The sequence below is a fragment of the Jaculus jaculus genome, chromosome 2, assembly GCF_020740685.1.
Source record: "Jaculus jaculus isolate mJacJac1 chromosome 2, mJacJac1.mat.Y.cur, whole genome shotgun sequence".
Taxonomy (NCBI): Eukaryota; Metazoa; Chordata; class Mammalia; order Rodentia; family Dipodidae; genus Jaculus; species Jaculus jaculus.
This window is the reverse complement of record NC_059103.1, coordinates 135,024,803-135,096,891: the sequence shown is the minus strand read 5'-3', so window position 1 is coordinate 135,096,891 and position 72,089 is coordinate 135,024,803. Positions and strand designations below refer to the sequence as shown.

The 72,089-nt window shown below is 37.7% G+C and overlaps 1 long non-coding RNA gene across 1 annotated transcript; it reads left to right on the top strand.

The window, feature by feature from the left end:
* The first annotated feature begins 23,414 nt into the window (after positions 1-23,414).
* Positions 23,415-41,450, top strand: LOC123458574. The gene is made up of 3 exons (XR_006635724.1): positions 23,415-23,502; positions 39,707-39,914; positions 41,327-41,450. It is a non-coding gene; the product is annotated as an uncharacterized LOC123458574 (long non-coding RNA).
* Positions 41,451-72,089: the final 30,639 nt, after the last annotated feature.

Genomic DNA, 72,089 nt, shown 5'->3' with positions numbered 1-72,089 from the left:
TTAACACTGGGAGACTTATTAACACTATGGACCCTGGTACTGGAAGGTTGGTCCTTCAGGATGTATACCTAGCTGTGGTTGTCATAGATGGGTTGGCAGGATTGGGGAGTCCTACTGTGTGTTCACTCTTTGGAGCAGATTAGCTCTTGGACCAGCCAGCTCCTCAAACCAGATATAAAGAGGGAAATTTTTCTGTAGGTAAATACAGGTATGCTGCTATGATGAGGATTGCTGGTATTTTTTTTTATTAAACTCCCTACTTAAAGTCCCCAACAGGCCTTCTTAGGGAGTATTTCACTGGGAGTGGATCTTTCCTCCAGCCCTACTGAGTGTTAAGAGCACTTTGAGTTGTGGAAGTTTTATGGTGCTGGCTGTTGACAGTATTCCTCTGCTTGTCACTTCTTGTTATGTGTTTTTGCAATGAAAATGTTTAACCTATGCCATTATGTGTTGGAGGTATTCAACTTGTTTCAGTTTCACAGGGTTCACAGTTAAGAGACAGCCTTAGATCTGAGATGAGAGTTGGGAATTTTAATGGGTTAACAGTGGGAAAGAGTATGGAGACCTTAATGTTGAATTGAATGAAATTTGCTTTGTGGGATGATCATGAATTTATGGGGTACAGGGGCAGAATGTGGTGGTTTGTAGGTAAGGCCCTTCTTGAAGTCCACAGTAGCAGATTCCTGCAAAGGGGGCATGTCACAGCGGGGTGGACCTTCAGTCCAATCTTACTAGGAGTGTTAAGAGGTATTAAGAGAAGTCTGAGCTCTGATGATTTTGTATTTTGTGGTGTTGGTTGTTGGTGTCGTCTCTTTGCTTGGATCTATGGAAGGGAGCCAGCTTCTTCTGCTATTGATGGTGTTCCTCTGAAATCTGTGAGCCTGTGATAAACCATTTCCTCCCACAAACTGCTTCTGGTTTGAATGTTTGTCCCAGGATGAGAAGCTGACTGCAACAATAAGGATCTGGGGTTATAATTGCGATTTGCTTTGTTCTTTCTTCTAGATAGTCTTCTTATGATTCTCCATGTTGTTCAAGGTTGCTAATTTCTAGAGTTCTTCCTCCACAATGCTTCTGAAATAGTGTTTTTGTTGCTGTAGTAGAAAAACCAATGCCTGGTTTTTCTCCGTGGCAAAGACACATGCAGAAGGATATGTCTTCTGTGATTTTTGTTTCTATGAGAAAATACCCAAAGCTTTATGGAACCTAAATTTAGGCACCTTCATTTCCTTGATGTCTGTTGACACAGCCAACCTGGTCACTAAGATGGGTTGATGATCTGAGAGGAGGGGCCATGATTCTGTTGCAAATGTAAGCCGGGAGTCAGCCTGAGTAAGCAAGTGCTAAGATCTGTATCTGGCTTGTCTAACTTTGCAGTTAGATCCATGCAACCTCAAATAACAAGATTTAATTTTTATGGTTGAATAATATTCCATTAGGCATATATGCACCACATTGTCTATATCAATTTATCCATCAAACAAATTCTATAAATCAGCTACTGTGAATAGTGCTGTAATAAATGTGGAAATGCAGACACCCCTTCTATATACTAACTTGATTTCCCATGGATACATACATAGTTGTGAATGGGTAAATTTTATGCTAGTTATAGTTTCAGGATTTTTGAGGAACATTCATATTACTTTATCATAATGGCTACATAAATTTGCATTGCCACCAGTAGTGTGCCAGAATTCCCCATTCTCTGCATCCTTGCCAGCAATTGAGACTATTTGTCTTTTGTGTGATCACCATTCTCACTGGAGAGAATGATACCTCATCATGGTTTGATTTTCATTCCTGTGATGATCAGTAGTACTAAGAAATTTTTTATGAACCTGTTAGCAATTTTGTATGTCTTCTTTAAAGAAATGCCCACTCAGATAATTTGTAAACTGAGTTCCTTATATATTCTGGTTATTGATATCTGTTGGAATAATAGCCTCTACATATTACCTCCTATTCTGAAAGTTGTCTCTTTATTGTTTCTTGTGTTGTGCAAAAGCTTCTTAATTCAATGAAATCTCATTTGTCTATTGTTTTCTTTTGTTGCTTCTGCTCTAGGGGTCTCATTCAAAGCTGAAATTATCTATACCAATATCCAGAAGCACTGTTGCTATACTTTCTTCTAGTAGCTTCATAGTCTCTTACAATGTGTAGATTTTCAAAGCATTCTGCTTTAGTTGAGAATTTATTTAGGAGGACTGAAAATTCATTTTAGGGCATGGGAGGTGGTTTCAGTCGGTAGATGTATGCCAACATGTATACAGGCCTGAACTTTGATCATCAGCACCCATCATGCAAAAACTGAGCATGCTGGCATGGGGCAGAGACAGAAGGATCTCTAGGGCTTCCTGGTTAGGTGGACCAGCAGAATCAGTGAGCTTTGAGTTCATTGAGAAGGTGTTTCAAAGAAAGCAAAGCAGAAAATGATTCAGGAAGACCCAGCACAGACCTTTGGTCTCAATACATACAGAAAAACACACACATATGTAAATGTACCTACACACATATATGCCTTCATACATATGAATACCCACATACACATACCACACACAGACATGCACATATAAATTCACTTTAGGTAATAGTGGGAAATAAAAACTCATTTTAAACAAAAACCAGCCATTTCAGAGACACAGTAAGGACTTGGCCAGGAGTCCTGGGAAGGATGCAACAGAAATGAGGAGTCTCTCTAAACTATCTCAGTTATGTGGCTGAGAGAGTCTCTGCTCTCTCCTGTCCAGTCCTCTTTATAACAACTTCCTTTTGCTTCTAATAAAACAATTTGGCCTCCCATCTATCCTATTTGCTCTCACAGACCTAGTAGCCAAGGGCTCTGAGCCTTTATATCAACATTTTCTAGAGGGTTTCTCTCATGGTACTGGCTATTTTTTAAAATGAACTAGATAAATATTTACTAATAGCTAATCAAGCAGTATAATCAGAAAAGGCTGAGATTACATAACCATAGCTGTCATAAACACTATGTCACTTCTAGGAGAAGGGAATGTGGATGGACAAACATATCTTTTGCAAGAAAAAAAAAATAGAGGATCCCTTTTTAAGCACAATTTCTTTATGTGAATTTCATAAGATTTTTATTTAATAATAAAGGATTCAGCCATTTTTTCTTTCTCTCTATCTGCCTCTTTCTCTCTCTCTCAAATAAATAAATAAATTTTTATTTTTATTTTTATTTATTTATTTAAGAGCGACAGAAAGAGAGAGAGAGAGAGAGAGAGAGACAGAGGGAGAGAGGGAGAGAGAATGGGTGTGCCAGGGCCTCCAGCCACTGCAAATGAACTCCAGACGCATGTGCCCCCTTGTGCATCTGGCTAATGTGGGTCCTGGGGAATCGAGCCTTGAACTGGGATCCTTAGGCTTCACAGGCAAGCCCTTAACCACTAAGCCATCTCTCCAGCCCTAAATAATTTTTTTAAAAGAGGGAGGCTGGGGAAATGGCTTAGTGGCTAAGGCATTTACTCACAAAGCCTAAGGACCCTAGTTTGATTACCCAGAACCCATGTAAGCCAGATGCACAAGGGGGCACATGAATCTGGAGTTCATTTGCAGTGGCTAGAGGCCCTAGCATGCCTAATCTCTCTATCTACCTCTTTCTTTCTCTCTCTCAAATACATAAATAAATAAAATATTTTTTTTAAAAAGAAATGATTCAGAAAGCCAGTCAGTTCTACTCTTGGCTACCTGTCTTTCCCAAGGTCATTTAAAGATCAGTGTTTTCTTGTTAGCTTTTTAAAAGTTAAATATATATATATATATATATATATATATATATATATATATGCATTGTTTACTAAATTTGTAGCTGACAAACCAGTAAAATTAAAGTTGAGTTTTAGTGAAAAGCTAAAGGAGTAACAAGGAGCCCATGTACAAAGAGAAAAAGGTGCCCGAGTGAACAGTTTAATTAACTCACATGCATTTTTAATTAAAAACATAATGTGTCAGGAAAATGAGTAATGCCTTAGGGCAATAAAATATCTGTGTTTCGTGCTTAATCTTCTGCTCCATCTCGTTCATGGCACGTGTGTGTTATTGTTAAGATTTTTTTCTCCTCTATTTCCCAGAGAAGCTCTGCTGACAAAACAAGCTGAACATAACAAGAAGATTGTAGAAAAACACCCTGCAGGAGGACTTATTTTCTTTCATCACCAAGTGTCCCGGATTTCTTTTGACTTTTAGTTACTTCCTTTCTCCAAATATTTCATTTCCAGGAAATCAGATAGCTAAATCAATTTAAAGCCTTTAAACTCACTATGATTCGAATTTATCATCTCCTTTGTAATTTTAATTCTAATAAAAAGCAAGTAATGGCTTCCCTTCCCTTGGCTGTTAAGTACAGAAGAGTACTTGAGTCTCTGTGTTGTAAAATGGTAACTGCCTTCGAGTCATGTGATTTGGGATTGCATCTCACCTTCTTACACAAACTAAAGTGAGAATGTTGTGGCTGTCAGTTCTCTCAACTGTGAATTATAAAGAAATACAACTGGCCCACACTGGAGTAAATGGTATTGGCTATCCTTCCTAAGATTACTTTTTATTCTAGTGAAATGGAAATTATTATTTATAGCTTACTGTTTCCATCTAATGGGAGTTAGCCTTGGGAGCTGCATAACAGAGAAAAAAATAGGAATCCAGCAGAAGCCTGGGTACCATGTAATGAAGAGGAAATCTCTGATAGCAGCCAGTAAGAAATAGTAAATTTTGACCAATAAAATGATCAAAGAACATTTTCTAGTGATTTTCTATTGGTTATCTGATGGAAATCCCCCTTCCTATCTCCTTGATAAAACCTCCAGACAACTCTACTCTTGGTTGTTGGTCTGGTGAATTCTCTTAGAGATTGCATACAGTCAGGTTGAAGATAAAGCTGACTTCTGTTTGTGACACCAGCCTGCCTCTTAACAGGAACGACTCACAGGTACTTTTGCTGACCTTATGGAAGACCCCTTTGGCTTCCTCCACTAAAGAAGAGGCTATCTTTTAAAAATCTCACTCTTTTCTATTATTCTTGGTTCCAGGAGAGCTCAGAGACCACCTTCCATCACCTCTAGAAGCCAAATTATGGACAGATATATTTAGGATTCATGTAGCCATTGTATTATTCAACCTGTCCCTAGTACTTGCCCAAAGCCTTATGATTAGATCAGCAGGACAAAACTATGTCCTATCTGTCACCCTCCTTCAGAGATGGCTAGGCTAGAGAAGGATGAGCAAAGCTCAAGACTATCAGTACCAGAAGTGAACAAATTAGAAAACTGAAGAGGAGTGCCAGGGTATAAGAAACCAGACATGGTGTGTACATATCATGAAGGCCAAAGAAAAGGTCAGCAGTGTGTCAGGTCACTGAATTAGCAATGCGGGCTCTTGGAGGAGGCAGCACGTGGTTTAGGCAGTGGGGCCGGGCTGGAGGTGAGGAGAGGTCATGAGCCTTTGAGCAAGCTCTTGGCATCCCATGATTCACAGTTAGCATGCCCATACAAGCCAACACGGCTTAGCCTGTGGGTAGGTACGCCTTGCATGATAGGCATCAGCAGAGGGAAATCTCTGTCCTTTGGTTGCTGTAACCGTAGAGGCATGGTCAGGAGCGGGAGGAAGAGTGCAGACCCGCTCCTGCTTCTCGGTTTGAAGACTCCTGACTGCCGAGGCATGTTTCCCTGCTCTCCCTCATCTTCGGGCCTCTCACAGATCCCTGATGTCACCACTACAGCATATCCAGTGGACCAATGGAAGCTTTTCCCCATTCTTTCCCATGTGTTATCAATAAAATGCTTGTCTATATTGACATAGCTGTCTTATATCCCCTAAAATCAGTGTTCCCATACTAAATCTTAAAGTTTGATTTCAAAATTGCCTGCTAAAGAAAGCAAACTGTATCTTAATTATATTTTGGGATTACTTTCTTGCTGGCAATTTCATTGTAATTTTCTTTTTACCCAGATGTACTGGATAGACAGTAAGTAAGAATAGACCTTCTTGGAGACTTATTTGCATGGGTGTGTACAAGAGTCACAAAAAAAAGATTAAAAAGTTAGAATTGAACTAGCTGTGTGCTGCAATGCCCATCCTATTTTTCCCCTGCTCCTGTTCAGCTACTGCCCTTAGATCAATAGAATTTCTAGCTAATTTTAAGAACAATTATATTTGTGCCAGCTCACTCTTCTTTGAGCTAAACATAAAGAAAATATGAATACAAAACATCATAACCAGGCTTCTTTATATGGCATGTGTGTGTGCATGCACATACATACATATGTGTGTATGTGTGTGTGTGTAAAGAAATAACAGCAATAGCTTGTCTTTCAACCTGGATATTGGGCTTTAACATAAATCCACAAATGGTATGTGTGATAGCCAATATGGGAGGATCGTTCTGAAGAGAACATGTTGGGGTCTTTGAAGTCCTTGCATGGTCACCTAGGACAGTGGGTGACCATCTGACTTCTTCCTTTGTATGTATTTCCAGTAGCACTCAGAAAAGCAGAAGATGGCCCACTGGAGTATGATATTGATGAACTTCTGGCATTCTTACTGAGCTTTAGGAATTGTAGTGGGCTTGAGTACGTTGCAAGACATAAATGGGGTGAACAGTAACTCTAGCACTGCCTAAAGCAAATGCCCATGGGCTGCGGGGCTCTCCCTCAGGGAGGCAGGATTTCATGGTTAGAGTAAGGTTTTTTTTTATTATTCTTTTAAATAATTTTAGTTATTTATTTCAGAGAGAGAGAGAGAGAGAGAGAGAGAGAGAGACTCACAAAGGGAGAGTATGGGTGTGTCAGGGCCTGCTACCAGTGCAAATGAACTCCAGACACATGTGCCACTTGGTGCATCTGGTTTTATGTGGGTACTGAGGAAATCAAACCCAGGCCATTAGGCTTTGCAGGCAAGCACCTTTAACTGTGCAGCCATCTCTCCAGCTTTACTGTGTGACTTCTTTGTGTGTAGTTTCTGCTTGTAATTTGTGCCATGCAATAGAGACCAGTTTTGATTGGCCAGTGTACAGTTGAGCCTGGAATTTCCAGCTGTATAATCTCTGACTCACACATCAATGTCATGCAAATAAGGGCTTTCCAGTCAAGGGTTGGATTACTTGGCTCTGGGCTGCAACTCTGTGGTGTCTGGTTACCGCATTGCTCAGCTAACAGTCTGAGATTCCTAGACCAAGCTTGCAATGTGGTCCAACTCCATTTTCTTGCTTCTAATAAGTGGCCTTCCTTTTGCAGGAATCTTATGGGTTTTCTCCCTATATCTGTCTCAAATGCCCATAGTGACTCTGTTATTAGTAAAATTAATAAAAACATGCATTCTACTTCAAAAATTTATTCTTTTTTCCTTTATTTCTATTGATACTTCAGAAAGAAGTCAACGAAAACAATGACATACACTCCACTGGCTAACAGTGAAAGGGCCCAGGATAGTACGGGTCATTGGCAGAGTGAATGCCCTAGACTTCATGTCATCACACACTTAGCTTAGAGGAACAGGATTCTAATTGTAATGCAAATTGCCCTAGTTGTCCATTTCCACCCTGCTTAAAAACTAAGCTTGTAAAATTTCCCAAGCTCAGATTCTGGTGCAAAAACAGAAGTCAGTTTTGCTTAGCTTTGCTAACTAAGGAAGGCCAAGCAGGGCACATCATGAGCAGTGTCGTCCTCATCTCGTCCCTGTGTAGAATCTGCACGGAATTCGATATCCTAGGAATTGTTCATTGCTGGGAAGGCTCAGTGTCCTTAGGAACCTGTCAAGTTTCCCTGGGACCCCTGAAGGTGAGTCCTGCCGTAGCTACAGCTCTGTCTAGTCTTCCAGGGCTAACGGAGAGTATGGCTTACTAAGATCCAATACCTTTCCCTCTTTCCAAAGGACGTTCTGGTGAGTGGGACCCTCTTTGTCCTTCTCTTGACCCATGTGAAGAAGCAAATTGTCCTGATTTCTTGGGACAGCCTTTTTGGGAAAAGGTAGATTGAGGAGAAAAGTCTGTGTTGTAGATTTCAGAATTTTCAGGGTGCATTGGGTAACAACTCTTGTTACTTCAATCCTATTTCTGCCTTGAAAATGGAGATAAAAATCATTTCCTGGGGGGTGGATGTTCCACTGCCACTTAATATAAAGTAATTTTATTAGATTATTATCATTTTTAATAGGCACTAATCAGCTGGTAAACATACGGGCAAAGCTGATATGCACACCTGTTCTCAGCTCGATCGAAGATCTCTTTGCAACATTCCACATACATAGGCTTAGTTCATTAAATACTAAATACTGTATTAATAATTGACTTCCTTGGAAACAAATTGGCCCCAGTGCTGTGTGTTCTGTTTTAATTTCCCTTGCAGAGACACCAAAAGCATAGAAAGCTTCTCATACAGAGTATTTTAACCAAATAATCATGCTGATTATGGAAAACAACAGCTTCGACGCATTTTTGCTAGTTCCCAGGGACTCATGAAAAATACCCTTTTTAATCTTTTACAAGACTATTCATTTCATTTAGCTTTTAAAGCCCATCTATAAGCTGTCTCCACTGCAGCATTTCATTTTCTGAAGCCAAAACATAACCTCCTTTTTCTACGCAAATAAGGAGAAATCAGAACCTCATTCTGCTTCACCCAGTTATGAATAGATGTCTGCAATTTGGACTTAACATTGTTTTTAAATATATTTTTATGATCCAGATCCTCACTTGAGATTTAAACTATAAGAATAGGGAGAAAGTGAAGACATTACATTCCAGGAAAACAAAACAAAACAAAACAAAACAAAAATAAAGCCGAATAAGAACAATAAAATACAAGCTTAGTTTTTAAGCAAGTCATAGCAAGCATGTCCCACACAGATTCCCATTGAGAAACTTAATGATACCAATGATAATAACCACTTATTTCATGAGCTAAGTGCTATACATTATGCTAGAGCTACAGTAGAATATATAAGCATAAGAAACAAAAAAATAAGAGATGGACTAGATGATGACCAGGGGCTGATGCAGTCACAGAGTTGGATTAGGACCCCATGTTACTGCTCACACAGTAAAGTAATAGGGGGTCCCAAAGCCAGCTGTGGATGAACATAGCACACCAAGATGGCTGCTAGGTTTTCTTTATTTAGTTATAATGGCAGCTTTATACCTTTAGCCTTGGAGGATTATCTAATTCCACCATATAACTGATACTTTGTTGCATCCAAAAACAATGATAACAAATCAGGGAGGATAAACCTTATGGTGGCAAAATGCAAATCCATCCTCGGAATTCCTCACCATTTCCTTGCCTAATCCATGAACAACCCTCCCACCATTGAAGTTTGCCCACAAGCCCCTATTCAAATTTCCATATGTTGGGAATCTCTTGAGATGCCTCCACTCACCCCTTGACTTTGTATTTTTGCCTTGTAATCAAACTTTATTCCATTTCTTTATTTTGTTGCATCTCTGAATCCTTTCTCTGATTGTGATAGTAACCTGAGAAAACTGGGAAAAGGTCTCAATTCCCCTAATGCTGCTGGGAAAGGAAAGGGAAAGCAATCTTTTTGCCAAAGCATGAGCAAAGTGATGCCATTATGAATTAAAGCAGTCATTTTGTAACACCACTGATCTACCTCCACAAATTAGCCAATCTTAGTAGAATGTGAGACCAACGTTACCAATGCACCTGAGTCATAGGACTCCTCCCAGGTTAGGAATGAAAACAGAACAGACTTCCCATCGAGTGACATGCCCATATTATTCTTTCTCTTTCCACTCTCTCACTCTCTCTCAAAATAAATAAATAAAAACGAAATATTTAGATTTTTTTTAAAAAAACTTTGAAATATGTGAACAGGTCTAAAATGTACCCCCAAAATTTAAAGCTACATGAAATGCTTAAATCGTATCCTATAATTTTGTGCTCCCCAGTGATTTGATTGCTGTCTATGGATATCTATGCAACATCATAGAATGAACTGAAAGGTTAGATTTTAAGCATGTCATCCTGAGTCTCACATCTAGTTGGTTCCAAAGTATATCTAATCTTCTCTATCAACTTTATATATGTTCAGAATTCACATAATTCAACTTCTGTAAGTACAGAAATCCATCTGTACTTTTTATGCAAGTATTTTAAGGGAGATATGAATCATGATATTGTATTTTCACACTTTAGAGATATTAACAATGGTGTAATTCTGTTTTCTCACTTTGTTGACTTATGAAGAATGGAGGGAGGCAATCTACTTTCGTGGGACTCCTCTCTCTTAAGAGTTTTCCCACACTATTTCCTTAATAAATCTACCTTTGCTCACTCAAAATAAAATTGTAGAGCTATGGACAGGAGAAAATATGAAAGGGGAATTTAAAGCATATGAGGTCTTATTAAGTATAAGGGTACTATTCTAGCTACAGGGTGTCAACTCCTTTCTCATTTCCTGAGCTTCTATCTTTGCTTGAGAATGTGAGATTCTACATAGCTTCCAGAGTCCATCAGAATGTGCTCAGAGCCATTTTCAAGTGGCCCAAGTTCTCTGTGGTGAAGTAGTGCACAGCTACTGAATCAAATCATTCAATGCTGACAGTAACTTTCTCACAGGAGTCCCCAGAGGTGAGGCTCACCTGAAGCTTTTGTTTCTACCACATCTAAACCATTGCTCAATATAACCTGTGAGTGGCCTCAGAGTAACTACAGTCTGTCTTCTTCAGTTGACTCTGGATGGTGACTGCCTGTCACTGATTTTCATTTATGGGCCACACGTGTTGTGATCTTGCTGATGCTTGCTGTGCCACTTGATGCCTAAATAGTGAGTGACCATGTTATATCCCTTAGACTCACTCTTTAGCTACTAGTAGAACCTTCATAGTCATCTATCAAACCTTCTCAGGTCTAGCGAGCCTCATTCGCTATCTCTATCTGCACAAATGTGCTCAATGGTATCATATCTCAGTGTTTAGATGGAAAAATAGCTTTGCTAGTCTCACTCAGCCCTGAGCAAATACATCACCAGGATGAGTCCCACTGTAAATATGCTTTTAAAATATAATTCCTGTTAGCCTGTTTTCTCTGATGTAAAAAGTGAGAATGAACCAGTTAGAAATCTCTGAATAGAAACTGTACGTTTGGAGCTTGATATAGCAGTTGGGCTTGACTTCTACTAAAGGAACTTGCATCTCAGTTCTGGGTGTGTAACACACATACTCGAGAGAATTAAGATGAGAGGCAGCTGCCAAGTAATTACTGTTGCTAAGAAGGTAGAAGTGTGTTACTGCTCGACACTAGAGCTCACTGAACAATATCATCTCTGTCTTCACAGAGCTTGTGTGGTTGGCAATATTCTATTTGTGTAATTAACTTTCAGTTAGCATCCCTCAGGGATACATAGAGATACAAACTCCAAAGTTGTCTTGCAAGATGTAAACAATTCCTGGAAAATACTCTTAAAGAGAAAGAAGGAAAATAACTTATGTACTTCATACCTTTAGCTGTCAGTTTGTTAGAAATCTCCCTCCCATCAACCAAACCTACAGCTAGTCAGGGGCCATCCACTATGCAGAAGGCATGTGACTTGTTCACAAAAAGTAAAAGTTGTGTTGATGTGTGTGATACAGGCCACCAGAAAAAAAGGGCAACTTCAAATTACAACCATGATTCAACTCAGTATATCATGTATGTACTTTTCCAGTTGGACTGAAAACTTCTTTTATTTATTTATTTATTTTTAAAATTTTTTTAAAAATTTATTTGAGAGTGACAGACACAGAGAAAGACAGATAGAGGGAGAGAGAGAGAATGGGCGCTCCAGGGCTTCCAGCCTCTGCTAACGAACTCTGGACGCGTGCACCCCCTTGTGCATCTGGCTAACATGGGACCTGGGGAACCGAGCATCGAACTGGGGTCCTTAGGCTTCACAGGCAAGCGCTTAACCGCTAAGCCATCTCTCCAGCCCTGGAATGAAAACTTCTTGAGGGACCAATGTCTACTTAAAAAAAGTTTTATTGACAACTTCTATGCATATAGACAATATAATATGATCATAGTCTCTTCCAACCACCTTTCTTCCTTTTCCTCCTCTCAAATTCCCTTCAGCGAATGCCTTTTCCCACCCAGAAGCCTCTTTTCTATTCTTATGTCATCATTTTCCCCTCCTATTTTGCAGTTTTGTGTTGGCAGTGTCAGCCACTGTGCGATCATGAATACCAAGACCACTTTGAGTCTGGGTGACAACGTTGTAAGCATGCTTCTCCTTCCTTTGGCTTTTACATTCATTCTACCACCTCTACTGCAATGGTCCCTGTGTGATAGAGTTGTCTCACTCAAGACGGAACTTACTACTGTCATTTCTTTTCATCTCCTTGGTGTGTGTTGTCACTCCAGTGGTCATGACCATCGGTAAAAAGAAGCTTCTCTCACCAAAAGTGAGAGTATCATTAATCTATGGGCACAGACATAAGCATTTAGAGGGCAATTTGGTGGTCAGAAGATATCCACTTAGCCAAAAAACATAGTAGTTTCCTCCCTAGGCCCTCTTCAGCCATAGACTTTTGACTAGGTTTTCAGTACTAGACACAAATTTCCTCCCTTGAAGTAGGCCTTAATTCCAATCAGAGAGCAATTGGTTTCCCCCATAACAGAATGCCCACTTGGTACATTTGGCCTGGCTGGCCAGCCATAAAGCTTGCAGGGTCCACCACTGGTTAAAAGCTGTTGGTGACTTTTCTCCCCAACACACTGCCTTGCTCTTTCCAGCATCCTGAAAGTACCTATCTTCTGGGTTTGAAAACTTACTATCTTACACAGTTTCACCTTCCTTGGGTGAGCATCTAACCAAACACAGTTTAGGGGAAGAAGGGTTTACTTCGACCTTTCAGATCCAGGGAAGTTTCACCAGTGGAGGAAGAAGCTCGCTCCATTTCACAGATTCAAGCAGAGAGAAACCACCAAACATCCAGCCAACACCCAAATGCAGCAACCATACACCTGCTAGTGCTCAGACCTCTCCGCATACCTTTGAGCTGGAATTCAGATCCATCCCCAGTGACATGCCCCTTCTAGCAGGAGTCTGTCTTCTAGGGGCTGAAGCTGCAAACTCAATTTTAATAAAACACCTGAGTAGATGGAGCCATACATTCAAACTACCATATTCCACACCTGGTCCCCAATAGACTCATATCTATCTTACACTGCATATTGTATTTAGTCCAACTTTAAAAGTCCCCATAGTCTCGACCAACTTGAAGATTGTCCCTTAACTGTGAATCTTGTAAAATCAAGTTAAGTTATATACTTTGAACAGAGTAAACATTTCCATGGCTCTAAGGCATAATAATGAGAGACTGGACCATAATAAGGATATGCTTGGGATGGAAAACTTCCACCCCAAGCCAAGAGCATTCCATGGCAGTCTTTTGTACAGTCCTGGTATATATCCAAAACATCTTCATGTCTCTACTGCAAACCATGGTTCATTATACACTGGTCTCTGCACCATACCAAGTCCAACATCATTTTATATATATTGACAGCGTTTCACATGTGTGTGCAGCTTAATTTATTTATACTTCTTTACAGATACTATAAAGAAATAATTTCAGAATTACCATTAATTTCAGAGCTGGATTTAGAGTTTTGTGAGTTGAAGCTTTCAACTGACCCCATCACAGCCAGATACTATGTTTCAATGGTAACATCTTTGCTTATACATGTTTATATTATTTCTCAGCCATATCACATTATATCTTATCTTTATTAAATTCATAAATATAAGGCAGCCTTTGTAAAAGTATCAAGTATTCTTTTTTGTGAACTTGTTTGTTGTAAGAGCAGAAAAAGGAGAGTAAACGGTCAATGGTAAGATGCAGAGGGACACATAAACTAGAAAGGAAGAAACAATCCACAGGGTGAAATTTCTGCCTGAGACTTCTGAAGGTCAACTGTAAAAGAGGCACAATTTCACAGTTTTCATAATCCAGGAAGAAAAACCTGGTGATATTTTCAAGAAAAGAAAGGACTCTTATAGGAAGAACATGGCCAACTTTGTTGAGAAAGCAAAAGTGGGCCCATTATGCTATGATCTGAATGTCTATGTCCTTCCAGAATTCATATTTTGAAATTCTAACCCCAGGATGGTGGCAGTCACTAGAGGATGTAACTCAGACGTAACCAGGCCCCTCAAATCTGTTTTATGCATGTATATTTGAAGATACTGTGTTTCTATCCTATCAGCACATACCCTTCCTGTTACCTTATTGGTAATTAGATCACAATAATTTGAGTTCTGGTATTTACTAAAGGCTTTTAACACTGAGTTTATTTACTTATATATTTATTTTAGAATAAAAGTCCCTTGATAAAGTTATTTTCCCATTTTCTTAAACTTGCTTCTTTGGTTTGTTTTTTCAATATAGGTGTTGTCAAGCAGGAATAATCTATAATAGCAGAAATAATCTGTATGTTTAAAAATCATCCTTGAACCAGCATCATGGCCAAAGGATCTCAGATGTCAAGATCAATCATACTTAGCAAACTTTACCTTGAATTAGCAGCTTCAAAACCTTTTGGGATCTTTCTACTAAGTACATTAGGTTTCTACTCTGCAGCCTTGCTATGACTTCATTACTTCCACCAATTTTGTTGTTACCATGTTGTTGATTCTTTGAGATTTTATAAATGATAATTTTACACTACTTTTTATGAGAAATTTTCCTACTTCTTTGAGGCTGACAACCCTAAGTTTGTTTTATATTTCTTTAGTTTTCTCCTAGGAAACATCAAAGACTAAATGACTAAAAAACATGTAAGTGTTCACTCAAAAATAATAAGTGCAAATAGATAAAACTATCCATAAGAAAGTAAAATTGAGTTAACAAGCTATGTTTACTTTGTGGATACTGAAAGGATATTTATATGGTAGCCTTTGCCACTATAGTTACAAGATAAGGTAAAAGTCTTTAGTTCTAAAAAAAAGCTTTAGAATTCAAAAATTTTAAAACTTAAAAGAAAAATATTATTAAGCTGGTTAATAGCATTAAGTTGGTTATGATTTAATGTCCTCAAATACCCTATATTAGCCCATTATTTTACTTAAGGCACTGTTTCCACAATGTGTTTAAATTAGAAATCATATACAAAGTCATATTCAACCTAATGGAATGATAATGAGTAGAGCCTTTAAAGTTTTGTTGTATGCCACTCTTCATATAGTTAACCAAAATTGATAATTTCCAGATAGCTAACTAAATTTAAAACCTTGGACAGGGCTGGAGAGATGGCTTAGAGGTTAAGCGCTTGCCTGTGAAGCCTAAGGACCCCGGTTCGAGGCTCAGTTCCCCAGGTCCCACGTTAGCCAGATGCACAAGGGGGTGCATGCGTCTGGAGTTCGTTTGCAGAGGCTGGAAGCCCTGGCGTGCCCACTCTCTCTCTCCCTCTATCTGTCTTTCTCTCTGTGTCTGTCACTCTCAAATAAATAAATAAATAAAAGAAAAGAAAAGAAAAGAAGAGAGAAAGAAAAAAAAAACCTTGGACAAGTGATTAAGCTCACAAATAAATAATCTTCAAAAGTCTGTATGACTTCCAGACAAAAAATAGACACTAACACTGGTTCACTGAGTCTGGGTTTAATTTACTCATCTTTCCTAAATTGCCAAAGGATTAACCAAATGTACAAGAATTCTGGGTAATAGTAATATGATTTTCTGCTCTCTAATTTTCTTTGTTATAGAAATATACAACTATGTATAAAAATGATAGATATTTTTATTTTAAAAATTGTTGCATGATAAATTTTTATTATCTTATAGTATAGTGAATATTATGTTGAATAATATACTAACTTCTCATACCTAAAGTCCTACTGTCAAGCTTCATAGTATTAAGATCAATTCTTTATGATCTATAAGCTACCATCTGAGTTAATAACAGGTGTTTAAGAATTACTTTACATCTTACATTCCACCATATTTCAAATTGATATTACTAATACTTGGGACATATACATATATTCTCTTTGCTTGGGTTATAGATAAAAAAGAAAAACCCATGATGGGCTGGAGAGATGGCTTAGAGGTTAAGCGCTTGCCTGTGAAGCCTAAGGACCCCGGTTCGAGGCTCGGTTCCCCAGGTCCCTCGTTAGCCAGATGCACAAGGGGGTGCATGCGTCTGGAATTCATTTGCAGAGGCTGGAAGCCTTGGTGCGCCCATTCTCTCTCTCTCCCTCTATCTGTCTTTCTCTCTGTGTCTGTCGCTCTCAAATTAAAAAAAAAAAAATACATGATAGGAAAAACAACAAATACAGATTCCTGGAGATGTTTTCATTGAATAAGTATAGACTCCAGGCTTCAAGACTTAATACAAAAATTTAGAATCCATTAAAGCTTCTTTAGGACATAGATACTTTGAAGTTTTTCCCATGAGAGACCTGCCTGTGTTTATGTGTATCTCTTTTATTTCAAGGGAACTTACATTATAACCTCTAATTATCATGAAAAAAAATTAGAATCATTTGACTCTGGTATTTATTCTTTGGATACACCTTATTTAGAGTTTTAAACACTAGTATATAGCTATTGTTACTAAGACAAACTCAACAAAACACCCTACAAGAAAAGTAGAAGGAGGAATTAACTTTCTCCAATAATGAACAATGTTGTCTGACATGTGCTCAATATTGACAATAAAAAATTGAATATCATGGAATAATTTTCCAGGGCCAATATTTGCTTTCCCTGGTTCAAATGAAAATGAGACATGAGGGCTGGAGAGATGGCTTAGCGGTTAAGCGCTTGCCTGTGAAGCCTAAGGACCCCAGTTCGAGGCTCGGTTCCCCAGGTCCCACGTTAGCCAGATGCACAAGGGGGTGCATGCGTCTGGAGTTCGTTTGCAGTGACTGGAGGCCCTGGTGTGCCCATTCTCTCTCTCCCTCTTTCTCTCCCTCTCTCTAGCTTTCACTTTCAAATAAATAAGTAAAGATAAAACAAAAATAAAAAATAAAATGGCTGTGGCAGGGCTAGAGAGATGTTAAAGCTCTTGCTTGCAAAGCCTAATGACCCGGGTTTGATTTCCCAGTATCCACATAAAGCTGGATGCACAAAGTGGCACATTCATCTGGAGTTTCTTTGCAGTGGCTGGAGGCCCTGGTGAGCCCATTATCTCTGTCTCTCTTCTCTTTCTCTCTCTCTCTCTCTCTCTCTCTCTCTCTCTCTCTCTGCTTGCAAATAAATAAATAAACATATTTTTTAAAAAAAAGAAAATGAGACATGAGAATGAAAATCAGGCTCATAACTGAAAGCTTCCTGGAACTATTAGCTTTCAGTGTGGGTAGTTAGGCAATGACCTGCCGTTCACAGGAGGGCCCGGAAACTACCAATTAAACAATTATAAACATTATTGATTTTATAAAAGATCACAATTCCACTATGAGAGAGCAAGACAAAACCAAAAGCACATCACAGTCATGCCTGCACACACACAAATCGTGGGAAAGGTTCAAATCCTCACAATGAACGAGCATTCTCCTATCTTCCAATAGATGTGAGCATGGATTCTAGCAATTGCAGTTTTAACTTTATATCTTTCCTCAGACTAGTGGAGGATTTTAAAGATTGTCCATCAGAATTTCACTTCTAATCAATATCAAATCCCAAGATAAAGACTTGTTTTCTTGAATAGTTCCTGAGGGGACTACTATCCTAGGTATAATGAGTTTTTTCTAGCATCCCAGCATGACCCATGTTTCCTCATGGTACATATATTCATCCTTACAATAACCAAATTCAAATATAATGTAGTTTTGTGGTCTTATTGATAGTTGGAAGACATTGACAGTAAATAAATAAAACACAGTATCCTGTTGTATAATCAGAAAACAGAAGCAACTAACCAATGATCAACACAGGACATACCTGGAATCAAATGTCATAGTTTATCTCATATCAAGTAATTCTCCAATGTGAGCTAGGCATGCTGCAACATAATACAATTCAAACACCAGCTGTCAATAAATAAGAGTGCCTCTACTTTAGATGCTGCTCTGGTACCTCTGTGTCCCCACAGTTCAAGTACAAGTTAAAAACTCGTTTCCTATGTGGCAGTGTTGGAAGATGGGGCTTAGTACTAGGTGAGTAGCCTATGACGGCTCTGTGCTCATGAGTCGATTAATGCATTTATCAAAGGAGTAGATTCCTTATAAATGGAGTTTTTACCACCTTTTGGCATTCATTCTTACTCATTCTGTCCATATCCTCTGCCATGGGAGGGTGCATTAAGTGTGCCCTTGGCAAGGATAGGCTCCATTGGGACTTCCTAGATCTATAGCTGTGAGTTATAAATTTCAGCTAATTGCCCAGTTCATGTTGTTCCATTATAACAGCACAAAATGGTTAAAACAGAGGCTAGTCACAAGTCCCAGATTTTGACCTGTATCTCTGACTACTCTCAAAAATATCTGTCTCTGGATTCTACATAGTATGAGGATAGCTCACAATACCCAGGGAAACACTTCATCACATCTTATTATAAGTTAAACAAATAATACAGATGAATAGCCAAATGAAAAAGATCGATAAAGCAAGGCCTACAGACAAGGATAGGGATTTCATCCTTCTCTGGGCATGCAGAAGCTCCCCAAATTCCATACTTCCAAAGAGATATTGGTCTTTCTGGTGACCAATGCCTACCCTGGAGCCTATCCAAAGTTGTTTCCTTAGAACAAGGTAAGCCCCTGTCATCCAGAACATTCCAAGGGAATGGAAGTTTAGTGTCATGAACTGGGGTCCAAGACCTAATACTATAACAAAAGGTGCTCTGGACATTTTCATCACTTGGGAAATAACAAGTGTTTTAGGAAATCTGTGTCAGGAACCAGACCACCAGAATATAAACATATATTTGTGCATTTGTGTGTATATGTATTGAATTTTATAACCACAATACCATATTAGTGTAGAACCATTTGTCATCATTAATTATATAAATTATATATAATTAATAATTAATAATAAATTATATATAATTATAGAAAAGGTAGGAAATTTGTATCTTAAAAAATAATCATAGACTGAAGAGATTGTTCAGTGGCGAAGGATGCTTACTTACAATGCCTAACGATCCATGTTCTATTCCCCAGTACCAATGTAAAGTGAGATGCTTGAAGTTGCACATGTGTCTGGAGTTTGTTTGCAGTGGCAGGAGGCCCTAGAATACTTGTTTTTTTCTCTCTCTCCCCACTTCCTTCTGTCTTTATCTCCCATATAAATAAATAAAACTATTTTTTTTAAGTAGTATCATTATAGGGAAGAATTTACAGTTGGTTCTGTTGCTGGAAAAGGCCCTATGACAGTTTCATAAGTGGCAGGCCATCTGAGATGGACTTTCAAGAATAGAGTAAAACAATAGAATGAAGTCTCAACAAGTGAATAATGTGTCAATGAAACAATAGTATGACCAGTATCATTACATTACGAAAGTTGATCCCACTACCACCTCCCACCTCCACCATATCACTTAGGAAGCCAGGGATAGAAAACAGATGAATTTGGACTATAGCTTATAAATGGCAGGAAACAACACTAAACACACTGTAGGATACAATCATATTTGCAAGATTCCCTGATGAGAGAGTAAGAAAACAGTCAGCTTGAGTAAAGATTACTGACAACTACAGAACTATTCCAAGTGTCCAGGAAAGAGACCATGGTATCTAGGGTGTGAGAAGAGAACTGAGCATGCATCTTCACAATGAAACCATTTCGAAATGGAGTATTATGGAATTTAGTGGCCAGGAGGATATGAGGATTGAAGGCACAGAGGAGATCCCAAGAGTCTAGTGTGAGGGATGGGGAAATGTTCAGACATTCTGAAAGAGAAGTAGAATTTCAGGGGCAGGTGATACATTCCATTCTGGATTTCTCTCTCTCTCTCTCTCTCTCTCTGTCTCTCTCTCTCTCTCTGTGTGTGTGTGTGTGTGTGTGTGTGTAAGCACTAGAAAGACTTCTGGAAATACAGATTTGGAAGTCAGAAGTCTAATGTAGAAAAAAGATATAGAGATATAGAGATCAGGAATCCAGTAAAGGTTTTACACAAGAAGATGGTGTGAAGGGAAGAGCAGCTTGATGAAATATGGAATTCCAAAGAATTCTATGAGTTACGATGGGTGAAATAGAACATTCACTATTGGAGAGAGAACAAGAAGATAAAATGACACCTAAGATAGCACATGAAACACAAGAACCACACACTACACATTTTCTGAATAAATGAGTTAGAATTTCCTGTTACAATTTTTCCTTTCAAAATATCCACTTTACTTTGGTAAAAATGTCCTCTGTTGCTATTTTCTGCTACTCATTGTTGAGCTAAACATTCACACATGCTCTTATATTTCCTATCTTTTAAAGACACTGGCAAAGGAAATGCACTCAATCTTATTTATAGTTATTAAGTTATTTTGCCTTCATTGTACTACCTGAGCACTCCAGTGGCCCCAGAATATTTGAAATTCATAAACAAAGAAACAGGAAATAGCTAATGTTGCTTCTGCAGCAACTCAGCAAATTAGGACAATCAAATGCATCTTGGGGCAAACTCCTGTGCATAAAGCTATAAACAGTAATCTTCATTATTTTAAAAGTACAAATCACTTATTACAACAATCTATAATCCTTCTCATATCAGGTTCTAGATGAGAATAAGTTATAATGACAGAATTTGTACTTTCCAATTAAAGTTGATTTTTTTTAAAGATGAGAAATGAAACTGAATTCTGACAAAGGGAAGAAAATCTTGTCAATTAATTTAAACAAAAATCCTAAAATGGGTCCAACTCAAAGCAAGGTAAGAAGTTTCAGCCATTTATGCAAGTCTACAAAGCACATATTCTTTTCCCCAGGATCCCACAGAATTTCATATAATGCAGTCGGAGGTAAGACAGTACCCTGAGTTGCTGTGAAGGAGGAATTTGGTGGGTTGGGTATGCTTTGAAAAGGCCCACATTTTGAGTGTGTGCCAGGTTTCCCTGAGACCCCAACACACACAATTACTGCATTTGCATGTGTAAATTGGGTAATGGTGTGCCTAGCTATCAGATTTGTATGTGAAAGTGCTATCAGCATATGCACTATTGGTTGTGTGCCCACTAAAGGAGGACTTTTAATAGGGCTCCATTAGTTGAGGAGGAAATTTTCTAAGAAGTGACCCTGTTCTACCTCCTTGATCCAGTGTAGATGCCCTTATGTGTAACTAGCACCCCTGATCATCACTTTGTTGTTGTGTGTCCTCTCAAATTCTATAGAGGGGAGGAAATTCATCAGAGGTTCATTTGACCAATTATAATTAGTATGGAGCAAAATTACACCCATGTTACTCTTGGCAGTGTCTATGTGAGCCAAAGTGAACAGACTGCAGTACAACCAAACCATTCATCTTGGCCATCTTAACAAACTGACCCAGTCTTTTTTTATCACTGAAACAAAATCCCTCAAGCATCCTTTCCAATTCATTTTCTTTTTTAAAAGAGTTCAGTGTTTTTCAATTGCCTCTTAGAAGGAACAGAATTGCTGTTTCTTCACCCCAAAACAATTAGAAACCATCATGATCATTTTTTTACCTTACTCAATGGATTTCTTCCCTCTAGAAGTTTCTAGGCTTGTTTAATATTCCCCTACAATATAAAAACAAACAAACAAACCTACAAACAAAAACCCCTATAGTCTGGACATTCTCCTAAAAAGCATATGATCATAATGACTATCTTTATCAAACATCAGTGTACCTGATATGAAAAAAAGAAGATTGGATATTTTAAATAGAAATTTGTGAGAACATTATCTATCTCCTTCTCCCTCCACAAAATGCTTATTCTGGGTGGCTTCCTTCTCTGACAGCTCTTAGTTTCACTGATAATGTGTAACTCAAAAAAAAAAAAAAAAAAAAAACTTCATGTAAACCAACTACCATTAATTATATGATGCTACTTCCTGTTCCTTAAACTAATGACATATTTAGAAATGGCAGCTCAACTCTGGATTTTATCTCCTCAGACTACTAAAATCTAATAAGTTGTATAGCATTTGATTTTCTTTCACCCATCTTTCTTTGCATTGGTATTTCTCAGAGTTTCTTGTGAGGAGCCTATAAGTCTCTAGAGACCTCATGGGAATTCAGATACATTCTGTATTTCAGACATAAGTACATTAGAATTTGGTGGCATGAGGCCTGGAAACCTATAATTTATCAAGCTCCTTTGCTTCTTTTTTTTTTTTTTTGTCATCTTTCCAGCCCTCCTGAGAGGACTTTTTTAAAAAAAATTTATTTTTATTTATTTATTAGACAGAGAAACAGGAAGAGAGAGAGAGAGAGAGAGAGAGAATGGGTGTGCCAGGGCTTCAAGCCACTGCAAACAAACTCTAGATGTGTGTGCCCCCATGTGCATCTGGCTAACATGGGTCCTGGGGAATGGAACCAGGGTTCTTTGGCTTTGCAGGCAAATGCCTTAACCACTAAGCCATCCCTCCAGCCCTCCTTTACTTCTTACTATTTGGTCTACAAAGCATTTATGTTGTGTCCTGCTTTGTCATAGTTTTGTGATTTGCCTTCTTTCATTTACTTGTGAAGATGCACAGATTGTGTAACAACCTACCTACTAAAGACAGGAACATTGGACTGGTTTGTAGTTATAAGAATGAAATTTCAGCAAGAAAATATAGCACAAATATTGAAAATAACTGTCATCACATAAAAAATGTTTAGTCAAGGGAGATCACTCCCCTGCTCAATCTGCCTGCTTCCCCCCACAGATATGTGAGAGTAATGGTGATCTGAGACTGAGCATCATCTCTACTTAAGCTTCTCTGTGCCATGGTTACCCTTACGGGGTCCCAGCCTGAAGAATGCATGTAGTCGGTAATAAGAATAGACTGATTTATGATTACTCAATATCGGAAAGGTGTAGCATTCCATTCCAACAATAGTATTCTGCTAGATTAGAAAATATCATAAACACATTGGAGATCTTCAGTCCAGGTACCATAAACTACTGGTATTTTTTTTCTCACCATTTTAATTTAGCTATCTGTTTTGTTACATAAATAAAAATGAGCCTGTATTTTCTTTATCAGATAAATCAGTCTGTCTACATAGGAATCACTAGTTAGATGGCACATTAGGGCATATATAAAATTGCATCTTTAAAAGACATGAAAACATTTCTCAATGAGAAAGAAGCTGTTCACAGTGACCTTCATGTAGAGCGGTGGGGGGTCAACACAGGCCGTAAATCATTGTGATTCACAGATGAGATCAACATATTCATATTTGTTTGCCAAATGTGTATTTTAATTTAAGCTTCCTCTGATTGATGTGTGTAATTTATGCTGCCTAGAACTAAGGCATCATATTTTTCTTTTTTCCTAACTAACAGGAGGAGACTTTCTTGGAAACAGATAAAGGAAAAAGTCCAGTAATTTGTAGCAATGTGACTCCAGCCACACATGCCATGGAATTGATGTTCTTCATTAGGGTGAGTAGGATCAGCTGTATGTATACATCAGGTTTTTAATTAACTCAGTGCCCACAACAGGACTCATGATTCAAACTGTTTGCATTTTTTTCTTAAATCACAAAATTAAAAAATTGGGTGGCACATCTTTTTTACATACAAAAAGTGGGGGTTATTCAGAGAAATGAAAGGCTCTTTGTATCATCCTGAGAGTGCTCGGAGGATTGTTGTAATCCTTTGCTAATCAGATAAAGGAGAGCTTGGCACTGAGTGATTCTACTGACATGCTGCAAACTCAACCATTGTGACAGGGTTTTCTCTGGATTAAAAAAATGTGATTTCAGTTTATTTGTTTTAATATCTTAAAGACTTGGAATTGGTTAACTGTCTTGCTCTTGAAGAATGGACATGGTGATATTTTAATAAGATACTACCAATTTAAGGAAACGGAAACTTCAGTAAGGGAACATAAGATGCTCAAGTGAGGGGTGAGGGGAAAACTTTTTTTATAGCTGTCTCATTCCCTAAGATCATATTAACATAAATTTGACAGTTAATCTCCATATTGCAAAAAGGCTGCCCAGACGTACTTAATTAAACTTAGAACAAATATGTTTCTTTATTTGCCAGGTACATTTTTTATCTTTAAAATACCCACTTCCAACTATGAAGTACAACTATGGTTTCTGATGGAAGTCTGGGCAGTGAGGTGGGTGGTGAGGTGGTGGGTGGGTGGTGGGGCAGTGGACGGTGGGACAGTGCAAAGAGAAGGTGGATAGTTTATTAGATTCCCAGTGAGCTCCTAGTCCCACGGTCCTACAATGACTGGGAAGATGCCTAGGATTTGTAAGTTATTTCTTTGTTTTAGATTTTAATAGCTAAGATTAAATTTGATTTTTTTCAGATCCATTTAAAAATCTATTCTTATAAAATATTTGTTGAATAAATATCCAAACTATTTATCCAAATAAGCATGTAAAACGATGTTTTGGAAATAACTGTAGAGGTATGAGCAGGACCTTGAATTTGCTTTGCTTTCTTCCACACTAAATAAAATTAACTCTTTTGCTAACTAAAGTTAAGGACATCTTACAATGTTTAGTGATCTTCGAATATCTTTCATGCAATGTATCTGCAGGAGATACATTCTTTGTGCTAGTCATCCTTCTGGGTAGTGATGGACAAGGCAGCCAGCTGCATTCATGGAGGTTTTCGTCCAGTGGGGGTGGGGGGAGGATTGGGAAGAAAATCTATCAAGTTCTGTGAAAAAAACAAATAAATAAAAGGGAAAAGAGTGCTATCAATGGGAAGGTGATAGTTTAGAGGCAGTAAGGAGCAATCACTTTGAGGAGGTAACATTTGATGGCATTGGACAGAAGTGATAAAGCAAAATGTGACCTATGTGAAGGAAGAGCATTACAGGAAGAAGAAGAGGCATGTGAGGGAAGAGCACTATAGGAAGAAGAGGCAGAGACATGTGAGGGAGAGTTTTAGAGGAAGAGGACGTAGAGAGCCATGTGAGAGAAGAAAATTACAGGAACAGGATGCAGAGACATGTGAGGGAACAGCATTATAGAAACAGGAAGTTAAGACATGTGACAGGAAGAGGGAACAGTAGCTACACAATGTCTGCATGGCTGTTGACTTTGATATATGAAATGGTAGCCAGAATGTTAAAGGGCTTGAGTCGGATGCAATGAAATCTTACAAAAGTTGGCTCCAGGCTAATTTTCTGTGCTCATTTCCTTCCACTAACTCTCTTAGACTACAAAAGCTATTTTAGGTTTCAGTCCACATTTCTGTAGGGCACTGTCAAGGACCCATGAATGGGGTGAGACAGGAGTTGCAGGATCGCGCCTTGCAAATTTCACTCAGGCTGTGTGTGTAGAATATTCTGTGTTAAGACAGAAGGAGAATGGAACAGGTGCAAAGGCCTACTTCCAATTTCTAAGGAAGATATCCTGCAATAGGATAAAGGAGGAAAGAAACAAAAGTAGGGCTGGAGAGATGGCTTAGTGGTTAATGCATTTGCCTGAAAAGCCAAAGGTCTCGGTTCAATTCCCTAAAAACATAACGTAACGGAATATAAGCCAGATGCACAAGGGGTCCCATGCATCTGGATTTCATTTGCAGTGGCTGGATGCCCTGAATTGTCCATTCCCTCTCTCTCTCTCTCCTTATCTCTTCTTGCCTATTTCTGTATCTCTCTCTCAAATTAATATATAAAAATATTTTAAAAACAAAAACATAGTTCATTGCACAATATCTTTTGAAGGTAAAACAGAATAGATTTGATAATGGACTGGCTTCCCTTTCTTCCAGACCAAGTCAACAGATAAAGAACACATATGTTTCTTTTTTGTTTGTTTTTGTTTTTCGAGATTGGGTCTCACTGTAGCCCAGGCTGACCTGGAATTCACTATGGAGTTTCAGGGTGGCCTCGAACTCACAGCAATCCTCCTACCTCTGCCTCCCACGTGCTGGGATTAAAGGCGTGCACCACCATGCCTGGCTCACATATGTTTCTTTAAGAATAGTGTAGTACATAATAAAAAAGCAAAAGAGCCAAATGGTTTTAGAAATGCAGTAAATAAGAAAGGCCTTATATATAAGGCTATATGTAATATGGCTGGAGAGAATTTATGACTTACAGCAGTGACACAGTGACATAAAGTCTATTGGAAAGTCTCTATCTTTTCAACTGCTTGAAAATCCCAAGTGCAATGAAAGCACTTGGGAAAACCCTGCCAGGGTTTCCAAATATACACATGCTCACTACAGTATTATATTTGGTATTCCACATTGAACCAAATAGCTTGAAAATCAGAGACAATAGAAAAGTAGAGGACAGGACATAACACAATGGTGGAAGTACTCTGCTCTACCAGTAACTCTGAAGAGGTCAGGACTGAGTACTGTTTTTCATCATCTCTGTGTTATTTCTTGTGCCACTGGCCAAATAATATTTGTTGGAATGAAAAGAATTTTAAAAAATATGAGAGTATCTTAGGAAGAGCTCATAAAAATAACTTAAATATCTAGACTCACTAGTAGCCAGATGGGCCATGTAGAGACTCAAGGTCATTTCCCTTTGCAAGTTTTATATTGAAAACATTTGCTGCCTCCTCATTCCCATAGCGATTCTGATAAGTTGTCAAAGTGAAGAGCTTGAGGCTGTAACCTTGAGGAGAAAGACAGAGTGAAACTTTTCTAGAAGGAAGCCAGAGTCTTTATAACATGAGTGGGATGGGGATAAAGTTGGTCCTACACACGTGTACTTTATGTTCATTGGCCTGTTTTCCAGTGCCCTGGAAATACAAAAGTTGACCTATAGGTCTACTGCTGCTGATGCTCTGCTTGGAAATGATCTCAAGCTATCAGAAACACCTTAGTATTGTCCAATAGAGTCATTGAACAATTTTCTGGGAACTTCTTAGTTTCCACTGAGGAAGAAGGAATTGTCCCTCTTTGCTTAAGTAGCAGTGTTCCACTGTGCCCTGAGAATATAGAAGAGAAGAAGGAGAGTATAAAAAACAGGAATAAAATTTCCCCTTAAAACAACGTTCAGATATTTATTTGAATATTTATTAGTTTCTCATTAATTAATATGAAAATAATTCAAAACACTTGTATCTGGGTAAATAATATTTTATACTTCTATGGAATAAACTGTTGTGTCATTGACAAAGTAATTTTAGCATCTACTTGTTTAAGAAAGGTAGATGGTATAGAAATTTTTTCTATACTATAGATTCAAAATAGGATAATGGGTGAATATCCAAGAATTCATGATATATAACAAACATATAATGATGTGAATCCTCATCCAAACTTCAGGAAGGAAATAGAAAGAAACTTAGAGAGTATGACAAGCAGGGACAGGCTATTACACTTCATAGCCCACCCCCCAGTGACACTTCCTTCAGCGAGGGTCCAGTTCCTAAAGGTTCCACCTAACTTCCCATTGGCTGGATCAATCCAGGCTGGACTGATAAAGAAGATATTGTCATTATTTATTAATCCCTCCTGGTCATAAGAAAAGAAATAACCTCTAATCCTTGTGACTGACATAATAGTATGATATGCTATAGTAGATTGACCCTACACTGAGAGACTCTGCCTTGAAGCCCTTTAGGCAGCTGAGAACTAACTGGGTTATACTTCACTTTGTTAGAGAAAATGGGTGACTTCACTGACAGCCATCAAGACAGATATTATCAATGTAAGTGTGGAGAAAGGATGATGACTTTGGAACTATGATTTCATATATGTTTCTAGTCATCAATACTAGGGAATGTTGTCAAATATTTCTGAGAAAGTCCACACTACCTCCGTAGTTGATTAGATGAGATTTTGTACGCTGGAAACCTGACTACTTTCCAACAACTTGATTTCACAAATGGAAAAACAGCATCTGTTTTCCTGCAGCTTCGCATATGGTGATCATTGTTGCTAAGACAAGCTGAAGCAGGTAGTCCATGTGACAGTGCCTCTCTGGAGTGCTGCGGCCTCCTGGGACCAGATCACACTGGTCTGCTGTGAGGGGCTTTGGCTCCCCAGGCAGTGGAAAGTGCATATTTAATCAACATATGCAAAGCATCCGTATGAACAGTGAACTACAGAGAAAATGATCAAATGAGATATTTAGAGCCTTTCTGTTTGTATTTGCAGTGGGCTAATTTGGATAGGTGTACTTCATGCCTCACTCAACTAGTTTAACTGTTTAAGGAAAAAAGTCATCCAGTTGCTTGCAGAATCAAAGCAGTTGGAATCATTGTATCTGTGCAAAAAGTAGGAGAACATACAGACTAGTCCTCTGTAAGTCTCACTGTGGAGGTCTCTGTCTTGACGTTTGCTCTGCTTCACAATTATCAGTGCACACACTATATGTTAAATCCACAAATCAGTGGCCAATTTCTGAGGGAAAATCCATCATGAAGCTGACCCACAATTCCCACTATCTACCTCCCAAGATAGATGGTTGTGTAAAATTCAATTCTAGAATATATCAACAAACACTCTCTATTGAAACTTGTCTACTCATGGAATTAACTCTGGTTTGGAAAGAGCTCAATCACACACAAGGGGAAAAATCTCAGAAATTCTGGAGAAGTCTTGGATTCTCCTGAGTATTGGTATCATCATTAAACAGACAGTCATTTAGTAGTAACTATCCTTTATTCTTCAGCACATTTCTGACAGGTTCATAGTAGATTGGAAGAGGAAATCTGAAAGTGTTCAACAATTAATTATTAAAATAAAAGTTAGTCTTCCTAACTTGAAAATATATATTGTAAATTAACTTCATTCTAAAAATTACAGTGAAATGATGATAAATTTGCAGCATTTTATAAGGTTAAATTGAAACCTTTTGACATTTGAAAACCAAGAAATTTCAGGGAAGAGGTAAAAATTGAAAACAGCATATCAGGCTAAAGGCAAAAGGAACATAGAAATTGAAGAAAGCCACAAGGAAAATACTATAGACCTCACTCCTTAACAAATGTCAAAATTAGGTTACCATACAAAGATCATAAGGAAGGCTACCTGTCTTGGGTTAGCTTAAAAACAAAACAAAAACAAAACAAAACCTTCTTCACTGGTATAACCTGAACATAATCTTCCCATACTATCTTCCTTTGTCTTCCCCATCTCTTCTCTGTATCTCTTCCATTCCGATATTATAATATTTTTAGCCTCATATTATGCAGGCCTTATGTAAGTAGCATCTGTCACTGTGAGGCCATGAATGCAATAGACATTTTGTGTTCTGGACAACAGCATTCCCGTGGCATATTTAGATTCTTTCCACCACCTCTTCTGTAATGGCCCCTGAGCTTTAAAAGGTATGAGAGAGATGTCTCATTTAGGGCAGAACACTGTACCATCACTTCTCAGCACTTAGATGAGTCTCCCCAGTAGTCACTGCCACCTGAAAAGAGAAGCTTCCCTAACCAAAAGTGAGAGTGACATTAATATATGGCATAAATGTATTTAGAGGGCAATTTGGTGGACATACTGTATCCATTTAGCCAAACAACAGTAGTAGACTTCCCCCGACTCTAGAGCTTACAACCTCCTGAGCCCTAGGCCTTAGACAGATATGCCATCATTGCACCATTTGACAAAGTCTTCCTGGCTGTCCAGCCATGTAGTTTGTAGGGTTCACTGCTGGTTAAACTCATTGATGATTTTTCTACCCAGCAAGCTCCATTGCACTTTCCAACAGTGAGGAGGCATCCAGCTCTCAGGGGATCCAGCTTGCTTTCTCAGTATCCTGCAGCCAAAGCATGTTGTCTTTTGCAATAGGATCTCACCATATAATTCTGGTGAGCAACTAAGAGCCTTGGCAATAGCCTATACTATCTTGGATGCCTTAGTGGCCTCTCTGACCAGCAATTTACTGGGAGGTATCCCACCGAAGCAATGAAATATTCCTGTAACAATCTATGACTTTTGGGTCTAGCATTGTCCACCCCCATAAAGTCCTTCTGCCTAAACTTGCTCCATTTTATTTGAATACAAATGTGTGTGTGTGTGTGTGTGTGTGTGTGTGTGTGTTTGCTAATGAAAAATCAGTTTTACATGTGGCTTCAATACTATCTTCAATTTTGATTTAGCCTCCTGTTGTCCATGCCCCTTCCCTAGCCCTCACTTAGGCCTTTCCAGCTCTAGTATTCTGCCTTTTGACTTACTTATCTTCTGTACCCTATCTTTTACAACTCGTAAGTTATAAATGTATTTTAGGACACGAATCCCTGAAGTTCACAATCTGAGCCATGTCAAAAGCTGGACTTAATGTGACTCTAAGCAACATGCTGATCTTGAACTTACAGTGAAACCATTCACAAAAGGTTCTTCTCTGGTTGCTGCCTAGGTTCTTCAGTAGCTGGGAAGTCTCATGTCTGGACAACTCCTACCTCAGAACATGTGAATCTTCCGTACTGCGATATTTTCTCTTCATCGGCTTACCATTTTTGTTCTTTTTGTAATTTTCTTGTTAGCTTATTGAAGCAGTGATCACTGAATAGCTTGCCTCAAACTCAAGATCCTCCTGCCTCGGCCTCCTGAGATCTGGAATTATTCCATACCTCACTAGCATGTCCCTTTGGGAAGTCAATTCTTGCTTTTTCTTGGTCTATTGACAGCTTATGATGAAATGAGAAGATTTTAGCGATGAAGCACCCCAGAGACAAAGGAAGACACTTGCTGTTATGAATCCTTTCAACTACATTTAACTGGGAAGCACTTAAGTGTTCCTTTGTAGTTTTATTTTATTTATTTATTTTTTAAAGTGGTGAATTTTTCATGTGGCTTTCTTTCTTTCTTTTTTTTTGAATTAATTAATTTATTTATTTGAGAGCGACAGACACAGAGAGAAAGACAGATAGAGGGAGAGAGAGAGAATGGGCGTGCCAGAGCTTCCAGCCTCTGCAAACGAACTCCAGACGCGTGCGCCCCCTTGTGCATCTGGCTAACGTGGGACCTGGGGAACTGAGCCTCGAACTGGGGTCCTTAGGCTTCACAGGCAAGTGCTTAACCGCTAAGCCATCTCTCCAGCCCTGTAGTTTTCTTTAAAAAGCAAAAGTTTTGATCACTCAAAAAAGACTTTAGATAACTGAATCAGTATCACCAAATACCACTATAGAGTCAATCATTTAGTCATTTATCTAATCATTTATTATAATCAGTCTTCATTTACAAATGAAAATCTGGCATCCCAGATCCTGTCTGATAAAAATGTCAGAGATCAAGTTAGACTGGATTTTTATACCTGAAAATACATACTTAATATCTTGCATTATTTTTGTCACAGGACTAGTTTTATTGCAGGCATGTAGGATAATTTAATGAATATTTATGGTTCTCTTATTGGGTGCCAGCACTCTCTTAGTTCTGGGGATGCAAAGATGGGTGAGAAATGCTCCAATGCTCAATTATTGAATGTTGACAGAATGAAGAAATGAATATATCTATAAGGAAGGGGAAATCCCAGAGCAAAATTTTAGCCAAATTAACAATTCGCAAATTGGTAACCCACTTATTGGTGTGATGAATTAGTCTACGATGTTTTAATGAAAACAAAAACCTTAATAAGATGAATTAAATTAATTTGGTTACAGAACTGCGACCCCCCCATCTCAAAGAATTATGTGGATAAGCCATAGAGAAGGATTCTGAAGTTTTCTAGTCTCCATATGCACAATGTTGACACATCTACACACACACGTGCACACCACACAATATAGCACACCACACATATGACACACACACACACACACACACATGGCCTCTGAAGTCAAACTAGTCTTCCAATTCCAGTTCTTCCCTAGCTTCCTAATCAGTAGAGATATGAGTACCCAAATGTGAGGAAAACATGAAATGAAACATACAGAACACTTGTGCTCTGCACAGTGTAGTTACCACTGCTTTACAAGATATGCAAATAGAGAAAGGCTTTCATTACTTGCCTTAGGAAACCCTGTTGAGTGACGGTGGGTCCCTTCGGGTGAAAAGTATTATTTCCAAAGTGGGAAAGAGTAAAATCTTGGAAGTCAATTATTAGAGTATTAACCCTACTACAACCAATCACATGAATCACTGGGAATGTTGTAAAACACAGCGACCAAGGTCCAATCTAACACATACAAAGTCAAAATCCCTGGAGTTATGGAAAGAGGAATTTACATCCAGAAGAATGTTAAATAGCCAATGAGGTGTTGTGTGATAGCTGTGTCCTTTACCAGTTTCCAGCTTGTGATACCCAATCTCTTCAAAACCTTAGTTTCTTCACCTGGTAAGTGGGGCTAGTCCTGCAGAAACTGAATGGGGCAATAAAGAGAAAATGCTCAGCTCACCTGACATAAAGGAAATATCTGACATATAGCAAGTATTAGCTTCTTCAACATTATTCTTGGATTGAATTAAATTGCCAGACAGCAAATATAAATAGGCAATACTAGTGGATGCAAGGAATTCCTTTGAGAAGCAAATGTCCAGATACTTCTTTCCTCAGAACCAGAAATTGTCTTATGGTGGGGTGGATGGCAGGTGTGCTGGAATAGGGGGTTAGAGAGTTGTCGTCATCCTTCTGTAATAAATAAAACATTTACTAGTGAGAGTGTTGGAGCTCTTATGTGTGGCAGGGAAGAAAAACAGTAGATTGAGCACTACTCACTGCCAAAGGTGGATCTGTATTATTGTTGTTAAGATGGTATCATTCAGTTCTTCAACTTCAATGCAGCCTTTGTTTTTATTCTTTTGTCTTTGACTTGTTATTGAATTATGACATGTACCCTAAATACCTAACTGTCTTCTTTCTCTGTCTCTCCCTCCTTCCCTCTCTCCCTCCTTCCCTCCCATCATCTCTCTCCTAATAGCTTTTAATCTTGATTTAGATATAAAATTTTAGTCTCATATTTATTTAATAATTTAAATCACTTCACTTCTTCTTATATAAGAATAAATAAAACTGGTAAGAAGTAATCAGGAAATATATTCATGACTCCCATTTAGGAAAGCTGATGAGACAAAGAAAAATTAAAACATTGATGGGGAAAATTTAGATCAGAGCTTCACAGCCAAAGGGAAATGAAGCTTGTAATTTAACATCAGGAAAAATAAACACATCAGGACAAAATGCTTTTGTTTATGAAGTACAAAATAGCAGATAAAAGAAAAGCAATTACTAAGACCAAATCTCAATATTGCCAAATACATAAATAAAATCAGAAATCCCAGTTAATTACTTTTAATTATTTTTTCTAAGTGATGCCAAATATATATTAACAAATAGCTGAATGATTGACAGTTTTGAATTTGATCTGTATGTTTGGTGTCATGTAGATAAATACACAATTTAAAGAATGTATTAGCAAATTAAATAGCAAATCAACAATTTACTGAGAAAAACATAAAGGATTTTTAGAATCCTAGCTTCACTGATAAATGACCAGAAACATTTCCAAATCAGATCACCACTAAGCATCTGTCAGAATCATTGTTAACTGGTTGTACCTTTTCTACATTGCTGCATACTTCTTGGGCCCTAAACATTTCTATTTTACTATTATTCAAAATTTAATATTATTACATATTTGTTAATGAGATATATTCCAAACGGAGTGGAATAGCCACACACTTAGGATTGCCATCCAAAGCTGCTATAAAATGTGACTACTCTTTAGCAAAGTATCAATCACAAAATAATGGAAGTATGCTGTCAGGGACTACAACAAAGGTAATTACACACATGGACAAATAAATGTATGAAGGATGGATAGTCTCACCTTAATATTCCAAGCTAAATAAATGCATGAATAAACATCAGAGCTGTCATTTCTTTATTTGAAGCAGTAAGATTTCCTTTTTTGGGGGAAAAGGGAGATTCCCCCGGAAAAATAGCAAAATTCCTCTTGAGTCCTCCTTTTATATCCACCTATCTTCTTTCTTTCCTTCTTTCTTTCTTTCTTTCTTTCTTTCTTTCTTTCTTTCTTTCTTTCTTTCTTTCTTCTTCCCTTCCTTCCTCTCTCTCTCTCTCTCTCTCTCTCTCTCTGTCTCTGTCTCTCTCTCTTTCTCTCTTTCTTTCTTTCTTTATCCTTTCTGCCATTATAGCCTACCTGCTACACACAAAATGCCTACAATGTCAATTATGGACCAAAAGAGGTTACTATGGGCAGATACTAAAAGGTCCTTTTCACATCTCAGCCCTTGGTGTCTTGCATACTTTTCTGGGGGGGAGCGGGGGGAGAAGGTTGCTGAGGGCAGAATTTGCAGTTACATTTACATGTGAACTTTCTCCCACCAATTAAATGAGACGCAATGAGGTGTTCCTTTTATGTTTTCTCTTTTTGTTTTGTTTTTGTGACAGATCTTCATTATGTAACCTAAGCTGGCTTCCAGGTTGCTATCCATATATACCAGGCTACCCTCAAAGTAGTGATGCTCTTACCATAGCCTTATGTGTGCTGAGATCACAGAGATGTGCCACTACACCTGACTGAAGGGGGAAAATTCCTGTTACCCAATATTCTGAAAAGAGAGTACCTGAGAACTACTGGCACATCACACTTGGAAACTAAAGAGAAATGGTATGCAATGAGCAACAATATGCAGAGTCAATTCCCAGCACTCATTGCCAGCAGATGACGCAGAGCATCACCAACTGCAGACGATCTCACAGCCATTTGTCCTTGGCATTGATATGCTTTTGTGAAATAGCTGTGCCAGAAAATTTCCTATTCGTTTAGGGAAAAGGAAGTGTACTATTTCTTGAGCATATAGGATTGATGCTTGTGAGTAGGTTGAGGAGATGAATCAAGCACGAAATCCAACTGCCAGCATCAGCCATTTAATCTTTGCTGTCTGGGCATCAGCCAGCCAGCCAGAGCCTCTGTGGTACCATGTATTCTTCTCTCAACGCAGGAACCCACAGCTGTAACAATCAGCTGCCTGTGAACAGTAATAATGAGCTGATTCATACAGAGACAAGGGTGATTTTGCCACTCTTTGGGGGTTTTAGTCCATGGCTTTGAGCATGTGGTGAACCAAAATTGCTCACCTCATGGCTAGGAATGAAAGAATGACCTAGAACAGGCCTGGAAGTCCCACCTCTTAAAGGTTCCACTACCTTTCAATACTGCCAAACTGAGAACTGAGCCTTTGGGGTATATCCAAACCATAGCAATAATCCATTGTAATCTTTTCTTATGTTATAAATTATAAGACCGGTTTTTACAAAAAAGCACAATTCTATAATTTTCTCAGTCCTGTGTAAAAGAAGTGTGTTATGTTTTCTTGCTTTGGGGCTGTGTTTGCACTGCTTACATATGTATTGCTTATATGCAGTGTGTTTTGAGTTTGCACCTTTATTTTTTGTCTTTTAGTCTTTCAAGTACCTTTAAGTAGTTTGGTTAGCTCAAAGTAGACAATTGTAAGACCTGTTAGGGCTCCAAGGAGCAGTGCTAAAAATCACTATATCAGGCCCTATGCTTCTCTAATAGTATTTCCACTACTACTCTATATGTTTATTGAGCTGTAAAACTTAAATTAGATAGCAGAGTGCTCATTATATGTAATTCCTTATAAAAGAGATATGATGCATACAATCCTCATTAATGAAAATGTTGTCAGGCATGGTCGTAGTACACACCCGTAATCCTAGCAGTCAGGAGCCTGGGACAAGGGCAAGAGATCAAGGCCAGCCTTCGCTGCAGAGCCAGATCCTGTGTCAAAAGACAAAAACAATATTTTTTTAAAATACATATAAGAAAATAAAATTCCAATTCTAACTAACCTTTACTAAGCATTTGTCATGGTGTGGAAATGAATACCCTACTTTATTTCTTAATTCTCATTTTATATGAAAAACATGTAATAAAAGCATTGAATTAAGACATTTCTTTTTTAGTCACTAACATAAATTTTAGTTAATCTATAAATTTTTGGTTCTGAATTACCTTGTTTATATTTTTGTAAGAAAAAGCACATTTCATTTTATTGTTGTACATAGTTTTCTGACCTCTAATTTTATTTTTGTCCTTGGCACTTGTTTCTTTTCTTCTCTGTATTTTGCTACATCTAGTATTTTTTCTAGACATCTGTAGCTAGGTTATGTGTTTTTTTTTTCTTCTCCGTTGGCTATGTTGTACTCTCATGACTTTTAAACACTAAGTTATGTCTTAAATCCATTCAGCATTTTTTAAAAGTTTTATTTTCATTTTTTAAATTATTTATTTATTTATTTGACAGAGAAAGAGGGAGAAGGAGGGAGAAAGAGAGAGAGAGAGAGAGAATGAGGGAGAGAGAATGGGCACTCCAGGGCCTCTAGCTACTGCAAACAAACTCCAGACGTGAGTGCCCTTTTGTACATCTGGCTAATGTGGGTCCTGGGGAATTGAGCCTTGAATCAGGGTCATTAGGCTTCACAGGCAAGAGCTTAGCCACTAAGCCATCTCTCCAGCACAGCCATTCAGCTTTTTTATGCTTTGTGTGTGTGTGTGTATGTGTGTGTGTGTGTGAGAGACTTTTCTTTGCTGTGATAGATTATCTGATCAGAAGCAATTTAAAGAAGGGTTTATGTCAGCTTGCAATTCCAAGTTATAGACCATCATGATAGGAAGTCATACCCACAAGAGCTTGATATACTGCTGGTCACATTCAGTCCTCATTTAGGAAGCAGAGAATGTTGAATAGTAGAAGCGCTTAGCTAGGTTTCTCATTCTTTTTAAAACATAGTGGTTTTTTTATATTTATTTGAGAGAGAAACAGCTAATGAAGTCCAGACACATGTGCCACCTTGTGCATCCAGATGACATGAGTACTGGGGAATTGAGCATGGGGTGTAGGTTTTGCAGGCAAGCACCTTAACTACTAAGCCAACTCTCCACTCTTTTTTTTTTTTTTTTTTTTTTTTTTTAATTTAATTTATTAGTTTTCTTTTCAGTAAATACAGGCAGTTTGGTACCATTATTTAGGCTCATCTGTGATCTACCCCCTCCCATTAGACCCTCCTTATTATTGAAAATGGGTCGTGCATTGTGGAGTTAGCCCCCAGTTATTAGTATGATAAATGTCTCTGAAAATCATGGACCCAACATGTAACTCTGACATTCTTTCCGCCCCCTCTTCCGCAAGATTTCCCTGAGCCATGTTGGGTTCATTTTTGGTCTGCTTCAGTGCTGAGGTGTTGGGGGCCTCTGAGGCTCTGGCTCTCTGATTTGGTAGGAGTTGATTTTTCTCTGAATTGATCTCCTTCCCCTTTGTGCTGGTATCCAGTTCACAGGAAAACATCACCCTTGCTTATTTCGCCAGTTGTCCTTAGTTTCATTTGGGCCCCTTCTGAGGTATGTTGGGGCAGCTCTCTTCTTAGGATCTGCATCTATCTGGAAAAGAGAAGCAACTCTCCACTCTTGAGCTTTCTCATTTTTATACAATTCAGAAACTCTGTCCTGGGAATAAAAAGTGCATTTTCTGGCCATAACACTCATTTTTTTAGCATTTAATATTTACTCATATGGAGGTAGTTAGAGGGTGCTTTCATGTTATAATTGTAACAAAAGCACATGAATATTTATTTGCTGAACTTTTATATAACTTGTGATGTCTTCACTATTATACACACACACACATACATGTTTTGATCTGTATTGTTAATTATTCTTAACAATAATCTATGAATATTGATTTCCTTCCAATGAGCAGCAGATGAGGGCTACCTAAAGCTAATGTGACTTAGTTTTTTAGGCAAGCACGAGCCTTCTAAGCTATGTCCCCAACCCAGTTGAGTTACTTTTATTGGATGGCTACTTAGAGGATATTTTCATTTCCTTTTCAGTGTTAAAACTTCAATGGAACCTACTTTGGTACATATATTATTTCTTGTTAGTTTTAACTGCTTCATCACATTGTTTTTCACTGAGCATACATCTTCATTTAATTCAGGAAAATTTTCTAGCATTATACCATAATTTGATATTAGGTTCATCTTTTTTTTCTGCAGAAACATTATTTATTGAGTTTCCACAATTAAAATTTTGGTTGATAGTTTTGATTTTTTTAATACTCTGTTTTCTGCACTGTTATTCTATTTTCCAAATGAAACATTATTTTAAAAATCTAACTGCTAAATTTAAACATGAATTTAGCACATGGCATATATACATAGAATTTATACATGGTAAAAGAATTTTCTTTTGTTTCTAAATGCTGCATAATCTAAGCCTATAGTTGATTTTCTTTGCATCTCAAACCCATTATTGTTTTTCAGGTCTTCTACCTCCATTGTTAATTTATTGCTATAACATATGTAAGATAAAGACATCATGAGTTACATGACTTCAGCATATGAGGGACTAAGAAAGTGGACATAAGGAAGCTCAAATTGATGCTCAGTTAAATTCATTAGTGATCCTATTTAGAATTAAATGTTACTTTTATAGCTTGATCTTTATAAGACAACCAAATAATCTCTTATATTCTGAAGATAAAGGTAATTGAGGAGGATGAGAAGAGAAAGATAGAAATCCTGACTATTAAAGATCTATACAAGAATAAAAAAACTATAATAAGAATATCCCTAGATTATATGTTGGCGCTAGAAGTTGATATGGACATATACAATGTACCAAGAGAATTTTAAAAGAACTTCACAGAGATGGAAGCCCCAAGGGCTCTCACAGGGCTACAAGTTAATAGGCTTAGAAACTGATGTCATTATGATCATGTTTGCATCATGAGTCAAAAAAATCTAAGGGAACAGAGGTTATACTGGTGATCATGACATCATAATGTGACCAATGGACTGATGCTTTAGCAACAAAATTTCAAACTTCCAACTGAAGCTAGACCGCCATAATAGGGTGCTGTGCTGACATGAGCAAGTCCCTGGGTTCAATTCAACAACACAACCACAGCAAGGAAAACCAGAGAACAAGATAAGTGCGCGCACACACACACACACACACACACACACACACACACACACACACTTTCCATGTCTTCCTGTGTAAGACAAATAGGCCTGAAATGGTTTTTAGACACTGGGATCTCATTATACCTTCAACCATCGAACTAACCCCACAGCTGGGTGATTTCCACAGTTTTGAGAATATCCATTTGAGCTCATTTCTCTTTCTATGTCTATTGCTCTCCTGCATGGAAAACTGAACAAATCTGTAAAACAATCTTTAAAGTTTTCACCTTCCTCTGTGTGCTTATTGTGATCATCTGCATTCCTTTTGAATTAAATATGTTTTTAATCTGAATTGAGACTTCGAACAACTGGGAAACAGTCTGTGGAAGTTACTGGTTTTCTTATGTCTCATCACATTCTTGTTCCTGTTTATGCTCTTGAGCTACTTGATGCAAGGAAATGACTCATTTCCTCAGAACTTTCTCAGCTGCAGTGCCCCCTTGTGCCACTTGCTATGGACTAGGATGGCAGGGATCCAAGAAAAACAAAAAAAGGCTCAAGTAAGATTATTTTAGGGTTTTTGTTTCCAAATATATAAAGGAGCCAAGATGCATTTTCACCACAGCAGGTTTTTTTTTCCCTTTCATTGCTTATATAAAGAGAATCACTTTGTTTTTACAGAGGGGAAACCCACCTCTGAAATTATGGAACACTGACACAGCATCATTCATCTTGGCAAAGGTTGACTGAGCAGATGATGTAGATCCACTTAACTTGGACTCAATCAAAGGTTTTGCTATTTTCATTTCACAGGCCAGATGTAGCTCATCATCGGTTGGAATTGATTCCAGAAGAGGTGTTAGAGTCTGTTGGTCCAAGAGAAAGTCTCATCCAAGCACCAAAAAGAGCCATGAGGAAAATGAATATGATCTCCACGGATCTCCCAACAATGTAGTAGTCCAACACTCAGCACACACTGAGCAATGAGATAACCCAGAAACGGCCCATTTGAGCTCATAAGGTATTAAGTTGCAATCATTGCTGCAGCACCTCCCACGACTTATTTACAGGAATCTTCTAAATGTATGGCAAAACAGAATAATTAATCATAAGCACATTTGGGTTTTCAATGAAATGGTGCTACTTGAGTCATCCATACTGACTAGCATCTGACCACCTAATGCTTTATAATTTGTTACCACAGCTCCTACAATTTACATAAAAACAAATACTCAATTTATTGTGTAAGATGCAATGAATTAATGTTTTCTCAATGAAGTAAACTTAAAAGAATCACAGAAAATTCTTAGAATAATACAGACACAACAGATATTTCTAATTGTCAGGACAATAGGCCCTCAAATCTGAATTTCTCTAAACAGCCTTCAAAACTTATATGGATTGATAAAAAGGAAATAAAACCAAATGCAACTTAATGAGCTAGGAAACAAGTATTCTATATTTCAGTTTCTGTTTGTGTAGGGAAAATCATCAAGTCCAGCTTGGAAATCTAGCTTATACCTACCCAATATTGGGAGGTTCAAGGGAAGAGTACAGATCATGTTCTGTACAGTTGTGCTTACTCAACTTCAAAATCTGAGATATTATGATACATCTGTTGGGATATGGGTTGAATGTATCTCTTCAAAAGATGTTGCAATCTTGATTCCCAGAACTTGTGAGTGAAGATTGATTTTAAAATGAGGTCTTTGCATATGATCAAGTTAATACAGTGTCATTAACATGGACCTTAATCAAGTAGGACTAGACTTCTTATAAAAAAGAGAGAAGAGAGAAAAATACATTTAAAAAAAAGCCATGTGAGTATTTGAGTTGTGTTGCCACTAGCCAAGGTTCTCCATGAGCTAAGGAGAGGCCTAGGATAAAACTTTCAAAGCCCCAATGGAGGCAACATCTTGACCTTGGGTTTCCAGCTTCTAGACATGTGAAAATAACAAGTGGCATTGTTTAAAGTACTCTGTGAAGCCTTGTGACAACCTGAGAAAACTAGCACACATGGGAATTTAGCTGGGAAGATTTGGATCAGTATGCAGAGGCAGGGATAGTGTACTTGTTGGGGAGGAAAGGACACCTAGAAAGGAAAACAAAAAAAAAAATTTTTTTTTTTTTTGGTTTTTCAAGGTAGGGTCTCATTCTAGCCAGTCTGACCTAGAATTCACTAAGTCTCAGGCTGGCCTTGAACTCACAGGTAAACATCAAACATCTACAGTCTAAGTCGAACATCCATAATCAGTGATGACAGTCTCTGGAATTTCTCTAATGCCACTCCACTTGGGATGAGTAAACCAGGGAAAACTTTGATCTCAATATAACAGCACTCCATGGTAGCCGTTGTATAGTCCTGGTATACATTGAAGCCATGTTCGATACTCATAGTTCTATATAATGGTCTGTTTTTGCCTTTCAATACAGGGACCTCCACCTGTTTCACAATGCTGCATCTATGCTGCTGATTCATGGAACTTGTTTTCTTCATCCAATGACATTGCTTGGCCTCTAAACAGATATTCAACCCTATTTCACATGTCTCGTGTCAGCAACAACAGGAACTATGCATTTTCTAAATTTTTAAAATTTATTTATTAGAATGGTGATGGATTTAATAGTTTTTCACTGCAAAAGATGACTGATAATAAATAATTTAAACAGTAGAACAGTTTAAAACTTGTGATTTCCAGACTGTTCTATGTAATATATTTGGACCACAAATGCCCATGGGTAACTGAAACCATAGGAAGAGAAATTTTGAGCAAAGGGATGTGTTTATCAGATCCTCATTGCTGTGACAAAGTAACATAATAAACAATATATTTTAGCCCATTGTTTAAGAGGTATTACTTGGTAGACTGAGACTCTGTTCATATTGAGCCCATAGGACTTGGGGGAAAGGAAAGGGATGGGATGGGACACAAAATCTGAGCACAAATTGAACTTGTACCACAGAATCTTATATCCTGGAAAACAGACTTAAATGTGGAGCCCTCAAGTGAACCTTTGAGGTAGCACCTGAAGTTTAGGCTCCTGAAGACGTTGAGATTAGACTTAACTTCAAATTTCTCCTTTTTCTCTGTCTTCTCTGGCTTTCTCTTTTTTCTTTTCCCTTAGTGCTGGCCTATAATTCCCTGTATCAGAATGTGGTCTACATCCACAGTGAGCTGTTGGTCAGAGAGACCTACTAGATCTTCCAAAACAAACAAGACAGATTTCTGTCAAAGCACTTGATTACCCACCAGAAGTTAATGGTAAGACCCTATTGCTGAAGACATCAAACACTGTTGGCATGGACCATGGAGAGACTTGGTTGGAATCCAGAGGAGAGCCAGTCCTCATAAGTAACCCATTTAGAGCTGGAAGGCACTACATGAGCTACTAGGAGAAAGTTGCCAACATCTATCTAAGCAACTCAAAGTCTAAGTGACTCAGAATCAAACAACCTGACGTGATGTTCACACAAGTGCAATAGTGGCACACAGCCATGGTGGGTAACCAACTGCTCTTGGATTGGCTAATATATCTGCTCAGTGGAAAGAAAACCATATCTGGAACTGGGAAACAAGTCAGAATCATATCCAGATAATGGTTCTGCTCTTCATTGTCAAGCTCCCACTAACTCTAGACTATAAAAATGTCTAAACCCTTTCATTTCTCTCTAAATTAATAATGGCCAGCCCATTTAACCAGTGCTGACTTCACTCTCCATTGAATAATCTGCTTCTCTTTTTCAGATGGGAACTGGACTTAAGTAGATAAATGGCCCAGCACACTCCACCCTGGCCCCAGCTGAAACCACAGAGGAATTGGGGAAATGAGCCAGAGTGCTGCTCCCTGTTAAGTTAAGCTGCTTTCAGTTAAGCTGATGTCAGCACAAGGGTGAGGAAGAAAGATACTGAGGACACTCAACACCTACCAAACCAGATATCTAGGTGTTCCTAAGTGCCCATCACTGAAGTAGACTTAACATTCTCCCAGCATGGCTCAGGGAATTTTGAGGAAGAGTGGGCAGAAAGATTGTTAGAGTCACAAGTTGGGACATTTTGCACAGAGACATTGCCTCTTCCCCATAACTGACTGCTGCCCCCATAATACATGACCCACAATCCCCATGGCATTGACCTGTATCCCCAGTGAGGAAGGCCTCTTCAGAAAAGGGACAGGGAGGAGGGAAAGGATGGTACCAACATGTGATGTTTACATACTAACTATGTCTATATTTAACAATAATTTTTTTTAAATGACATTAGTGAGTGTGCCACAGGCTGCTCATATCATGGTTTGTAAGTTCCAGGGAGAGATTAAGGGACTAGGGAAAAGTTATGATTTTCTAAATCATGCCCTCTAATGACCAACTTCCTCAATGTAGGCCCAATCTCCTAAACTTTTCAAAAACCTTCCCAAATAGTGCCACCAACTGGAAACAACTCTTTAATAACCAAACCATAGCAAGGGGAGACCAGCAAATGCTACAGTGAGATGGGAGGGGAATGGAACTAAGAATATCAATTGAGGATATTTTCACCTTTTAATTGTGGAAGGTTAGAGTACAGAGAACAGAGATAAATCCTTCTTATGTTTCCATTCTTCAAAGGGTATGAAAAAAAAAGTCTTCAGAAATTCATAGCAGTGCTGAAAAGTACACAGAAATCATTTGAAACCCAGCAAGTTGAGACAAGACTGGAAAACACAGTGAGTAAAGAGATTTCTCTGGTATCCACAAAAACTGACACCTGGTCTGTAAAGCACCAATAGTTATTTAAGAGTTCATAAAGCTGCTCACTGAACTGTAAACACAAGAAGGTTTCACATTCTCACAAGGTAAAATACTGACTGTTTCCTCAAAATATTGGGAGGCAAGAGTGGACTCATTAAGTTGGGGTAATAGCTAAATCCATACTATGTTTAAGTATACATTACATTGCCTCTTCAGTGTCTTTTCTTTCTTATGAAATAGCCTTAATATTTTCTGGGTGCTAACTTGCTCTGCGTTGGAGAATCTGCTTCTCTTTTTCAGATAGATGCAGATCCTAAGGAGAGAGCTGCCCCATCATACCTCAAAAGGGGCCTGACTGAAACTAAGGAAAATTGGTGAAACAAACGAGGATGCTGTTTTCCTGATGAACCAAATACCAGCACAAAGGGGAAGGAGACCAACACAGAGAAAAATCAACTCCTACCAAACCAGAGAGCCAGAGCCTCAGAGGCCCCCAACACCTCATCACTGAAGCAGACCAAAAATGAACCTAACATGGCTCAGGGAAATTTTGTGGAAGAGGGGGCGGAAAGAATGTCAGAGTCACATGTTGGGTCATGATATGCAGAGACATTTATCATACCAAGAACTGTGGGCTAACTCCACAATGCATGACCCACTTAATCAACAAGGAGGGGCCATTGGGAGGGGGTAGGTCATGGATGAGCCTAAACAATGGTACCAAACTGCCTGTATTTGCTGAAAAGAAAACTAATCAATTAAAAAAAAAAAAGAAATAGCCTTCATGAAGTTTTCAGTAATTAAAAGATAAACAAGGACATGTGATTTGGGGGAAGAAGGAAAACAGTCAATAGAAAATTTATCAGAAATATCCCAGATGTTGGAGTACAGGAGCACAGCTTAACTAGAATAAATATTAGGAAAGTTCAATATGAAAATACATATATATGAAGAAATGAGACATTTCAGAAGAGACATGAAACTATATGAAATTTCCAAAGGAGAAAACTATAAATATGAGCTACAATATAAAATAAGAATTTTCCAAAACTAAGGAAATATATCAACTTATTGATATAGGAAGCTCAGTGAAACAAAATGATTAAAAAAATCAAGACAGGGGCTGGAGAGATCGCTTAGCGGTTAAGCGCTTGCCTGTGAAGCCTAAGGACCCCGGTTCAAGGCTCGGTTCCCCAGGTTCCACATTAGCTAGATGCACAAGGGGGTACACGCGTCTGGAGTTCGTTTGCAGAGGCTGGAAGCCCATTCTCTCTTTCTCCCTCTATCTGTCTTTCTGTCTGTGTCTGTCGCTCTCAAATAAATAAATAAAAATAAATAAAAAATAAAAAATAAATGAAGACAGGGCTGGAGAGATGGCTTAGTGGTTAAGGCACTTGCCTGTAAAACCAAAGGACCCATGTTTGATTCCCCAAGACCCATGTAAGACAGATGCATGAGGTGGTATATGCATCTGGAATTTGTTTGCAGTGGTTGTATGCCCTGGTGCACCCATTCTCATTCTTTTTTCTCTCTCTTTCTCTCTCTCTCTCTGTCTCTCTCTCTCTTTTTCCTCTCTCCCTCTCTCTGCCTCTTTCTCTCTCACACTCACAAATAAAAAACTAAAGATTTTAAAAAATCAAGAAAACTGTAAGAATGTCATAGTTAAAACACCCAAAAACAAGGACAAAGGAGACCTTCCTAGCACCAAATTAAAGCCATGAACTTTATAAGAGAAATAAAATCATTAATGATGGTTGACATTTCATTAGAAATGATGAAGACCAAAAGGTAATGGAATACCTGTAAATCATTAAAATTTAAAATTTACCAATCTACAGTTTTAAAACCAGTAAAATCGAGATAAAATAAAGGCATTTCATAAAAACAAAAAACAGATAAGCTGACTCCAGCTTACCCACAGTATAATAAATGCTAATAATATAGCTTGAAAATGAAGGCAAATATTGGAACTCCAGACCTATAGGAAGAAATAAAGATCTCAGAAAGGGTCATCTGGATAAACAGAAAATCTATTATATATATATATTTTTTTTTAATTAAAACTGTATTTTTATATATTTTCATGTTTCTGTGTATTTCACAATTTCACATAACATCTTCATATATTTAATATGTATATTATTTTCAACAGCATTACACATGCAATGTATTTATGATATGAAAATTATACTCTACAAATATTGCCTTAGACATTATTAGTATATAAATATACTTATATTTCAGCTACCTACTCATTGCTGAGACAAACACCCAACCAGAGGCAGTTCATGAGAGGAAAGGATTTATTTAAGGCTTACAGATTCTATGGGAATCTTCATCATGGCAGAAGAAGCTTCACTTCATCATACAACCATACCACAGAGACAGTAAGAGCAGCCTAGGTTCAAACTGGTTTGAAACACACTGTAGGGCTGGACTTAAGATCCACCACCCCCAGTGACACACCTCCTTCAGCAGGGCACTGCCTGTTGGAAACAAGTAGGAAGCCTAACATTTTTCAAAAATGTCTGAGGCCATAGGGACATTTTACATTAAAACCAATACATATGCTATCTTCTGTGTTTGATAAAGTTTATAAATATAAAATCATAGGCAATACTATTTAAAAAGAGATCATGATAATTTTGGATGTAAAGGGGCTTTCAAAAAGAATAAAGAATGGTTGGAGAGATGGCTTAGTGGTTAAGGTGCTTGCCTGTGAAGCCTAAGGACCCATGCTAAACTCACCAGATCCCATGTAAGCCAGATACAGAAGGTGACACAAGCACATAAAGTTTCACCTGCACACCAGGTGGTGCATGCATCTGGAGTTCAACTGTAGTGGCTGGATGCCCTGGCACACCAATTCTTGCTTTGTTTCTCTCTCTCAATCTCTCTGTCATACAAAATTGCAAAAAAAAATTTTAAAAATGAATAAGTCCTTTATGATATGAAGAAGTCACTGTAGGAAAAAAATGTTGCTTAAATGACAATCATCAGAAAAAGAAAAAACAAAGCACAAGAACAAAAGTCTAAAATGGTAGATATAAATTTAATATTTTGATCATTAATGTTAATTCAAAGTTAGTGAGATAAAAAGTAATATAATTCTATATATAATTTTTAAAGCATACTTGAAATACAAAAGTAAAAATTGTAGAAAGTCAAAAGAAAATATACCATGCAAAATCAGACTATAAGAACTTGGTCATGGCTATGATACTAAATAAAATGAATTTTTTTTTTTCATTTTTTGAGGTAGGGTCTTGCTGTAGCCCAGGCTGACCTGGAATTCACTATGTAGTCTCATGGTGGCCTTGAATTTACAGCAATCCTCCTACTTCTGCCTCCGAAGTGTTGGGATTAAAGCTATGTGCCACCATGCCCAGCTTAAAATGAATTTTAAACTGAAAAATATTGGCAGAGATAAGCTAACTAAATAGTATGTAATCCTAAAAATGATCAAAGCAGAGTGTGATAGTACACACCTTTAATCCTAGCACTGGGAGACAGAGGTAGAAGGATCACTGTGAGTTGGAGGCCAATCTCAAGTCAAGCAATATAAAACATGTTCTATAGTGCCAAATCCTCAAATATATATAAAAAATATATATACTTTTCAGAATGCCATTGCCATGGATTGGAAATAACTTAAAGGGGTCCCCAAAAGACTCATGCATTCGAAGTTTGGTAGGTAATACAGCAATATGTTCAGATAGTAGGAGTTTTTCAGAGGAGTTTTTCCTCAGAGAGGATTAAAATACTTCTTGTTGTACCCATTAGTTCTTATAAAATGGATGTTATGAAAAAACAAGACAGACAACTCCCCACTCTAGGCTTTCTGTTTCATCAGGTTACTTCTCACTCATATGGACTCCCACCATTATGATATCCACCATGCATGATGTGATGCTGTCAAATGGAGCCTCAACAAAGTCATTGCTCTGTTGTTTGGATGTCCCATCTCCAAAACCATGGACCAAATAAATGTTTTAAGTTCCATCACTACAGCTACTTTGTTATAGAAGCAGAAAATGGACTAATACAGCCATGGTACTGAATACTGGAGTCACTGAAACTTAAAATACTAAAAATACAGGGAAAGGGAAAAATACCATCTTATTAAGTACCCTCCTCCCTTCCTTTCTCTTCCCTTTCTATCTCTTTTTTAGCTAACTGGCCTCTGCTACTGAGTTTTTGCCTTCTTACACAAAAGCCTAATCATTTGTAGCTAGGATCCACATATGAGAGAGAACATGTGGCACTTGGCTTTCTGGGCCTGGGTTACCTCACTTAGTATAATCTTTTACAGATCCATCCATTTTTCTGCAAATTTCATAACTTCATTTTTCTTTATTGCTGAGTAGAACTCCATTGTATAAATGCGCAATATCTTCATTATACATTAGTTGAGGGACATCTAGGCTGGTTCCATTTCCCAGATACTATGAATTGAGTGGCAATAAACATGTTTTTTTCTAAGGAAATGACACGAGTTCTTAGGATATATGCCTAGGAGTGCTATAGCTGGGTCATATGGTAGATCAATTTTTAGCTGTCTTAGGAAGCTCCACACTGATTTCCACAATGGCTGGACCAGATTGCATTCCCAGCAACAGTGTAGAAGGGTTCTTCTTTTTCCACATCCCCACCAGCATTTAAGATAATTTGTTTTCATGATGGTAGCCAATCTGACAGGAGTGAGATGGAATCTCAATGTAGTTTTAATCTGCATTTCCCTGATGAGTAGGGATGTAGAACATTTTTTAGATGCTTATACACCATCTGTATTTCTTCTTTTGAGAACTCTCTATTTAGCTTCATAGCCCATTTTTAATTGGCTTTTTTGATTTCTTATTATTTAACTTTTTGAGTTCTTTGTATATCCCAGATATTAATTTTCTGTCAGATATATAGGTGGCAATTTTTTTTTCCCATTCTGTAGGTTGACTCTTTGCCTTATTCACAGTGTCCTTTGCAGTACAAAATCTTTGTTATTTTATGAGGTCCTAGTGGTTAATCTGTGGTTTTATTGCTTGAGCAATTGGGGTTATATTCAGAAAGTCTTAGCCAAGACCAATATGTTGAAGGGTTTCCCTTACTTTTTCCTCTATCAGTTTCAGAGTTTCATGTCTGATGTTAAGGTCTTTAATCCATTTGGATTTAATTCTTATGCATGGAGAGAGAGAAGAATCTATTTTCATCCTTCTACAGATACATACCCAGTATTCCCAGCACCATTTGCTAATGAGGCTGTCTTTTCTCCAATGAGTATTTTTATTGAATATTAGGTGGCTATAGCTACCTGGACTTACATCTGGGTCCTCTATTCTGTTCCATTGATCTACATGTCTGATTTTGTACCAGTACCATGCTGTTTTTGTTACTATGGCTCTATAGTATAGGTTAAAATCAGATAAGGTGATACCACCAGCCTTATTTTTGTTGCTCAGTATTGTTTTAGATAGGATGGTATTGTATATAGGTAAGTAGAAGAATAGATTAAGGGGGGTGAAAAGGCCCAATGTGAGGTCAGGGGAAGAGATTGAGTAAAGGAAAGGTGGAGGGGGAGGGCTGGCTACTTGAAATCTAAGAGGATATAAATAAATCATATGGAATCCTCCAGTTTTGGATAATGGAACACTTAGGAGCCATAGATCATTGCTAGAAAATTTTCAGTGCCAGGGATGGGATACCTTCCAGTGAGTTGTTGGTCAGGTAGGCCCCTGATGCCCCAAAACATTTTAGGCCATTTCCAAGGCCCTTGGTTTCCCACCAGGAGTATATGGTATACCCTAGTGCTGAAGACTCCATATACTTGGGCTGCAAGGCCCCTGGAAAATCCTGCTGGAACTGAGCTGATAACCTCTTCCATGTAGACCAGCTGACAGAAAGCTGGAAGAAGCCATTATACATGCAGTTCATTGGGAGAAAGAGATACCACCAGTGAAGATACTCAACGGTGGACACTGCAAGCCTTATATTTTGACTGACAGGCCAAATGAGCCAACAGGTGCAATAGTGGCACATCTATCATGGTGGAAACCAACTGCCCTCTAATTGGGCTGTAGTCCTACTCCATGGGAGGGAATGCATCCCTGATACTGAAAACTTAAAACAGGGATAGTCATATATATGTAGAGAGTGGGAGGGGGAGAGAGAGACCTCCTTCATATGGTTTTGTTGAACATCATTTGTGAAAAATAAAATTTCTTAATATCTCAGCTTTTTAAGTGAATAAATATGCAGTGGTTATCCATAGACATTAAAAAACTATATTATTTTATTTATTTGTGTGTGTGTGTGTGTGTGTGTGTGTGTGTGTGTGTGTGTGTGTGTGTGTGAATATGGAGGTCAGAGGAGAACCTAAGGTATCTGCCCTCATCTACCACCTGGTTTGAGGCAGCATCTTCCTTGTTCATTGTTGTGTCGGCCAGGCTAGCTAGACTTCTGTGTGATTCTCCTTCTCCACCTCTTGTCTTGCCATAGGTTCACTGGGGTTACAAATGCTCTTGTTACCACATCTAACTTTACCTGGAGTCTGGGGACCTGAACTCAGATCCTCACATGTGCACAGCAAATGCTTTACCTGCTGAAACCTCTTCCCAGCCTGAGGGCATTTTTGGTAGGGACTTTGACAGGAATTTCAAATTCATGATTACGGATTGAAAGATAATGATTGACCTTAAATAATTCTTACATAATATTGTTATTTCTAACTTATATACTTTACATGTAATATATAAATATAAAAATATTCCCAAATATTTGATAAACACCATCCACTAAAATAATTCAAAAACACATGTGAAGCCAAAAATATTCCAAATAAAAGGATAGTGAAAGCTTAAGATGACAAAATTTGTACAGTTATATATCATTTATAGTTTGACAGTCTGTTTATTCTTATTATTAAATAATATTCCATTGTGTGATATATCATAGTTTTTCTTTCCATACATTGAATGATAACTTGGCTGTTTATAGCTTTTGGTAATTGTAATCAAAGCTGATGTAAAAGATTCACACTTACAGCTTTATACACAGGTAAGTTTTCAAATCAGTTGGGTTCTTATCTATGGAGGTAATCGTTATAAGCTTTATTTTTTTTTTTTTCACCAGTGAATGAAAGTTGTCATTTCCATTCATCCTTAACAGGAATGGGTATTGCCAATATTCTGACTTTGGCCATTTTAATTAGTAAGCCTCTTATTTTACTTTTCAATTCTCTGATGGAAGGTGTGTTAGGATATTAAAGAAAAAGATAAATGATTCAACTAAGTCCTAAATGAGAGAGCATATATTGTTACTGCTTTTGTAGAAAAATGGACTACTATAGAGCAACAAAAAGAACTTCTGACCAACCAACTGGATAACCTAAATGAGATGCACAAATACCTTTAAACAAACGATGTATCCGACTCAATCATGAAAAACTAGACAACCTGGAGTACTGGGAAGATGGCAGATTACAGATTTACAGGGCCGTCCTGCATCCCCACAAACCTGAAACAAATCATCAGGCTGTACAAGAGGTGAAAGCCAAAGGATAGCAACAGTCTGTGGTAGACAGAGACCAGACGAAATTCTGAAATATTGAACTGCAGATTTGTAAAGGAAACAGGGCACCTAAACACAGAGGGCTGAGATCAGCAGGCTTCCCCCATCTGGGACTTGCATGAAAGGAAAAGAAGAAAATTCCAGAGAAGATGTACAGGTTCACCCATGCACACGTTGTGAAACCAAGGTTGTAGACTAGATAACTACCTATTGTGTAGCAGACACACACACACACAAAGAAAGCCTGGGAGAGAATACAGCTAATGCTCTTAGCTGAGATGGTCAGAAAGGGTGCATTTTTATATCTCCAAATGCCAATAGCTCCTCCTTCCAAAGAATAAACAATGACCACCTTTGATAATATGTGTAATCTCAGGAGATGGACTCAGTCTCACGAACGCAAATAGACTTCATAGGAGCGTGTAACCAGACTCAGTAGATTTAAGTCAACAGTCTACCGCAGAGCTACTTAATTTTAGTAAGGAACAAGTCCAGTCATGAATATAAACACTAGTAGGGGGTCTCCTTTAATCCCATGGATAAGATAATTGAATTTAGAAAGCAAGCTATTAGAGGCACCAGAGGTCTTGAAGTCACTATGTCCGAGAAGAAGCTGAAGCATGAATCCTAATTGTGAGTGCTGCCACATGGTGTGAGCATACTTGCAGCATAGCTTCTGCAAAAGTGACTGCCACTGCTTCCACAGTAAACGGTATTCCCTGGTACAACCTCTTTCAAGCCCAGAAAGACATGCAGCTGCCATCGACATACAGAAAAATCTATAAAAGACACATAAATAGGGAAAAAATATTGACGGAGGCATTATTATCCTGCTTTAACGTTTTCATTGAATGATTTTTATATTTTTCTGTTTCTTGGTTTTATTCACCTTAGATAGAGTCTATGATTTCTTGTCTTTCTCACTGTTTAGTTGTGTTCTGAATTATCATGATCTCATATCTTCCTTCCATATGCCCTCTTTTCCCATTCCTACCTTTATTAATTATTTTCTACCATTTTTCTTTTAATTTATCAGTTACTAATACTTTTAAAATTAATGATTTTAAACTTCTACATTTTCTTATTAGTATCCTAAATATTTTCCTTTCTAACTTTACCAGGAATATATATGAAATATCCTTTCGTTTTATCACATTTGAATTACAAGCTTATTGTCAAATCACTCATTATGTAACTGATATTTGTGCTATTTTCTCTATAGTAGTGATGATTTTAATGCTCACAAAAAGATTATCCAATAAAAAGTTCCACATAATATAAGAAATTAATAAAATACAATAAATAAAATGAAGAGTGTGGTAAAGAAAAGCAGAAAGACATATTTATCCCAAAAGATGTGTGAATCACAATACTGAAACACAATCAATAGTAAAAAAAAATGGAAGGGATAAATGTGGTTACTACATATTAGTAAACAAATACATATACCAAGAATATATAATAAATATTTATGAACCAAAAGTTTGAGTACCCAATTTCATAAAACAAACACTGTTGAAAACAAAGGGTCAGATAATCCAGACATAAAAACTGTGGATGAATTCAATACTATATAGGCAACAATAAAAATACTGGCAAGAAAAATTCAAAAACATCAAGAAAGCCATAAATGATTAATTGTTTCATCCCAAGGATGACAAGATGGTTAATCCAACCAATACATGTAATATAAGTACACAGTCTCTTCTGAGACTCAGTCATTCAGCTCAGAACATTTATAATAACAAAATAAAAAGTATACACTTACAACATGCAATGGCACTGAGTAAATATTCCCATTCCAAAAGAGATGAGTAGGGGGCATAGCAAGATAAAATTGAATTGGGATGCTCACAAGAAGGATCCATTGATGGGTGGAGTTTTGCCCTCAGGAAACTGCATTTACTGTCCCAGTGCAGAGCAGGTAGCTACTCTTAAATGGTGCTAATCTCTAAAAATTATTTCTGTTTTCCTACCACTAGCCTCACCTACAACTTTTAACCTCCTCCTTTTGCTACCAAATGGAACATATTTAAAATCTTTTTATTTTACTTGTTGCCCCCTCTCACTGTAGACCTGGATAAAAACAGTGGCATAGCCTAAATGATATTCGATACAGAGATTTCCTCCACACAAATTGGCACATTACATTTTAATTTAACTTCACTCAAGTTCTTAGGACATCAGCATATTGAAGTCAGATTCTTTGCCAGAATATATCATGTGTGGTATCTAATATAATTAATAGTCTTTGATCCCTTCTGAAACCTCATGGGCTTGGCCTCCTTTGTCCATGTTTTCCCCTGCACTCAGTTCTTCTGAATTCTCAACAGATCATCCCATTAAATTGTGTATATAGCATTATAGCACCTTCTTCTATCCAAAGTTCCAAATTCTTCCACAAACTATCTGTTTATCCATTCTAAAAGTATACGAACCACAGCCTATTGTCACAGCAATAGCTCCTCTCCTCCAAACAAATTTTCTGCATTTTATAGTTACTTTTATCATTGCTATGACAATAACTTACAAAGTTTAATTTGTCTTACATGTTTGAGAGTAGATTCCATCGAGGTGATAAAGGCATGGTGACAGAAGCATAAAGCAACTGGTCATCTTGTTTCCATGATCAGGAAGCAGAGGTAGATGTGTACTGGTGCTCATCTGGATTTCTCAGACTAACACTGCAGCCCATGGAATATACCAGTTATGGTTAGGGTGGGCTTTCAAATTAATTAATCCAACCTAGAAACTCCTTTCAGAGGCTTGTCTCCTAGGTAATTTTAGATCCTGTTATGCTAATGATCAATATTAACCATCACAGAAAAATAGAAGTAAATTACCTCAATAAAGTAAATTTCCCATATGAAAACCCCACAGCTAAGATCATATTAGTGATAAAAGACAACAAGTTTTTCCTCTATTATGAGAAGCAAGTTTAGGTTACTTGCTTCTGCTTCTACCGAACATAGTATTGAAAGTATGAGCTGTAGCAATTAGGCAGTAGCAGGAAAGGGCATTTAAGATTAAGTATCAAAAGCAGAGGGGATGAAAGAAAAAACACACTAGATAAAGATGTCACATTCTGTGCAAAAATGAATTAACATCATTAAAATATGAGTCATGAAATGGAAGAAGTATTTGTAAGTAACATGTATCATGAGAATTTATTATCCTGAATAGGAAATGAAACTACTGTAGGACACCAACAATAAGAAATAACTCAATTGAATATTTGGCTTGGGACTACCATCCACAATGAGCTTTTGATCAGGGAAACCTACAAGGTTTCCCAAAACAATGACAGACTTCTTCTCTTATCCTAATTCTCAAAGACTTCAAGCTATATCTAGACTAGAAGTATAGAGTAGACACCATTATTTATTCCTAATTTTAATAGGAATAACTTTTCTCCATTGACCTTGACTTTGAATATAGGTGTGATATATGCAAAATTTATTTGTACTGTGATAAATTTCTTCCATACCAAATCTCTTCAGGGATTTTACTATGAAGAGATGTTGGATTATATTAAAAGCCTCTGTTGCATCCATTGAGATGATAGCATGATTTCTGTCCTTCAATAAAATTATGTGGTGAATTACATTTATAGACTTATATATGTCGAACCACCCCTGAATCTCTGGAGTGAACCAAGTTGGCCACTGTTGTAGTTAGCTTCAGTTTCTGGGATGAACACCCAAACCAGACACAGTTTATGGAGGAAGGGATTTATTTGACTATTACAAATACAGGGCAAGTTCCATAATGTGGAAGAGTCTGACTCCCTTTCACCATATCCAAGCAGAGAGAAATCTCTACCAGTCAACACCATATGCAAGCACAGCCAGGGCAGTAAGCAAGCAACAAACTTTTAGTAAGCAGGACCCCCAGAACTCAAACCCCTTGGCATGTCTTCAGGCTAGAATTCAAATCTATCCGCAGTGACATCTTAGAGCTGGACCCCAGCATTTTCCCCCATTAACAACCCTTCCAGCCAGGTTGCTGGAAATCCAAGTTACAAGCTTTATCAAGCTTGAGTCTATGGAGTAGATACATGCAAACTGTCACAGCCACAATGAACGATATTTTGAATTTGTTCTTGAATTCAGTTTTGCAACTATTTTACTGAGAATTTTTGCAGCAATGTTTATCAAGGAGATTGGTCTATAGTTGTCTGTTTTTGTTGTATGTCTTGTTTTGGTATCAGGATAATACTAACAATATACAAAGAGTTTGGACATAATCCTCTCTTTTTTCAGTTTCTATATGAGGGTTAATTTCTGACTTTATGTCCAGTAGTATTTGTTTTATGAAATTGAGCGCCTTTATATTTGAGGTATATGTTAATCATTATAATGTCTTGTTGGTAAATTTTTCCTGTAGTCAGTATGATCAACCTTCTTTATTTCTTTTTTAAATTTATTGTTATTTTAATTTTTTATTATCTAATTTTGTACTCAGTGAATACAGACAAGTTGGTACCATTGTTAGCCTCCTCCCTGTCCTCTTCCTTCCCCCTGGCCCCACCTTGTTGGGGTATATGGGTCATGAATTGTGGTATTAACCCTCAGTTATAGGTAGGAGGAAATGTCTCTGTGTATTATGACCCAGTGTGTGGCTCTGACATTCTTTCCATATCCTCTTCCGCAAATTTCCCTGAGCCATGTTGGGTTCATTTTAGGTCTGCTTCAGTGATGAGGTGTTGGGAGCCTCTGTGTCTCTGGATATCTGATTGGTAGGAGTTGATTGTTCTCTGTGTTGATCTCTTTCACCCTTGTGCTAGTACTAGGTTCACCAAGGAAATAGCAGACTTGCTTGTTTTGCCAATTATTCTTAGTTTCAGCTGGGGCACTTTTGAGGTATGTTAGAGTGGTTATCTCCTTGGATCTACGTCTATCTGAAAAAGAGAAGTAGATTCTCTGATGGAGAGTAAATTTAGCACCAGATAAAAGGGATAACCATTATTTTTTTTTAGAAAGAGTTTAATAAGTGTAGGTCCTCTTGTAGCCCATGATTGGTGGTAGCTTATTAGTGGAGAGCAGGCTCATTTTTGGATCTGCTTCTGACTTATTTCTCAGCTCCAGCTATGGGTTCCATTTCACTGAGCATATCTGTTAGCCAAATCAAGAGCAGTTAGTTTCCCACCATGGCTGTGTACCACTATTGCACTTGCGTGAGCATCATGACAGGTTATTTGCTGCTAAGTAGGTTAGACCATGAGTTGCTTAGGCAGATATTGGTCATTTGCCCTCAGTTGCCCATGTAGTACCTTCTGGCACTAGACATACTGACTGTCTTGGGACTAACTCTCTTTCAGCTTCCAGCCATGTCAGATTATGCTATGTGTCAACCTCTTATGGTGTCTTCAGCAGTAGGGTCTTACCACTAACGTTTGGTGGGTCATCAAGTACTCTTGACAGAAATCCACCATTCTTTTAGGAAACCTTGTAGGTCTCTGTGATCAAAAGCTCATTGTGGATGATAGCCACTTGCTGGTACTAAGAGATACAGGTCAGTGTCCACAAAGAGAAAGAAGAAAAAGGTAAGTAACATAAAAGAGTTAGAGAGAAGAGGGGAGAAAAAGAGAGAGAGACAGAGAGGCAGTATAAGATTAAGGTCAGTCTTCATTGTACCCTCTCCAGGGCCTTGTGACTTAGGTGTTCCCTCTAAGGGACTGGTGAAGGCTCAACCATTTGGTCTGCCTATTAGGATGTAGAAATTTATGGTACCATTGCTGTTTGGTTCCATATTTATGTCCCCCACCCCTTCCCTTGTCCTCCCTTCCACCCTCCTCACCCACCTATCATTCAGTTCTCCAGATGCTTGCTGGGTATTTGGGCATCTTGTTTAGATTTAGATTAGGTGCTGTAGATGAGTGAGACTATGCTACGATTATCTTTCTGTGATTAGGTGAGTTCACTGAGAATGATCTGTTCCAGGTTCAAATCCTTTTTTTAAAAAAAAATTATTTATTTATTAGAGAGAGAGAGAGAGAGAGAGAGAGAGAAAATTCTCCAAATCATGCATCACTTTTTTCTAATCCAGTCTGCTAGTCTGTATCAACTGGGAAAATTATGTCCTTAATATTAAGCCATTAATGGAAAATATGGATAAGTTTCTGTAATTCTATTGATTTTATCATGTTCATCATCCTCATTTTGATTATGACTGAAACAACATCATGTAGTTTTGTCCTTATAGCCTCTTGGATGTTATTGTCCTTCTCCTCAGTCTGAGATATACTCTCTACTATCCTTTTCTATCCTCTGTGGAGAAGGCTTGGCAGCTGTAAATTCTTTTAGCTTAATTTTATATGCTGGCTGATGTGGTGTTTTAAAACTAGAAATACAACACTTCAAATCCTCTGGGCTCTTAAATTTTCCATGGAAAAATTGGCTGTTATTCTAATAGGCCTATCTTTATGTGTGACATGATGTTCTCTCTTGCGTCTTTTAGCACTCTACTTGTTCTGAGAATTTATTTATTTATTTATTTTTTGGTTTTTCGAGGTAGGGTTTCACTCTAGCTCAGGCTGATCTGGAACTCACTATGTAATCTCAGGGTGGCCTCGAACTCACTGTGATCCTACTACCTCTGCCTCCCAAGTGCTGGGATTAAAGACATGTGCCACCATGCCCGGCTGTTTTGAGTATTTAGTGTTTTGACTATGATATGATATGGAGAGTTTCTTTTCTGGTACTGTCTAACAGTATTCTGTATGCATCTTGTACCTAGATGGACACTGTGATGAGGTTTGGCAAGGAGATTCTTCTCTGTGTGTCTGAATCACTATTTTGGAACATGTGCTATTTTCCAGCACTGGTGGAGCACAGCAACCCCTTTTATAAGATTCTAAGTGCTGTAGCATCTGTGTGATATAAACAAAAACATTGTGAGATCAGTAAATGAGCAAATATATGTATTATCATAACACCCAAAAATAGGGAGATAAAAAGTAAAGGTATAGGACACACTGTTATGTGAATTCTTTTGTGTAGACAGCTGATATTTATTTTCCTCCCGGGCAAGGCACCCTTAAAACAGTAAAGGCCAATTTCACCAGAGTTTACTTCTGTGAACCAGACTGACAGATCATGGGTGAGGGGTTACTTATGGGAGCATGGAAACCCCAAAGCAGCCATGTTGAAAGTCTCATCTTTGCCACAGCTGGTTCAGTGCTGCTCTCCATCCCTCAATTTTTCACCCTCTATACACTCTTTCTACCTCCTGACCTGTGCCATTGCATACACCTGGGTTTTCTGAAATATCAAATGAGGGTCTGACTATTTTTTCCCACTCTTCTCCTTCTAGGGGGAACAGCAAATGGCCCAATGTGGAGATTCCTTCCTCTTGTACACATATACTCACCACTTTGCAGTGGATTAAGAGATTTTATTCATTCTACACACTTTTGGTAGAACTTTCCTCAGTTTCTTTGTGTTAGGAATGGAGAAAGCAACCAACCCAGAGGGGTCTCCCACACTTGGAAGTTGGAATTTGAAGAATAACAATGAATGGGAATTGGAGACTAGTAAAACTGAAAATTCTCCAAGTTTTCTCCATTATTTTTATTCAATTGAGGTGTACCTATACTCAAGCAAGTGAAAGTGTTCTAATCTCATTCTTCATTACATTGATACAATTTCTTCAGGCTCAGGGATCTTGAAGGGGGCTTCGAGGTAGGGTCTCACTCTTGCCTAGGCTGACATGGAATTCACTATGTAGTGTTAAGGTGGCCTCAAACTAATAGCAATCCTCCTACCTCTGCCTCCTGAGTGCTGGGATTAAAGGCATGTACCACCATGCCCAGCTTAAACTGCTGTTTTTCCCCATTATACTCATATAAAAGTATGATTTACATTAAAACTTATGTTACTTATTCTTCTTGATATGTCTTCTACATTTCACATGTCTGATTTGACTTTCTGTTGACTTTCAATGGTCTTTCTGTTCAGAACAGTGCCTGCCTATATAACAGGTTAATTACAGTCAACTATATTTTGCAAGTTTACTGATAAAATATGTAGTCATAAATCCACATAGTATAAAATTCTTTCATCTTTTTACTTGAATCACTCATTATAATCATATTAGTGAAAACAATGACCAGACTAGGATATTGTTTTGTTGATAGAAATTCCTTATAGAATGCAGAAAACATTTTGTTAGGCTTAAAAAAGCAGATTTCATGTGAGCCAAGTAGTGTCAGCCTGTTGTGAAGTTAACATTGCCAGGATCATCTTCTACAGAAATAACGTCAGTTTTTTTCAGTATTTAGTAATGAAAGATAGTACTGCTTTAATGGTAATACATTTCTGGTTTGGTACAAGTTAAGGATTCTTCTAATTGTGCATGATGCTAGCAACTTCATATGCTCTGACAATTGTTTAAATATGTAATGTAAGCTTAGGTTTAAAAAAGCTGGTAAACTAGGTCTTTGTCATTTGCTTAAAAAATAAATGCAAATGTGTTTGGTGCATTCTTTCATGAATGGGGTCTGCAATAAAAACATATTTCACATTTATGCAAATTTATACACTATAAATACATATTTATATGCCATGCAGTATAGAAATTTATTCATATGTAATATTTTTCCAGGAAACAGAAATTGCTTGCTTTTGAGAAGAAATTTCTGCTAACAGAACAAAGCTATAACCCTCTCACTCTTATTCCTAGGATAGATAGATATATGAATGGATAGATAGATAATAGATATTCAAGTTTAAAATGAAGAAAGTGCAGATAATTTGTTCTTGACCAACACTTTAAGTCAAGAGCTCTTGGCCAGTATCATCAGATATAGTTATAGTGAAAATCAATTGCTGTAAAATCATTAGAATGACACAAACTATGTGATCCCTTTAATAAACAAAGAATACTAATACTTTAATAGACTACATTTTCCCTTGGTAGAACCCTGAAGCAAAATAGAAACAGAGGGGAGGACTCAATTTAATAAGAAAGCAGGGTTAACATTTCAATGATTGTGGTTTTAATGTAAATTGTCACTTATAAGGTCATATTTACAAATTTTTTTAATTTAGTTATTTGAGAGCAACAGACAGAGAGAAGGAGGGAGGGAGAGAGAGAAAGAGAGAGAGAGAGAGAGAGAAGGCATGCCAGGGCTTCCAGCCACTGCAAACGATCTCCAGATGTGTGTGCCCCTTGTGCATCTGGCTAATGTGGGTCCTGGGGAATCGAGCCTCGAACCAGGGTTTTTGGGCTTCACAGACCAGCGCTTAACCACTAAGCCATCTCTCCAGCCCATAAGGTCATATTTTTAAATAGTCTTTGCCAAATGTTAGCAGTGCTTGGAAGGTTGTAGCACCTTTAAGAGGTAGAACCTTGCTAGGGAAAGTGAGTCACTGGGGGCAGGCATTGAGGCATTATAGTCTGATGTTCTTCCTCTGCTTTCTGACTAAGTACAGTGTGACCTGTCCTCCTACTGATTTTGCCATGCTTTTTCCACCATAATGGAATGTATCCCCTCCAAAGTAAGCCAAAATAAAAGTACCTTCCTCAAGTTGATTGTGACTAGGTATTTTGTCCCAATAACAAGGTAAAGTAGCCAATACAGTAGTCAATGATGAGAGACTGAATACTTCTTCTCTTAGATTAGAGACAAGGAAAGGGTTGTCTCACATCTGAGTACTATTCATTATAGGATTAGAGATTATAGACAGTACAGAAGTTAAGTAAAAGAAAAGTCATTCAAGTCAAAAAATAAGTAAAACTATATGATGTTGAACTATTCAAATAGAAAAACTACTTGAAGTTAAAATGATCTGGTATATGAAATACCTTAAGGAATATACTAAAATCATTTATAAGTAGTAGGTTTAGCAAAGATATAATAATATTTTAAAGTTTGCAATTACATATGGTGCCAATAAGTAACCTAAAAATGAAATTAAAATTGCGATCTCATTCAAAATAGCATACAATAATAAATACTTAAGGAATAAAAGAAGAATTAAGAAATACATAAATGAAATATCCCTCTAATTAGAGCTTATAAGATACAGTGCTGCTATATAGAAAATAAACCCACCAAACTAGATGAGCAGATTAGAACCTCACCCAAATCCCAACCAGTTCACATGGATAGATTGAAAAAGGGACTGAAAATTCACATTCACATGTATAGAACCCAGAATAGGCAAAACTGTCCATCAAAAGAATACAATTGAGGAGTCACAAGACCTCACCTCAAGATTTACTATTAATTTACTACCTCATAATTAAGAGAGTATCATTCTGAATTAAGAATAATACATATTGCTGGATATGATGGTACACACCTTTACTCTCAGATCTTGGGAGGTAGAGGTAGGGGGAATCACTGTGAGTTTACGGCCAGCCTATGAATACAGAGGGAGTTCCATGCTAGACTGTGGTAGAGTGAGACCCTACCTTAAAAAACAACAACAAAAAGAATAAGACATAGATGTTTATTGAATCAAGCATCCAGAAATGTATTTATATAACTTATTGGTTTTCAACAAGGGTATTAAGACAAGTAAACAGGCAAAGAGTAATCCTTTTCAACAAACATTAAGGAGACAATGTGCATATCCACTTGCAAAATAATTAACCTTAACTCTTATTTCATATGATATTGTGAAATTAAAATGGAATTAAATGCTTAAATAAAATAGCTAACACTGTAAAGAAAGAAGAAATCATGGACACAAGGTTTTGTGATTTTTTTTGTAGTTTTCCAGGTAAGGTTTCACTCTAGCCCCAGGCTAACCTGGAATTCACTATGTAGTCTCAGGGTGACCTCGAACTCACAGAGATCTTCCTACCTCTGCCTCCCAAGTGCTAGGATTAAAGGTGTGTGCCACACACCTAGCTTAGTTTTTGTGATCATGATTAAGCAATTATATTTTAGCTATGACATTTAGTAGTGTCATATCTAAGAGCAACAAAAGGAAGATTATGCACATAAAAATTTTAATAAAAGAACTTTCTTGGGGGGGGTGCTGGAAAGATTGCTTAGTGGTTAAGGTGCTTGCCTGCAAAGCCCAAGGACCCAGGTCCAATTGCCCAGTACCCATGTAAGCCAGATGCACAAAGAGGTAAATGGGTCTGGAGTTTGTTTGCAGTTGCTATAGGCCCTAGTGCATCTTTCTTTCTTTCTTTCTTTCTTTCTTTCTTTCTTTCTTTCTTTCTTTCTTTCTTTCTTTCTTTCTTTCTTTCTGTCTCTCTTTCTTTCTCTCTCTCTCATAAACAAATAAATAAAAATCAAATACTTTTTTAAGAAAGAAATTTTTCCTTTCCAATAACATACCATTAAGAATGTAAGAATGACTTGGAAAATTACAAAAAATGCATCAAATATCTGAGAAGGGCCCTGTATAAACTGTAACCTTCATGTAATGCTGGTGAGGATATAAGTACCATCCACTTTGGAGAGTAATCTGGCAGCTCTTCCAATGGTTAAACATCGTGCAACTATATTCTCCAAGGGTGTATACTTAAGATAAGACTCTAAAGGAGGCACACAAGTAGTCTATTTACTACAGCATCAATAATAGACCAAAGGTGGAGACAATTCAAATGTCTATCAACTGTTGAATAGAAAAATAAAATGTGACATATCAATGAAATGGAATAAAGAGAATACTTAAATATAAAATGAAATGTATGTTGGCCATAATGTGATGGGCCTTGAAGTAATTACACTAAGAGAAATAGCCCCAAGGAACTATATTGTATAGTTCCATTTATATAAAATATTCAGTGGTCAAACTTATAGAAATGAAATACATTGATGGTTTCCTTGGCTGAGAAGACTGTAGAGGTTGTTAATGATGACTTGGGAATACAAAGTCTCTTTATAAATAATTAAAATGTTTAAAACTTTTTTTTTTGAGGCAGGGTCTCAGTTTAGTCCAGGTTGACCTTGAATTAATGCTGACCCTCATATCTCTCCCTTGGAATGCTGGGAGTAAAGATATGTTCTACCATAGACATACCAAAAGACTTTTAAATTTGATTATGATCGAAGATGCACAGCTCCGAATATAATAAAATCTTTTGGAATATAAAAGGAAACAACAAAAAAGGGAGAAGAGGTGATCTAGTAATGAACTAGACTTTGGAAATTCAGATGGACAGAGATGAAGACAAAAATAGAAAACAAAATGATTTGGATAAAATATAATGTTGCCCAACACTGTTATTTTCCATTTGACATTAACCAAAGTCCTTTCTTAAAATATTTATCAGCTCACCTTAGGAACACTCTGCACTTGAAGCTAACTCGCTGGGTCATCAGTTTGCCAAATGGATAGGAAAATATAAATTAAAAATTGATGCTTGCCTGCAGAGCCAAAGGACCCAGGTTTGATTCCCCAGGACACAAGCAAGCCAGATGCAGAAGGTGGCACATGTGTCTGGAGTTTGTTTGCAGTGGCTAAAGGCCCTGGTGTGCCCATTCTCTCTCCCTATCTGCCTCTTTCTCAAATAAAATAAAACATTGATTCTGGTTTCTCTCTCTCTCTCTTTTTCTGAGATAGTCCCTTGCTCTAGTCCAGGCTAACCTGGAATTCATGATGTAGTTTCAGGGTGGCCTCAAACCCAGGGCAATCCTCCTAGGATTATAGGTGTGTGCTACCATACCTAGCTGATTCAGGTTTCTCTTTGAAAGTTCTGCCTTACTCAATTTTGTGTCACTGAAATTGATTAAAATTAAGAGGCTTCAAGCAAATGTACTGGAAAGATTAGAGGTCATTAGGCATTCAGTGAACATTTTGTCTTTGGGAAAGATTAGTATTACTGGAAAAGGAAATAGGAATCAAATTAGCTCAAAGATAACATATGCAATCTAGCTGGATACAATAAGTCGTTAGAAAAATAACAAGACTCTCTTCCAGCTAAGATGACATTGCATTTAATAATAAAACTAACAGTTTAATCTTGTAAATGAAATGGACAAGAATTGAATAAGAACTTCAAGGAAAATATACAAATATCATAATCAAATAATTGTCAACATTAGTAGTCATTAGTGTGATACTATTTAGTGGCACTATAAAGGATAAATAGACATGTGATAACAATGTTGGCAATAATCTATAGAAATATCATCCCTCATATCATGCTAACAAAAATGTAAATGTAAAGCTACTTAGAAAGGCAATTAAAAAATTTCTCACATCAACCATGTACTTTCCACAGTACTCAAACATTTCATTTCTCTATATTTGTCCAAGAAAATGAGAATAAAACTTCACACAAAGACTTGTATAAGAATATTGATGATAGTATTTTTATAATAGCCAAAGACTGGAAATAATCTAAGTATTAGTCATCTAGTGAGAATATAAATAAAATGTAATGTATCTATGACAATGAAATCTAAAACTTAAAAGGAAAAAGTTGGGGCTGGAGAGATGGCTTAGTGGTTAAGCACTTGCCTGTGAAGCCTAAGGATCCTGGATTGAGGCTCGATTCCCCAGGTCCCACGTTAGCCAGATGCACAAGGGGGCACAAGCGTCTGGAGTTCGTTTGCAGTGGCTGGAGGCCCTGGTGCACCCATTCTCTCTCTTCTCTCCCTATCTGCCTCTTTTTCTGTCCGTCACTATCAAATAAATAAATAAATAAAATTTTTAAAAAAGGAACAAGTTGGACACATACTAGAGAACTACTGGATAAGTTTGAGAATATGATGCTAGTGGAAAAATTAAGACCCAGGGCTGGAGAAATGGCTTAGTGGTTAAGGCACATGCCTACAAAGCCTAAGGACCATGGTTCAATTCTCCAGGTTCCATGTAAGCCCGATGCACATGGTGGCATATGCATCTGGAATTCATTTATAGTGGCTAGAGGCCACGGTGTGCCAATTCTCACTCTCTCACTATCCCCCTCTCTTTGTCTCTAATTAATTAATTAATTAAGACCCCAATATTACATTAAATTATTTCAATATGTAATTTCTTTAACAACCTAAAAGGAAGAAAGAAATCAAATTAAAGCCCGGCATGGTGGCACATGTCTTTAATCCCAGCACTCTGGAAGCAGAGGTTAAGATTTGCCATGAATTCGAGGCTACCCCGAGACTACATAGTGAATTCTAGGTCAGCCTGAGCTAGAGTGAGACCCTACCTTGAAAAACCAAGAAATAAACAAAGAAAGAAATCAAATTAGTAATTACTTGTAGAGAAAATAGGACTAGATAGGGAGACAAACATGGTGTAACTTTGGGGAGATGAGGAAAATGTTATAAAACTAGATTATGTTGAAAATTACACAGCTGTATAAATTTACTAAAAGCTCATGAACTATATCCATAAAATGGGTGAAGTTTATAGTATGGAAATTATACCTCAATGAAGTGGCTAAAATTTAAATGTCATTTTATACTCACATGTTGAATCCCAAATCACAACATATAAATGAATAACAGCAGATAGCAATATAACTGAGAAGTTTAAAAAATATAAATTTTATTTATTTATTAGAGAGAGAGAGGTAGAGAGAGAGAAAATGGGTGTGCCAGGGCCTCTAGTCACTGCAAACAAACTCCAGATACATGTGCCATTTTGTGCATCTGGCTTTTACGTGGGTACTGGGAATTGGGAAACCAAACCTAGGTCCTTGGGTTTCACAGGCAAGCACCTTAATTGCTTAGCCATCTCTCCAGCACCTAAGAAGACTTTTGAATGATTACTTTAAAATAAAGCAATTGTGTATAGAGGAACAAAACAGTAACATGAAAGAGCAGGTAGAATTGTAGTCAGAGATTTATGGGATCTCGTTTTAGAAATGTCTATATAGGCAACAAATTTTACTCTTACTGAATAGAGAGAATAGTGCATCATGTGAGACAAGAAATGACAGCCAAGCATCCTCTGCAAAAACCAGACAGCAGAGTGAGTTTTCCTACCACAGGCAGAGGTGAGGGTGAAAGAAGAGGTTTATGAGTGATGAAGTCACCACTGTCCATCACTGAGAGCTAGTGTTTGTGCAGGAAGCTTTGTATTTGGAAACACTGATTTCACTGTGCGAGCATGGACACACAAACATACTGGTTACAGAATTGTGCATTTTGTATTGACACAAAGGATAAGCTCCAGACCTCCTGGATATATTCATGCCATCAAAACAAGGCATGAACTTGGGTCTTAGAATTCAAAAACCACAAAACTCCTGTCAAGAAAAATTACAATGCACGACCCATATACATCAACAAGGAGGGGCCAATGGGGAGGGGGTAGGTCACGGATGAGCCTAATAATGGTACCAAACTGCCTGTTTTTGCTGAATAGAAAACTAATAAAAAAAAGAAAAATTAAATACATGTTATGGAATAATCTGTCTATCAACCAATGAATGGATGAAATAAAATGTACTATACACATGAAGTTTTATTCAGCTGTAAAGGAAATGAAATTATCTCTTTTGCAAGAAAAGTGATGGAACTAGAGATCATCATATTACAGGAAGTAAACCAGATTATAAAAGATCAATACTTTGTGTATTTTCACTCATTTGTGACACATAAATTTCATGCATATATAAAGAAAGTGGAGCTGTTTCCAAAGAAAAGAAATAGCAGGAGGGGGACAGGCGTGAGTAATGAGAGATTAATGTGGTAGAATCATGTAGTAGAACTGCATGAAAATGTCATTATGAAACACTTTTTAAAATTTATTTACTTATTTGAGAGAAAGAAAGGCAGATAGAGAGAGAATGGGTGTACCAGACCCTCCAGCCATTGCAAATGAACTCCAGATGCATGCGCCACCCTGTGCGTCTGGCATACGTGGGTACTGGGGAATTGAACCTGGGTCCTTAAGTTTGGCAGGCAAATGTCTTAACTGCTAAGCCACATCTCTAGTCAAGAAGCCCATTATTTTTACCTGAATACATGTTAATAAAAATTTTAAAAATATATGTACATAACTTAAAAAATCTGACAATTCAATAAGAATCTCAATAATTAACAAAAGTGTTTTTTAAATCATGCTTTAAGAATCCCCAAATGCATATGTGTTTGGCAGAAAACATCACACTGATGAAAATAATAATAGAATCTTTATAAATGATTTTCAGGGCTGGAGAGATGGCTCAGCAGTTAAAGGTGCTTACTGGCAAAGCCTAATGGGCTGGTTGGATTCTCTGGTGCCCACAGATGCACAATGAAATGCATGTATCTGGAGTTCATTGAAGTGGCTAGAGGCCATGGAATACCCATACTCTTTCCCTGCCTGTCTCAACCCACGCCTTTCATTCTGTATCTCTTTCCCTTCTCCAATAAAAGTATTTTTTAAGAAAATATTTTAAAATACATAAAATTTTTAAACACTGGGCTGGAGTGATAGCTCAGCAGTTAAAGGCAATTGCTTGCATAGCCTGACAATCTAATTTGCTTCCCTGGTACCACATAAAGCCAGATGGACGAAGTGGTACATATATCTGGACTTTACTTAGAGTAGCAAGGGGCCCTGGGGGCCTGTACTTCTCTGTCTATCTCATTCTCTTAGTCTGTCTTCCTCTCTTAACTAAATAGACTAAATATTTTTAAAGTACAAAGACCCAATACCTATTCAAAATAATTAGATAACCTAAAAGTATAAATTATGTAAATAGGCTGGGTCCGGTGGCCCATGCCTTTAATTCCAACACTTGAGAGACTGTGATAGGAGGATTGCTGTGAGTTCAAGTCCAGCCTGGGACCACAGAGTGAGTTCCAGGTCAGCCTAGGCTAAAGTGTGACACTATATCTAAAAGATTTATAGAAATAAATATTGGTGGGTGTGGCAAAGGAGAATAATGAAACTAAAGGTTAAAAATTACCAATAAACGTAGTTTTGTTGGAAATAGTTGAATAGGAGATAATCATGGAATTAATTCTTACTGCTACACAGTAAATAATGAATCTAAAATATAAAAAGAAAAATATTTAAATGTATAGTTAGCTTAAAAAGTTCCATCACACATACTGAGGAATATTCATATTAATCAATAATAAAGGTTTTATTTCTCCTCTTGTGAGAGTTACTTTTGCTTGGCATAATAGATGGAGGTGGCAGTTGTCTATCAATACTTGAAACATTTCATTCCTAGACATTCTAGCTTTGAGAATTTCCATGAAACCCCAGTTGTTATTCTGATGGACTTGCCTTTATATGTGATTTTTTTTCCCTCTTATTGTTTTGTATGCCTCTGGTACCTAGATTTGGCAGTTTTTCTATGATTATATTTAATATTTCATATGTCATTGACCTGAAGTTCTCTTTCTTGTATTCCCAGACTTTCAACATGTGGTCTTTTCAAAGTGCCCAGCATTTCTCTCATGGCTTGTTCATATGTTTTGTCTTTTGTTTATTTGTTTTGATTTCTCATTGGTTTTGACTTTTTTTTATTTCAATTTAATCAAAGCTGACCTTAAACTTACACTTAAGTGTCATTCCATATGAGAAAGTGTTTGTTAGTGTTCCCACAGTGAAGCAAAGAGGATTCCCAAGGGGAATCTGTATACCAGAACTTTCACAAATGTCCCAGTCAGATCCCAGTCACAATGACAGTATATATCTTCATTTTACAATGATTTTTATGTGACACCAAAGTACAGGCAAATAAAGCAGGAACAGAAAGAGAATTTCATTAAAAAAAAAAAAAGAAAAAAAACCTCACAGAAAAAGAAACAATCATAAGAGTGAAGTGCTTACCTAGAGAGTGGGAGAAAAGATTAGCAAAGTGTACATTTGGTGAATAGTTAATACCTGAAAGCACAAAGAACTTATGCAACTTAATAATAAGGGCACACATAACTTGATTTTTACAGCAGGCAAAAGTCTTTAGTAGATGTTTCTGAAATGGCAACTCGAAAGAGCCAGCAGGCATATGAAAGATGCTCAATTTCACTAATTAGAAGCAAAACACAATTAAAACCACAATGAGATAACACCTCACTCTTTAGGATGTTTTTTCAGTAAATTGATAAGAGAAGTGTTGGTGAAGATGTGAGTAAAAGGAAGTATGTCGCACTGTTGATGGGAATGTACATCACACAGCCATTAAGGAAACCAGCATGGTGCTTCCTCAAAAAATAAAACATAGCACATTGCCATGCACCTCCAAACTTGCCCAACATTCATTCCTAATTTTTTAAATTCTTTTTTTTTAATGCAACACAATTTATTCATCTCTACTAAAAGTCTGGCCAAGTGCTGGAGTGATGGCTTAGCAGTTAAGGTACTTGCTTACCTGTGATGCCTAAGGACCCAGGTTCAATTCCCTGGTACTCATATAAGCCAGATGCATATAGTGGTGCATGCATCTGGAGTTTGTTTAGAGTGACTGGAGGCCCTAGTGCACCTATTCTGTCTCCAAATTTAAAAAAAATCTGTCCAAAACTAGAATACAAATCCCATGAACATATATAATATTTGCATATGATTTGACTTAATGTAATATGTAAGAATGATTTCCTTTCCCTTACTCATATAAATTAGCACAGTATGTTTCATAATAAGTAAAAGCATCCAAAGGTAATTTTAATTTGCTAAAACAACCAAACAAAAAAAAACACAAAAAAACATTTCTTACTGACACAACAATCACCTTTAAAAACATCAAAATAGGGCTGGAGAGATGCCTTAGCGGTTAAGCGCTTGCTGTGAAGCCTAAGGACCCCGGTTCGAGGCTCGGTTCCCCACCCAGGTCCCACGTTAGCCAGATGCACAAGGGGGCGCATGCGTCTGGAGTTCGTTTGCAGAGGCTGGAAGCCCTGGCGCGCCCATTCTCTCTCTCCCTCTACCTGTCTTTCTCTCTGTGTTTGTCGTTACTCAAATAAATAAATAAATAAATCAAAATAAAGCTGGGCTAGGTGGTACATTCCTTTAATCCCAACACTTGGGACGCAGAGGTAGGAGGATAGCCATGAATTTGAGACCACCCAGACACTATATAGTGAATTCCAAGTCAGCCTGGGCAAGAGTGAGACAATACCTCAAAAAACCAAAATAATAATTGAATAATAATTGAATGCTGATTTCAGGACAGGAAGTGGCTATCCCTCTCATGACTCACAGTGGCTGTCATGACTCTCACAAAATTAGGCCCATCAGCATTCTATCATGGATGAAAGGGAGCAAAAAAGAAAAAAAAAATCAGACATCTCTGGAGAGAAGGAGTTCAGAGGAAGGGAAATGAGGGAGGGAAAACAGGGCCATCATGGGAAGAGGGGAAAACAAAGTTAAGAATTCAAACTACTTCCATGAAGTAGTCCTAGTAAAGCCTATTTCTATGACGTGGTTGTGTTAAGTATTCTTGTTATGGAGGTATCCTTCCAACCTCTTTGGTGTTGATTGTGGGTGGACCAGGATGGTCTTTTCTTGTCTCCTTCAATAATCTTCTTGCCCTGATCTTGTCTGGAGGCATCTCTCTAGTGTGCAGCACCAGTCTCTAAGGCAGGAGCCTTAAAAGGACTCCCTTCTTGGGCTGGAGAGATGGCTTAGCGGTTAAGCGCTTGCCTGTGAAGCCTAAGGACCCCGGTTCAAGGCTCAGTTCCCCAGGTCCCACGTTAGCCAGATGCACAAGGGGGCGCACGCGTCTGGAGTTTGTTTGCGGAGGCTGGAAGCCCTGGCGCGCCCATTCTCTCTCTCTCCCTCTATCTGTCTTTCTCTCTGTGTCTGTCGCTGTCAAATAAATAAATAAAAATAAAAAAATAAAATAAAATAAAAAAAAGGACTCCCTTCTTGCTTCCATATTTATTTTCTGATTTCTTTGGTCTACTTCTGCACTTTCTCATAGCAATAGCCAGGAAGGACACGTTTCTGCTTCAGGTGACCACACTGGAGGCCCATGTCTACATTGTTCTTAACTTCAATGAGCTTCTGAGAACTTCTTCTTCTACACTGGCTGACTTCAATGCTGCTTCTGCTTTTGGGAGCTGCCATCCAAAAGACATTATCCAAAAGGCTGGAATTGTAATCTTCTGCACAGTCACTTGCTAGCTCTGTGAAGATGGACTGGGGGATTAGAGAGCCTGTCCAGCTCTGCTGCAGTTTCCTGCACAGTAGCTTCCAACAGCCCTAGAAAAGTCCTGAGCCTGCAGGCCTCTGCGGGTCTGCCACCAGCAGCTGCAGCCACACTGAAGCCATCTTCCTCTCAAAGGCATTCCTAATTCTTTTCGGACCTATGTCCAGTGTACTAATTTCCAAAGTAGGAATCTTCTTAAAGATAAAAACATATCCCTTAGGAAAAGAATGTAGATTTTGAGCTTGGTGCTATTGACATGACCTGTGCCACCCATGTGTTAATGAAGGCTATAGCAGAAACTTGCTCTTTTTTTAAAAATATTTTTTGTTCATTATTTATTTATTTATTTGAGTGATAGACACAGGGAGAAAGACAGATAGAGGGAGAGAGAGAGAATGGGCGCGCCAGGGCCTCCAGCCACTGCAAATGAACTCCAGACGCGTGCACCCCCTTGTGCATCTGGCTAACATGGGACCTGGGGAACCCAGCCTCGAACCGGGGTCCTTAGGCTTCACAGGCAAGCGCTTAACCACTAAGCCATCTCTCCAGCCCAAACTTGCTCTTCTTGATGAACTGAAGAGATGACATTTATGGGAATATGACCTAGTTTTCCAAAGGGCACAAAAGATTCTCTGGGAAAGACTATAATATGACCACAAACTATAAGCTGGCTGTTATCCTCAAAGAAGCATCTCAAAACAAGGAGAAGGCAATTTCAATTTGGATAGCAGAATGTGATTCATTAAGTTCATTATTCCTAGTATTGCCAAATACAGACCAAGCTGCAAGTACTTGTTATTTATAATTTAGTAGATACTCTAAACTATGTGACTCAGAAGATCAGTGGTTTTTCAAAAAACTCTTACTGGAAATAGTAATAGTCTGGAGTCAACCCAGTTTATTTAT